General features: G+C 25.8%; 3 protein-coding genes across 3 annotated transcripts; all 3 read left to right on the top strand.

Annotated features, from left to right (window-relative positions):
• Nucleotides 1-3,046: 3,046 nt before the first annotated feature.
• On the top strand, nucleotides 3,047-23,985 carry LOC145846887 (rho GTPase-activating protein 10-like; the record flags this gene model as incomplete). The annotated part of the gene is made up of 14 exons (XM_082953447.1): nucleotides 3,047-3,192; nucleotides 4,089-4,215; nucleotides 5,832-5,934; nucleotides 6,412-6,541; nucleotides 9,676-9,807; nucleotides 10,913-10,984; nucleotides 12,369-12,517; nucleotides 16,519-16,735; nucleotides 17,145-17,288; nucleotides 17,892-18,058; nucleotides 18,257-18,415; nucleotides 18,628-18,787; nucleotides 21,355-21,509; nucleotides 23,850-23,985. Coding segments are annotated over exons 1-14 (1,983 nt in total), but the record flags the coding sequence as incomplete, so codon positions are not given.
• A 4,541-nt stretch (nucleotides 23,986-28,526) lies between these two features.
• On the top strand, nucleotides 28,527-30,342 carry LOC145846886 (uncharacterized). The gene is made up of 4 exons (XM_082953446.1): nucleotides 28,527-28,560; nucleotides 29,215-29,369; nucleotides 29,640-29,921; nucleotides 30,195-30,342. The coding sequence occupies exons 1-4, from the start codon at nucleotides 28,527-28,529 to the stop codon at nucleotides 30,318-30,320; spliced, it is 597 nt and encodes a 198-aa protein (XP_082809572.1). The 3' UTR covers nucleotides 30,321-30,342.
• Nucleotides 30,343-33,286: 2,944 nt separating this feature from the next.
• On the top strand, nucleotides 33,287-42,428 carry LOC145846885 (uncharacterized). Its single transcript, XM_082953445.1, has 4 exons — nucleotides 33,287-33,293; nucleotides 41,301-41,455; nucleotides 41,726-42,007; nucleotides 42,281-42,428. The coding sequence occupies exons 1-4, from the start codon at nucleotides 33,287-33,289 to the stop codon at nucleotides 42,404-42,406; spliced, it is 570 nt and encodes a 189-aa protein (XP_082809571.1). The 3' UTR covers nucleotides 42,407-42,428.
• The last annotated feature ends 8,269 nt before the right edge of the window (nucleotides 42,429-50,697 follow it).

The following is a 50,697-nucleotide window of genomic DNA, read 5'->3' as shown; positions in this document are numbered from 1 at the left end:
GTTAAGAGTATATTAAACAAACACAGTTTATAACTATGTATGAATCATTACTTAATATTTAGGAAGGTAAAGTTTTAAAATTATGTAAATATTTTTTTATAAACTATAAGTGAGTTGGCCATATTACAACCTTTTTTCATATTTATTAACCTGGGTGGACTAAACAAGCTTAAAAATTGCAACATTAAACTGAGTTTTTTATGCTGCCATACTGACTCATTCACAATTGAGCCATAGCTTACTGAATAATAGTTTTTTTAAGTATATTAAGTTGATTAGTCAAAAGTACTTGCTAGAACTATTGTGCTACTGAATATAAAAAAATGTTTCAAGTAAAATGTAGACTATTATATTGTGAGCTTCTTGAGAGTCATTGGATATTTTTTTCTGGATCTTTTTAGCTTATAAATTATTTGACAGAGGCATTTTTATTTACTTGCTTATATGATAAAAAACTATAATTGAACTTTCTTCTACTTTTGAATAAATATTGGGTGGTAACTTACTTTTTTCATTTATTTAAACTGACCACCCATACAGGGTTGCCATAAAACCTAGAACCCTGGAATGTGACAATTTAAGCAAAAAAAGCCTAGAAAAACCTGGAATTTGAGAAATATTGAAAAAAACTTTAATTAAAAAAACCTTGAATTTTGAACAAAAATAACAAAAAAACTATAATCTTAATAGTTTTTATATGTTAAGTAACAAAATTCTGATTAGTTAAAAGTATCTATCATAACAATAAAGTTTTTTTTGCTATCATTTAAATATTTTTATTTAAAAACCTTTATAGAGTTTTTGTGGAAACAAAACCTGAAAGAAATTAACAAAACACCATTAGCAGCACTGTTCATCTGATAATTTAAACCAGGGTTTCCCAAAACTTTTTCAAAAGGCCCCCTTTAAAGAAATTAAAAAAAGCTAGCCCCTCCAACAAAACTACAAATAAGTACTAAAGACATTTTTTTTGCTGTTTATCATCAACTCCAAAATTTCTAGTGTAAGTTTTAAATTATGGCTGTGTGGCTCCCCCTTTTACTGCTTGTGGCCCCTATATTTTCTAAATGTTTTCATAATATCTAGTATAAGTTTCAAAACTACCATAAAAAACCCTAAGACCTTTATTTATTTCTCTTCATCATCAAGACCATAGTATTTAATGTAAGTTTTAAGTTATGACATCATGCTCCCTCCTTTGGCCCCTTTACTGCTCATGACCCTTTAAATTTCTTTCATAGCCCCCAAGAGGGCTACTTGGCACACTTTGGAAAACCCTGACTTAAACTTTGATACTGTAAGCTTTTTGACATAGCCTAATTTTATTTTTACCACTAATTTATTTTGAATTAGTTTTTTGATTTTTATAGATATTTGTCTTGCTTTACTTAGAGTTATAATAAACTTTTGTAAAATCAGTTTTCATTTTATTATCAATCAAAAAAAAGTTGTCTGTAATTGAGTACTGAATACTACATTCAAAATACAAAGTTTTATTTTCATCAATGCATATTATATTTATTTTTGGTTTTGAATGTGCTCTCTTACTAACCTTTATTAAACCAGTTTCACTTATTTATATTAAAAAAGCTTATAAAAAAGCCTATAAGTTTTATATAACTTATAATTTTTTAGCTGCAAAAAAAATTGTAGTTCTTTTACTATAAACTTTTTCAAGTTCAAAAATAACTCATTTCATCATACAAAACATACTATAAGTTCAAATTTCATTTTTGCAAACTTTTGGTTGACTACATTGTTTTGGACTTCAGCAGAAAATACTTGTTTATTTTGTGAGCTTTACACTATTTGGTGAGCTTATTTATTTGGTGAACTTTAAACTGGTTACTGCAAGTATTAGTTTTTATTACACACAATTTTAGTAGCAAATTCATAAGTTTATAGATGTTTTTGTAGACTGTAAATGTTACTACTATTGCTTTAATATTATTAAAATAACTTCACAAGTATTTAACTTTAGTGTAACAGTTTGTAGTTTTTTTTACTTTTTATGTACTGCACTTTATCTTATTGGTAGTGCTTATTTTGAGTGTTTTTATGTTGCTAAAATAGTCTAATTGTTTAAGCCATGGATTTGGAGTTCCAATATTTTTTACAATAAAAACAATCTTTGCTTGTTTTATGATAAATTTAATAATTCATTTAAGGTATATTGTTTTTAATGGTTCTCTTTTAGAACATATAGTTAATAAACAAGTTAAAGTATTTACTTTTACCAAGTTTTGAAAATTATTTTTATACAACAAACAAAGGGAAGTTTTGGATGGGTTAGTTACTCAAACTAAGAAAAAAGTATTTCTCTAACTGCATTGTTATAGAAGCATACTTTAAATTTGTAAGAAATGTTCTAGGCAATAATAAGACAATTATATACTTAGAAAATATTTGAAAAAAGTCTTATGACTATAAAAAATAATTGTAAATTTTGTTGTTTTTGCTAATTTTCAATAAAAAAATTAAGTTAGAAGTTTTAAAGTTTATTACTACTTTATTTTGTTTAAAAAAAAGAAAATTGTCAATGTATGGAAAAGTTTCTTCAAAACTCTACCCCCTTTGCCCATAATTTTTTTCCATAATAAATATTGACTCATAGTTTGCACTACAAGCTTGAAGATTTTCATTTTTGTTTCAATTTTTATCAATCTTTTTTCACAGTAAATAATACAATTTTTTTTTTCTCAACTGTAATTGTAAATAAGTGTTGATTTTACATAAGAACACCAGTGAAACGTAATTAAAATTTATTGAACGACACAAAAAGACGCTCTTTGGTCCTAGGACCTGTTGCACAAAGAACTTTTCAATATGAAGTTATATAAGCGACTGATAAAATAACTGAAGCACTTTTCTTTATTTATTGTAAACTAATTTTTATTAAATAAATCTCATATGTTTAATACTAACTTTTAAATACTTTTACTTGTGCTATATAAAAATAAGTGAACTGGTACTGCTAGTACTTTAGATTAAAACAAAATAAAACTGTAAGTTTCAACTCTTAAAGTTTTTTCATTACAGCTTTATATTAATACATTTGCAATGGTGCTGCAAGTTCTACAGCCGCTGGAGTTTTCAGATTGTTATTCTGACAGCCCCTGGTTCAGACAGAGCGTTCAGGAACATGAGGAGTCCATTGTCAGAACCAACAATGAAATAAAAGGTCTCATCAAGGTGAATGGAGTTTTGTTGATTGTAAAGATTTTATTTTATAAATTGTATTCTAATGGTATTTTACTTTTGTTTTACTTGAGGTGTTTACTTTGCTGTTTAAAAGTATAATGTTTTCTATTGACAACTTGACTTTTAAATGGAATACAAATCTTTATATAAATTCAAACATTTAGAATCTTTAAGGTTAAGATATTAAAAAAAATATAAATATGTTATGAAAATTGCAAAGGTTCGTAGAGATAACAGATATGTTTTAATTAGTCTTGTTTTAAATGCGAAAATAATAAACAAAAAAAAGTTAGCAATAAAAGTTAAATATTTTTAGAGTCTTTAAACATTATAACTAAAACAAATAGGTATAAAAAGTTGTGCCTAATCAACTGTACATTAAAATGATTTTTTTAAACTACAGTAGTACTTATTTTTTTTTGCAAATGATAGCATAAATAAGTTTAATAGTGTTGTGTAAAAAGCTAAGAACTTGTTATTAGACACACTTTTTGATAAAAATCAAAATAAAAATATATTATTTAAATTTTGTGACTTCAATTATGAAAAAATGTTTAGTGAAATTTTTAGTATAGTTTTTTATAATACTTGATAACAATAACTAAAAAATTACTGTTTTATTTTGAGATGTAAACTTTATAAGAAAATAAATACTTTTTCAGCATAAAGTGCTTCAGTAATAGATTAAACATATATTATTTATTGATAAGTGTTTAAAAAAAAAAAGAATTAAAATTTTTATAAATTATCAGTAGAAAACACTCTCCATATTTTTTCACATCAGAAATTTCACATCTGAAACAGACAAATATTAGACTAATATAATAGGATAACAATAAATTTTTTACATGCACAAGAAAGTTTAACTATTAGTTTTTTTTTCACAGGAAAGCAAGAACCTTGTGACGGCTTCTATGGAGTACCACAAGAGACTTGATACCTTCAGTGCGAAGTTGAAGGGGTTTGAGTTCCACCGCATCGGTGAAGATATGACAGACAGAGAAGAAAGATTAAGTTTGTTTTTATTTGCTTTGTATGATATACAATAAAAATATTGATAGATTTTCTGTAACTTTATCTGTTTGTGAAAATTGAAAGTGAAAGCACAAGTTTGTATTTAAAGCCTAAATAAACATGATATATCTTAAATTTAATTAATTCTCAATTTATATAAATTGATTTAAAGTTTATAAAGGCTTTCATAGTTCAAGCTTTTTAGGGTAAATGTTATTTTTTGTAAGTTATGCTATGAGTAATAATAATATGTTATGCTAGCTTATGTTTACTAGTGCAAAGTTTTTATCTGAAATACTTTACACTCCGTGCTTTTTGTTTCAAATTTCTTTTGAGGTAAGTTTTAAAAACTGTTTCTTTAAAAAAAAAAGTTTTATAACTTTTCATTTATCTTTAATTTTTAAATCTGAAATATGACAATCATGAATTATAAAGTAAATTATGGTAGTTCTGATTCCTACAATAAAAGTTATAAATTTTGAAACTGATGTACTTTTATATTTCTTAGGTATTTCAGTGGTAGTATATAAAACTATTGTTAAACTGTTTTCTGACCACTGACTCTCATATAATTAAATAACTAAACAACAAGCGACTTTTTATGTGTATACCAAAAATAAAAAAATTCAGTAAATTTTGAAAACAGTTCACATAAAAGCTTCATTGTAAAAATTAAAGATGTAAAAAATTTTAATACTTTTCCTGTAAAAAATTAATTAAATTGCATTTATTTTTGTTATTCTATTATAATATCACCTAGTAAGAGTTGGTTTTAATCACTTAAATTATTTCTTATGATTTAATACTTTTTCTTTCCTATTTTTAGATTTACTCCTAGTCTTTGGTACTAAAACAAAAGTTAGTGATTTTTAATTTCTAGTTATATAATAATAGATGGTAAAAATAAAGGAAACGACTACTTATTAAAAAAAGGTCTATACATTTTTTGGAACATAACAATTTTTTTCTAGTAGTTAAAATTAAAATGATTTACTTTTTTACAAAATTTATACTTTTTTTAATAAGGTTTGATCCATTGTAAAGTGCTTTTTTTTCTTATTTTTTAAAACAAGAATCGAGGATAATTTGTAGTTATAATATATTATAATTTTTTATAACATAACTTAATGTAATAAAAATGATATTCATTTAGTATTTTTTTGTAAAATAATTTTTAGAATGGTATGCAACAAGATACTTACTATTTGTATAAATTGTTTTGATTTGTGTTATATTCATAGATCAAAGTCTGCATTGTATTTTATTTTTTTTTTAAGTCTGTTTTCTGTGTACGTAACATTTAAAAAATTAAATTTACAGAAGATCTTTAAAAACAATTTTTTAAGTACACAAACTTAAGAAAATCTGTTTTTTAGATTTTTATTTTAATTATAGTTTATACATTATATATAAATCAAATTTTTATTAATCAATAAGCATAAAAAATATGAAACTTATTTTTGATATTTTATCTAGCAATTGTTATGAAATAGTTTTATTCACATTATATTTATTTATTTTTTCAAGCAAAAACTTGAAAAATACATCAATTATTGTTTTGAACTTTACTATTTGAATAAACAGTTATGAATTTTAAACTGAAATATTTTTTCCAGCAATAACACTGAATGAGTATGGCATTTTACTTGAAGCTGTGTCAGAGAACTGGCAAGAAAAAATCGACAGCATCAAGAAAAACTTTCAGGAGCCTCTGGAAAAGTTGGTTGATATGTTTGTGTTGTAGTAACAACATGTTAATGACACATGTGTTTCTTTTAAAAATTGGTTACATCAACAAAAACAGTTTTTTGGGTACTTTAGCTGCTTACTCAGTATTTGAAAACTTTGTTTTGAACTTTTAAAGTTTGTGTTGTTCAAATTGAGTATTTTTTTAAATACAAAATATATTAGGTATTATAATAAAAAATCACTATTTTAGGCTTGAATGTCTTATAAAATTTTGAAACTTAGTTTATATAAAAATAGAAACAACTATTTGCACGATGTGGTGCATATATCTTTAATATTTTCAAACAGAAAGTATTTTTAAAATTCATAATGAAAAATAGAATATCTTAATTTAAGTAAAAGTAAATTTAATTTTTAAATAAATGTTTTTCTTCAAGCGTGATTGTTTTATAAGCTAACTTTTACGTATATAATATACTTTGGTAAAAAATCAAAATATAATCACAGCTTCAGAAAGAATGAGATTACTAACTACAAAGAGCAGAAAAAGAAGTTCGACAAATCGAGTGATCTCTATTACAAGTGTTTGCAGTCCAACTTGGCGTTGTCTCACAAGAAGAAGGAACAAGTTTTGAAGGTTTGTTTTCATCTGTTAATCTTTTTTTTTTATTGTTGTTAATTCAATCGAGTACTGTTGTTTAAGTCAATTAAGGTGGTTCTTGCTTTGTTACAAGCAGTTGGCCAGCAAGCTTGTCTAATTTATAGAAAGAATGGATATGAATATGTAATTACTTGTGTTTTGTAAGCTTTATTACTGTTGTAATATATTATAATAAAAAGCATTAAGCATTGCAATTGATAAAAAAAGACCTGTTGCAAGAAATTACATACCTGTAAAGTTTTAGTGGTTGTGTTTATTTGTTGGCAATAAGGTTCAAAACGCAACTATGCCTTTGATAAAATAAGATTGTTTCTGCTTGATTTTATCTTTATTAGTTTCTTAAAGCTTTGCACAATATTTAAGTACAATTGTGTGCACACCAGACAAGTCTGCTTTTACTATGATGTTAATATTATTTATTCATTATACTTTTCATAAAACATCTTTTTAATTTTAAACTTTTTATACCAACCAAAATAAACATTATTAATTATAAATAATTTTTATTATCAATCTTTCTGTAATCACTTATGCAGACTTGGATAAAAAATGAAGAAAAATATTTAAACAAATAAATGCAAGGAAAAATAAATGATTACAAAACTGTTAAGGGCTGGCTAAAAATAGTTGTTTACTAACTTTTGTAAGTTGAAGTTGTTGTTTTATATAACAAAATTATTAAAAATTTTAAAAGCTTTAACACTTAAAATCATATATTTAAACTTTGTTTAGCTAAACTGACATAAGTATTGCCTGTTATATAACTATTTTACAATATATTTCTATCAGTATGATGCGTTTCATACAATTCTTAAAAATTTTGTTTCTTGTGCATTCAAAGTTGAGATTTGCTAAATGTCTTGTGACTGTCTTGAATGTTAAAGGATAATTGTAATTATCACTTACAAAAGTCAGTGTCTGTGAAGTGATATTTGTGTTCATATCAGTTTGTGTAGGATTAAACAGACACTCATAAAGTTATTTTTTAGATCAAAGCATCTCTACAGTTTCAAGTAGCATCTCTACAGTTTAAGTTTTTTTATTAACTTAAAATTAACAAAACTGTTGGCAATTTTGAAAAAGCTTTTCAAAGTAAATATTTTAAACTTTCAAAAAAAATTTTCATTTGTTTTATTTCTGCACTTTAGTCAAACTTTTTTAGCTCATAAAGAAAAATTTTTAAACCGAATTTTATACTTTCATTTTACAGTGTGATAACATACAAGTCTATTGTTTAGAATACTTTCTGTAAAGTTCAATTGCCTAACACTGGATGTTTCTATTGTTTTATATATTTTCTTCAAACTCAATTTCATGCACATTGCACGCTTGGTATGGCGTCAAATATTTTCTGAACTATATTCGACTTACGGCGTAGATAAAATCAAAATGTTTAAAGTATGATTTTCACACTTCATGAACGTTCAAAGTTGATTGAAACTTAAAGTGTAACTTTAGAAAAAAAGAGTTACTTAACTTCGTGAACAGCTTTTATTTTTATTTTTGTCGTGATTTTATTTGTAGTACTTTCACAAGTCTTCTACACTTTCCCTTAAAGTCGGTCACGTTTTTAAGACAAAAACAAATTACGTAATTATGAAAAAAAAGTTTAATAAAGAAATTTTAGTATAGAAATCTGAAAAGTTTTCAATAAGTTTTTTTTTTCAAATGCGTTTCTAGTTGATAATACATAATATTAAATACAGTTATTTTATTTAAAAATTCCAAAAGTTTTCTATGTTTCGTCCAAAAGTTTCGCGCTAAATTACAACAAGCACAATACAACAGTTCGTACAAACATATATGCCTTGTTGACATAATGCATACTACGCATCATTAACTTTCAACTGTGATGTCACAGTAAATTTTCAATGTGACGTCATACTAATACGGAAAATTCTAGTGGTTTTAAGTGGCCGGTCATCTCAAGAGTTGTGCGTCTTCAAAAAATTTCAAAGTTATAAAAATATTTGTTTGATACACCTACTGTTAAAAAGTTTGGTTCTAAGTGTTTTTTTTGAATATAACTAAAAGAGTGAATATTAATCAAACGAGAATAGATTGACTGAAATAATTTTTACGAAAATAGATAGGAAAGTTCCTTGTGAGTTTTTAAATGCTAATGACGTTATAATCGCTTTTGTTCCAGCAAAAGTCTGGTTTGTACATAGTGATTAGATAAAAAACAGTTTCTAGTTTTTTTCTTACAGTAGTTAAGTAACTTTTAGACTGTGATGCCTTATGAGAGGTTTCATAAAACGTTATAAATATTTTTTTCTTAATTTTTTCAAACTAATAAATGTATTTATGTACAGTAAAAAAAGACGTTTTGTTTATGCCTAAGTTTATTATCAACACATAATTTATATGTAATAAAAGTTACTGTTTATTAAACATGCCTTTGTACAATGTTGATAACTAGATTTTATAATAGATATCTTGTAAAGTTTTGCATAAAACATAACTATTTAATTTTGAACTGCAGAACACAAATATTTTTTAAAGCTTTCTGATAATTTCATTAAAGAAAATTTTTAACTTTAACTAAGTTGTTATATAATTTAGAAATTTAAATCCAACCCATATATTACTTTTGTTTTTAAAGTTCTGGGGAGTACTTGTACAATTCAAGTAAGACTATTTTAGAAAATAATATATACGTGTGTAAACAACGGGGACGGGTAAAATATGCACGAAAAATTTTTGCACGAATGGTCAATTTTGCACGAGAGTAAAAAAAAAAACCGACCAAGAGTAAAAAGTAGGGTCAAAGTGATAGAAATAAAGATAAAGAAAATAATAACAACAATAGAAAAGTACCAACCACGGGTAAGGGTTAGAGGTAACAAAGTTATATAAAAAAAAAACAGAAAAAAATTTTAACCCGTGCAAAAGTGTCCCTTCGTGCATTTTTGACACCTACCTATAACCAACAATGAAATTTAAACATCTCGATATATTAAGTGTATGATAGATAGTAATCAGTATAATAGTAAAATTAAAATATAGCATTTAAAATAGTAAAACTAAAACTCATAAACAACTACTTGATACTCAATGGAAGTTAATTTTAAATCAAATCATTCAAAACCTATACATCATTCGAACAGGACCAAGATTTGGAGTTTTTAGAGACGAAAGCGAGGTTCCACAAAGAATCGCTCAACTACGTGTTTTCTCTTCAGGAAACCCAGATCACACAGAAATTAAACTTCGTCAAGCTGTTCACTACCATGATGAATGTTTGTTTATGTAGTTTATTATTTGAAATATTAAAAAACGTAAAGTTCTTTTATAATTGATTCAAACTTGAACTTTATTTTAACCATTCTTTTCTGTTTTATTTTTTTAACTGCTTTTATGTTTAACCCTTTAGTTCTTTAACTAGTATTTATTACTGAAATTTTATAAAAGTTATAACTAATATAGATAGTTCAAAGTATAAGTTGTTGTTTATGTATTTTGTTATTTGAAATATTAAAAAACATAAAGTTGTTTTATAATTGTTTCAAACTTAAACATTATTTTAACCATTGTTTTCCGTTTTATTTTTTAACTGCTTTTATGTTTAACCCTTTAGTTCTACAACTAGTATATATCACTGAAATATTATAAAAAGTTAGAACTAATATAGATAGTTCAAAGTATAAGTTATTGTTTATGTATTTTGTTATTTGAAATATTAAAAAACATAAAGCTGTTTTATAATTGATTCAAACTTGTACATTATTTTGACCATTTTTTCCGTTTTATTTTTTAACTGCTTTTATGTTTAACCCTTTAGTGTTATAACTAATATATATTACTGAAATATTGTAAAAGTTAGAACTGATATAGATAGTTCAAAGTATAAGTTATAACAAGATTATAGACTAAAATCATGTTTGCTTTACAGTACTTTAAATTTATAAACTAGTTTTAAATTTTGTTATCATACGAAGCATGATAATAATATATAACAGTTATATAAATATCAAAGTAAACACATAAACTGATCACGGTTTAATACCGTGTTTGTTTATATTTGTACCGATTATAAATAGTTGCGATTTTAAATAACTCTTCATTATGAATATTTTTTTTTAATCCTGTTTTACTAGTTTTTTTTATAAATTATGTTTTGTTTATAACTTCATTATTTTCTAAGTTGAAAAAAAACTTTGTTGGCTTAAAAACTGAGTCTGAAAATATGAAATAACAAAATTTATGTACTTTGAAAAAATTCCCGTTTTTTCGATTAAGTTTTTATTTGTAATATATATATTTTATATAAAACTGCTTATATTGGCTGCCATAATACGAAAATGCGGTTATGCGACATGTGATATTTCAAACTTAACTTTTCAGAGCTTCTTCGATTTCTATGACAGTTCAAACAGGAAAATTCAAGAACACAAACCGTACATTCAACAGACTGAAGTTAGTTTATTATATATATGTAATTTATTTATATTTTATATGAAATCATCATATGTTTTGAGGTTAATAATTTTGTGGTGTTATTATATCGTGTTTATGTTTAATAAAACAGTTTTTATTATGGTCTGATAAGTTTGTTATAATTAAATGTTTTGATAGTTTATGTGAAGGTATATATATTATATGAAATCATCGGGTTTTTTTAAGGTTTATTTATTATTATTTTATACTTTTTAATAGATTTCCTTTATGTTCATAAATGAGTTTCAAAATCATAAGCATTGTATGCAAATTTATTCAACGTAAATTTCTTCTTAAGTTTTATAAGGTCTCTTTTATAAATTTTTATTTAATGATTTTTGTAAGTTGTTTCTAAAAGTTGTTATGTGTTTTTTTATTTAAGTGATATACTTTAGGTTGAAGTTTTTGACTTTGTTTGAAATATTGTTTTAATTAAATCTAGTATTATATGAACTTAGATTTTTATTTTAAGACATTTGCTGCATCTAAAACTATAAAGATAAAATGATTTTTTATTTTTCGAAAGAAAGGGTACTTATCAACTATAATTTTTTTATGCTTAAATATTGTTTATGTATTTATCTATATTAAAATAAAATTTTTTTTGTTAAAACTAGTCGATAAAAACAATTGTATTGTTTTCGACAAAAGCTGTTAAAAAACAATACTACAATAAAAGTTTCATACTTTGACCTTTGTTACTTTTAGCGATTACTTATATAAAAACAATCGAATAAACTGTAAACAGTCATTTTGATAATCAAAATCCACATTAAACTTAAAGTTTTCGAGAGAAAAAAAAGAAAAAAAATAACGTTTTTAAACAAATAATTTATAGTATTGTAATTACATAATTTATTTTGTTATATGGATTTTGTATTAATATTTTATGCGCATAGTAATTAAAATATTTTTAAAACACAACTGTAAAGAAAATAATTTACTTTTCGAACTGATTTAAAGCAAAAGTGTAGAGCTTAGTTCAACTGTAGTTAAATAGTTAATTGAAAATTAATATTTTAACAAAAAATTAACTAATTGTCTTACACAACCTTAAATGAAAAAACTATAAATATTTTTAAAAATAAATTATTTTATTTTCTAGTATAATTTCTATGTATGTTATGAAAACTTAATAGTTTAACAAAACAATTAAAAATTTTAGTGCTAAAAGTTTAACTGTAATTAAACCTAACAGGGCCAGTTAGAAGCAACGCAATAATAATAACAAACATTAAAACTATTTAATAAAATATTGCATTAATTTAGAATAATTTTTATGCTTTTCAAAAAACCTAGATAATTCAGTAACATACTTAACAAACATCTAATATACAACTATTTACAATATAAAATCAAACAGGACCAGTTAGAAGCAACGCGGGCGGAATTCAGTTCGACGAGAGAGCAGTCCCACCAGCTGATGTCCAAGATGCAGAACGATCCGAACAAGGACATGTCCAGGTGGGATCGGTGCGGGTACCTCTACATCAATGACAAGAGTTCAAATAGGTTGGTTGTATTAAACATTTATGTTATTATGTAGGTATGTGTATCAATGATAAAAGTAGTTACAGGTTGGTAATATTAGAACTACAAAATTAAATTGTGTGGATACTTGTACATTAATGGTAAGAGTTCGAACAGGTTGGTATTATTGAAAAAAAAAAAGTTGTGTGAACAATTGTATATCAACGATATGAGTACTAATACATATTAAGATTGTTGTGTGGAGACCTGTATATTAATGATAAGAGTCCGAATAGGTTGGTAGTAGTATTAAAAATACAAAAACTCATTGTGTATGGATAATTGTATATCAATAATAAGAGTTCAAACAGGTATGTGTTTGTTAATTATCACACGAATACTTGTGTACAATTGATAAAACTAGAAGTTGTTAAAAATTGTTATGCGTATACTTTTAAAATAATGATACGAGCTGTAATAGGCTGGCATGCGTTAATAAAATTTTGTTGGTAACACGCACCTAGTAATTTTTAATTTACATCCAATTTATAATCTTAAACTTTTAATAAATTTGTTTATTTAATTACCAACAAACATAGTTTATTTGTATAGTTATAAATCACCGATGTTAAGAAAGTTTGTTCAAGATAAATATTTGTTTATTAAAAGCTTTTAAAAGTTTGTGTTTTTTATATGATAAACATTATTTTGAGTTTGATTACATTTTTATTTGTTTAAAAGATATAAAAATTTGTGTAAATTATATAAATATTTAGTGCATTTATATATAAGTATGTGATAAGATTTCAAATAAGGTTATGAAAAAAATGTTTAAACAATTAAAAAAAAAAAACTAAACATCAGACAAGATAAAAATACAATGTATGATTTTTAGTAAATTTTACAATTATTTTAATTGTTTATCTTCTCAAAAAAGTCTTGAAAAAAATGTATTTCGTTCTATGAACTTTGTTGATTGTTGTTTATCCCGAAGAACTTTTATGCAAATCAATAAGTACAAACTTAAAAACAAAGTGACATTTCCTGGGAGAGCTCCTGATTGAAATATGATAAAAGTTATTTTTATTTTTCCCTTTAAATACTAAAAACAAGGTGACATAAACTGTCAGTGTTACCTCAATGGGAAGACAGTTTGTTTATTTTAAAGCATTTATGTAAAAACTTCATAACTAAGTATTATTTCTTTATTTTAGCTCAACCTCAGTTGAGTAAAACTTGTTTGTTCCACAAAAATTAAAATAATCAATTTTTATAATCAACAAAAACAAACTTTGTAAAGTGACATTTTAAATAATTTAGATAAAGCCGTTGAAATTATAAACTCTGTTTGAAAACTGTTTGTTTATCCTACAAATTTTATGCAAATCGATAAAAAATTTCATGACAAAATGACACTTGTTCTAATAATTTGTTATTATTATCTAATTCTATCTATAATAAAGTTTTTATTTTTCCTTTAAATACCCACCAAACATAAAAAAAAAGTCAATACAGCCTTAGTTTAAAAACACTTTGTTCAACAAACTTTATGCAAATCGATAAAAACTTCATGGCAAAGTGACATTTCTTGTTCGTATTGAATTTGCATAAACTCTTTTTCTTTGATGTGCCGCCGACATACAAGCAAACTTGTTTGTATTGATTTGAAACGGCGCGCACAGAAACATTTAATGGGTTTAAACTCGCTTCTTTCAAAATTGAACGTCTTTGTTTGTTGTCAATCAAAATGAATAAAAACAATAATTTTACACAAGTTTGAAGTATTTTACTAAACATGGCTAACTTTTTGCTAGTAAAACAATATAAATTTATTTACATTTAAAGTTTTAGGTTTTAGTTTGTTTTCTGTTACTCAATACAAACATAGCTTTTAGTTTATTTGTTTGGTATTTGAAATGATTTAACAATTTAAGTTTTATAAAATACAAACTAAAGTTATTGACATATGTATTTGTATAATATAAACTGAAATGTGTATTACCTCTTAAAGTAAGTCTATGTTATTATTGTTTTTGTTTGATAGCTACATTTTACTTTAATATGTTGACAACAGTTTAGAGCTTTCAATAAGTTTGCACAACTGTTACATTTTCCTCATCAACTAAAAATAGTCTTATTTTGGAATTTGAGATAGTAATTATTGATGATATATTTACTATGACCATTAAAATCCTCACTTTTTATTACATGTTCAAATATGTCCAATGTTTTACAATGTAAATACTGTTGTATAATAACAACTTATCAATTGGATAAAATATTTTTATTGTCGATTTTGTCTCAAGGTTGTGTTTAGAAATTCATAAAAATTTTTAAAAATTTCTTTAGGAATTTGTTGCACAAATGCAATTGACAAAAAAAATATTTGTTTTGTATGTAAACTTTCATAGGAAATTGAGAAAATGATAACTATATATCTATATTGTCCAATTCAAACCACAAGTTTTACTATGACCACATTTTAATTTATGCCAAGTTTTTTAGTTTAAGTATCTTATATACTATTACAGCTACTGTTAAAAATGTTCTTGTTTTTAATTAAAATATTTTTTGATATACAACTAATAAATTATAGATTTCTTTAATTTCAAAATGAAAGCTACTGTATGTAGTGTATTTCTTTTAGTTTGAAAATAATCGTGCGTATTCGAACAAACGAACAAGTATGTTTATTTTGATAATGATAGTGATTTGTAATAACAACCTTGTTAAAACACATATTTTCAAATCTATAAGTCTGCATAAATTTGTGCTACTTCTTTACATTCAATAAACAATTTGAAAAATTTATAAAGGTCTAAATGTAAACGAATTGAAATTTTATATGACAACAGGTCAAATCTATGTTTGTAAATCTATGTGTTTTTTATAATTATATATGAAATTTTGTTTCATTAACTTTACTTCAGATGCAAAATACCTAGCCAGGTTAACATTAAGTGTATAGTTTGTGGATTCTTTTCACATAATATAAAATTAAGTTTGAAAAGTTCCAAAATTATTGATAGTTACGTCTGTTTTTAATAATTTTAAACTGTGATTTTTTACATAGAAAATAATTAATTTACTTGATGAATTTCAAAAACCCTAATTTTTTACTATATAAAAGACAAATTATTTTGACAAAACTTAAAAACCAAGATTTTTGTTCAAAAATTTTATCTGCTTCTACAACTTAAGTATACTTTATAACAATTAGTTTTTACTTAATTACGTTATATTTGTAGCTGTATAATAAATTAAATCTTCGTTTACAGACTAGATTTTACTTGTTAGAGCAAACTTTATTAAAAAAACTACAAACTAATTAACCAAAGGTTTAATTATGTCAATTCGATCATCAGACCACAAGCCTTAAATGAGTATTAGACTGGTGATCGAATTGGTATGATCAACCTTTGTTAACTTGAGATAGTCTCACGGCATGTGGAAGTCCAGGCTTCGGCTCTGTAGAATTTCGCCGATGTTTTTGTTGATTTTAACTAATTAACCGGTATAGCACTTATTAAATATGTTACAATGTTATTAATAACCAATTAAATGAAAACTACTTCCGTTTAAAGATAGTCTTAGTAAAGTAAATTGTTTTGAAACTGCAGTAAACTATGTATGTAAACTAATAATAAATAATACAAAACGAATTGGGAATTTTATTACGCCAATAAAATGAAATCAAAATTCTTGCATTTTTTTTTCTTCCAACACTTTCCCTCCCACAAACTAATTGGCACGAAATAAAACAAATGTGCTGCAAGTTTAATGTAGTACTAATAGTATATCAAAAATATTTACTATTTTTTATACTACAAAACGAACTGGTCAATATATTTTATCAATAAACAAACATTTTCATATTTTTCTTTAACTCACAAAATGTATCAAACTAGCCTGTACTTGAAAAAATTATTTATTTATCAAATACAGAAAGTAGTTTTATAGTTAGTACAAACATTAATAGGTCAAGCTCACTCAAGCTGTTATTTATTAACTTCAAAATTCTTTAACTTTCCTCTCCTCAACAGACTCACGGGCACTAAGTGGAGCAAGCTGTTCTGCACCTACAACTCCGGCTCGAAGCTCTTCCAAACGGCGCCTCCCTTCCACCCGTCCACGAACAACCTGATTATGACGTCACAGCAGCCTCACAACGTGCAGCTGGAGACGATCGTCGTGCACTCGTGCGTGGGAAGGAGCAGCGATTCCATTGACAGGAGGTTCTGCTTCGATCTCGAAGTTCAGGTTTGTTTGATGAATGTTCATAAAACAATTATTATTAATTAAAAAAATTACTGTTCTACTATGTTATCCAAGTTCAATATAGCTCCGATCTCTAAGTTTTAGTAAAGTATACGAAGTTGATTGTGATGAGTTTTATACTGTTTTTTTTCAATTACTGGTTTGTTTTGTGTCCTTCTACTTAAAGTCAATTTTATTTTGATCTCCTGAATGCAACTTGCTCAGTTATTGTTTCAAAACTTGCATAAAACAAAAAAATAAAACTCTATTGGGGTTATTAATATGTAGTACAATATTACTTTTTGTATAAGCTTTAGTATGAAATTGATTCAGTTTTTACCTACAACTTTTCATTATTCTCCTTAACAACAACTAAACGAACTTGAAACGTTATACGAAAACAATTAAACAGGACATAGCTGGGATGGATATGGACAGCAAAGTAGTTAAGACGCTGACTTGCCAGGCAATATCAGAAGAAGACAGGAAAAAATGGATGGCAGCCATGGGTGGTAAACAACCAGAACCATTGCAGAGTAGAGATAGTAATAAACAGGTAAAAAATATTGTAAATTGTAACATTTTATATTTGTAATTTAATTATGAGAGGAAAACAGCTAGAACCTTTGCAAAGCTAGGATAACAACAAACAGGTTTGAATGATATATACTAATTATATTTATTAACTTTTTGTGGAATAGGGGGTAAACAGCATAAACAGCAGAGCAAAGATTTTAGTAAACAGATAAGTTAATATTACAGCATGTGTATTACTATCTTTTTTTTCTTTGCTTTATACGCAATGGAATTTTCCCACTGAAAAGATTATAACATGAAGATGATTTAATATTAAATTTTATCAGAATTTTTTTAAGGGGTTGAGTATAATTTAAAAGTTCCGTTCATAATTAAATGAGCCATGAACAAGATTAAGTGTTTTCCTAAAAAAAAGGTAAACACTCAAAGCTGTACAAAAGCTAAGAAAAAGTTGTTGATAGAAAACGACTTATTTGTATATATGTTACCAAATTAATATACTGTTTTGGAAGATTTTAAATATATAACAGTAAATTTTTCACCTACCAGAAAACAAACATAGTAGTTAATAATAAATAACAAAAACTTCAACCAGGATTCGAAGCGGGAGTCGAAGGTGAAGCAGCACACGTTTCAATTGAACGAAAATGGTCTTTTGCTCATGAGGAATCTGGTGAGTGAAATAGAGAGGAGGGGCGTGGACACGGAGGGGATGTACCGGGTATCTGGGGTCGTATCCAGGGTGGACCAGCTGATCAACACCTGCACGAACCCCAAGACTGCTGACAAGTTTGTTTTGATTTGTTTTTTTTTTAAATAGAAATGTATCCTCGTTTTTAAATGATTGGAAAAAAAGAAACATATTTGTTGTAGATATCAGTATTTTATTTTTCTGTTTTGTTATATATACAGCGGTTTATTTTGTTATAAATCTATCTCCTTGAATTTATCACTCACAAACCTTTTGTTATTAATTCTTTTATCCAGATACGATTTGTCCTCAGTGGAGCAAGCAGACTTCACCACGCTGACCTCGGCTCTTAAAAATCTCTTCAGGAAGATGCCGGATCCGGTGTGCACATTCGCGCTACACAGGAAGTTTGTTGACGCTGCCAAGCTGCAAGATCCCACTGCCAGATACGAAAAGTTAGTGCTTGATTTTGTTGAAAATATTGGTTGTTTTTGTTGATTTGAGAAGTGTACATGTTTTGTTTGGATAATAGGTTTAATACAACATTCAGAAGTATTAATAAATTAAAGTTATTCAAATAAAATAATTATTTTTGATAGTATTTTTTTTTTGCAATTTCATACGTATTTGAATTTTTATAAAGTTCATAATAACAATTATTCAACAGAGTACGCGATCTAGTCTATCAACTACCGGAACAAAACAGGAAAGCACTGAAGATACTGACGTTCCATCTGAACAAAGTGGTTCAGAAAAGCCACGTCAACAAAATGTCTCTTATGAACGTTGGTGTGTGCTTCGGCCCTACTTTGTTGAGGGAAAAACAAGTTTGTTTGATTTGTATTATTATATTGTTTTTTTTTACTTTGAAGTTTATAAAAATAACAAATTTAGTTAAATTTTTGTTTCAGTTTAAGTTTTTTCTGCAGTTAAAAAAAAATTAAATGTACCTAAACATTTTAAAACACAGGCTTTTTATTTAAACTAAAATTTTTTTGTGTGGTTTAAAAAAAGTTTGTTAATTTTTTTAAATTGATAATTAGTATATATAAGTTGGATATTTAATGTAAAATTAGTTTTTAAAAATTCAAGTTTTACTGCTTAACATATTTGTCAGACAACTAATTTTTATTAACTCTTTAAATTTCTAAAGTTTTTAACGAATTCAAACTAAAATTTTAATTAAAGATTTTATTTTTTTGTAAAATACGCATGGACTGAATAATTTAAATTAAATATTTTAATTGAATTTTAAAAATATTTTGCTTTGAAAACTTTTTCTGCACTCATAACTGCAAAATAGGTAGTTTTTACTGTTTCATGTTAGGTACTTACTTTAACTTTATTTTTGTTAAGTGTTTTACAAACATATGCATGTAATATTGTTTTTATTCAGATGCTTATAAAAGAGATTTATAAGAAATTTATGTCATAAGTTTTTTGTAAAGTACAAAACTCACTTTAAGTAAATAGCATATTTTTGTCTAGGATGAAAAAAGAATTACTTTTTTCAGTTTGTGGTTTAATGTATTTTTACAATATTTATATACTTAATTAATTTCAGATACTTTAAAAAAAAAATATATTTCTTTTACACGGAGATGTGAAAATTAAAAATTTTATTCACGACCGGTTTCGGTGACAAAAAATTGCGACCTCTTCAAAGCAAAATTAAACATTAAACTCTTTACAATTCAGTAAATTGAGCAATCTTTTTTAGTTAAGGCAAATAACTATATTTTTTTTTAACAAAATTGTTTAAAAGACTTTTCGGCTAGTTTGTGTACTGATAAAATTTGTTTACCACACTTTGTAATGTTATTTAAAATGAAAAATTATAAATTAAAGTATGCATAATCATTGTTTGATTAAAACAAAGTTATTTCAATGCCAAAATTTTGTTTATTCCAGGTTGACTTATCGATTTAATTAAGTCAAGTTGAGCATGGTGATTGAAAAGTTTTTCTATCTTAACCTCTAACTAAAGCTGTTTACTATTTATTGTTTGAAATAAAGTTTATAAATCACCGTTTATTTTTCTATATAAACAAATAATTTTAAATTAGTTTTTTTAATTACACAGATAAAATCTTATGATTTCTTACACATATCAGTAATTTACAAGTTGTATTGTCAATATTGACATAATGTATACAATGTCTATTAAAATAATAGTTTTTATCTCAATGATTATCATACTAGAGTCATAAAAAGTCTAACATTACAATTATTTTAAGTGATTGTAACACTAAATAATTTTTGTTTATTAAACTGATATAAAAAAAGGAACAACGCTAATGTTTTAAAGAAAATTAGTTTGTTTTTAAAAAATTGATTTAAAAATTTGTTCAAAACATTCAATAATTTGTTAACTTCGTTTTGATTTTATTTTTCTTTACTTTAGTAAATACTTTTTGATTATATATATATACACTTCATGTTCTGGTTTTGTACGATTATTATAAAACGTTTCATCTATGTAATTTTTTTATATACTATTTAAATTTTTAGATTAACAAAAATAGACTGTAAACGTACTTTTTGTGCATTTAAATACTTAAGTGTATTTTAAAACTTTTGTTTTAAAAGTATCAGTTTTTAATTACTCAAGTCAAAAAAGTTTCGAAATAGTGTTTTTTTTACAATGTTAACTTGCTTGCAAACTTTTTACTAGTTATGACTTATGAAACAAGTACTAACTCACAGGAAACTCTTACGTGATACTAAACTTTTAAGTTGCTAAAATACTTCTTTTTTTGCCACACAAAGTTTAATGATTACTTTGATACCTTCCATTGTAATATACTAAATGCATTAGTTTTGCAAACGATCTATTTTGTTTTCTAGACTTGAAACTTTTATGCGTTTCAAAAAAATGCCTAAAAGTATTACTGTCATATTAGCATAATACTATACAAAGTTTGGTTTTAAAAACTGGCATCGGAAATAGAGTTTAATAAAACTTTGGTTTTTTATATTTTCACTCTCAAGTGATATGCATCTTTTTTGTAAAGTTCTACATACCTACTGTATCATATATAATTAGTGCTGATAAGTTATGTATATATATTTTTTTCATATTTGTATGATAGATTACTATATGCAGTGTTTGTACAATGCAATGCCATTTTTTAATATATCAGTATATCTTGTTTCAAATATAAAAATATGAAACTGAGAAAGTTTTTAAACAACTGTGTGTATATACATTTATATTTACTTAATTTGTATGATTCTATAATGATTCTACAAAGCTAAAATGTTGAGCTAGCTAAATATACACATTTTATTATTTTAAATAATATTAAAATATTGTTATTTGAAATATTATCTATTAAAATTATTTATCTTTATTTTACAAAATAAATTTATGTCTAATATTTTTATCAACCAGGAAAGCCTCACATCAATAATGGAGATAAAGTTCTGCAACATCGTTGTTGAAATGATGATTGAGAACTGCATGGATCTTTTCAATGATGGGGATTTACCCAAAGAAGGAACGCTCAGGAAACTGAAACCCGCGTTTGTCAGATTGCCCAGTCAGAGGTGAATATAGTTACTAGATTTTTCTGGAGTTCAATATTATAATTGTGTGGTGTAGCTAGCTTTGATTGTGATCACATTTTTTACCAGATCAGTTTAGCTTTTACATAAGATTTATAATGTTTTTTAATTTTAAAAACGTATTCTTTAAATTGTTTTATTTTCTACAAAAGTTGTTTTTACAGAACTCTGTAGCTTTTTGCTTAGTTGCTTACTTAGTACAAACTTGGGTAAATTTAAATTATTCTGTACAGCAAATTTCACTTGTGAGTAGAGTCTAGCTGTAAAAAATTATACTTTACTTTGAGTAAGAAAAAATAAAACTGAGAGTTGTTTTATCTGGAATATATAAACTATTTTTAATTCAGAAACGTTTTGTAAAAGTAAATCTTTTAGTGAACAGCTTTTTAAACTTCAAAAAAGATATTTTAGTGAACTTTTTAAAATCAATTACAAACGTTAAATGCATAATGAATTATTAATAGTTAAGTTGCATCCGGAAGTAAAAAGCTTCATTATTTTCTCTAAACTTTTTGTAAAATTTAATCATATTTTAAGTTGAGTAAAAAAATGTTTTAAACAAAAGTGAAATATGCTGTGTTGTAAATGTATACAGATTTAAATTATTAGAAAAGTTGTTGGTTAAATAGTGTAGACATTTTTCACTCATTCACTAACTTAATTCATTGTGACACTGCTTTGCACAAAACTAACAATAATTCAAAATTTTGTGACTTTTTCTGCTTTTAATGTTGTGTAATTCAATTTGATCAGGCTTGCTTATTGTGATTATTACTTTAATATATTGTGTAATTTTTAGAAAGTTAAATTTCATCTGTATTTTTCATGTTGTAATTTCTTCAAAAGAAGTTTAAATAAAAGCAAAGTTTAAATGAAATGTTAAATTTTAAATAATAATTTAATAGTCAAATACTTTCAAAGGAAGGTTAGATATATTTATATGAAGTTTTTAACACTTAAGAATGCTGCTTAAATAAACTTTTATTTTTAGTGTTTTTAAACAATTTTGCTTGAAGAATTTTTCATTGCAGCCTATTTTTAATTGCTGCTAAAATTAATTTTCTAATAATTCAAAATTATGTTTACTTTAGAGAATTTTAAAAAAATTGTTAAACTTTATTACTACTGAAAAAATGTTGTATAAAGATATTGAAAAAGTTAAATCATGCAATAAATATTTCTGCATACAGCTATGTGATGACTAACATGAAATTTTTCTGTAATTCTTTCTCCTTGTTGAGTGTAACACAGGCTTGGCTTTTATCACGCTTTAGAATTAGCTTTTCACAGAAAAAATTTAAAATTTAAATGTTTTTCATTATTTAAATTTTCATAAAAAGATAATGTAAAGATTTTAAAAAAAAAAATTGAAATATGCGAAAAATTAATGTATCATTGAACAAAAAACAACATGACAATTTATTTTTCTTTTAAATTTTTAGTTTTCTTTAGTTTCTTAGTCTTTCCGCTTCTAGTAAACTTACCTTGTTTTTATATTTTTTAACAATAATTTAGTGCCTTTTTAAAAAATTATTACTTTTGATTCTTAATACTTTGTTTAATTTCCATTGTGCCTTTCTTTTTTGCTCAATAAAACTTTACTTTCAAATCAGTGTTCGATAAATTGTATTTAATTTATTAAACTTTAATTTGTATCTAAATTTTTCAAATCATGCATGTTTAGATTAGCTTCATTCATAAATGTGCTTTAATTTAAAAGTTTACTTATTAAATTGCTATTTAATTAGTTAACTTAATTTTTAGTGACTAGATAAATGTTAGGCTCAAAGTATGTAATGAACTGCAAAAGTAAATAAAATACTTAAATAAAAGTTTATTAGCATATTTATGATAAACATATAATAAAAAAAATTAACAGTAAAAACTAGCTACTACTATATTAAAAAAAAAACTAAATTTTAAAATTACATAGTTTTTATTTTAAGTATTAAAAAGTATCAAAATAGTTTTGAAACTATTTTTGAAACTACAAATTTACTTTGTAAATCAATTTGTAAATTTTAAATATAATGTTGTACTAATTTAGTACTGAGCTAATATATAACTTGAAATAAAGTCTAATCTATAATATGCCACTAGCTCAAAATAAATTAATTTTTAAGTTTTTAATTTGAACTAAATACTATTTATTTCTACTTTTTTCTTGGTGTATGTCACTAACCGAAACTCTTTTTTTTTCTTGCCTGCTTCACTAACTTGCATGATGGTGTTATGATGTCACAAACAACGCGCATGATGCATCCACCATCGTAATATGACGTCACAAATCAGCTACAAAAACGGGAACTTTCCCTTCACCAGGATAAAGAAGCGACGACCGCGACTCCACCAGGACTGGCGCCAACTCTCGCACGAGGAAGGTGTCAGCGAGGGGAATTCCCCAAAATCGAAAACACAAAAGAAGAAAATTTCTCCCGACATGAAAAAGGTCACTCCGAACGATTCGATCAAGATGCTGGTGGGTGACAGTTTGGAGGGGGTGCAAGAAGGGGGATTCCCCGAGATGAAGTTTCAGAGGTCAAGGGCGTTCAGGAGCACGGACAGGAAGAATGTGCAGAGGAAGAAGCAGCAGCAAGGTTAGTAGAGCGCTACCGTGCGGATATTTATTTTGAAAAATTTTCATGTCGATTGTTTTTTAAAATATTTAATCGAGGTGTAGAAAAATTTTCGAACTACAATTGTTAGAGTTATAATTTTTTGTGAGGTGTGAATGTTCAGCAAGTTGTGGTTTAATGGCAATGAAAAAATTTTACTAAATTTTATTACTCTGGGTGTTGAAAAATAATTTTAATTAATAAAATTTTGGTTGTAATAAAAATGATTTAACTAATTTCAAGTTTGTGGCGGTAATTTTTTTAAATTTCTTATGAGAATGGCTAATACTTTTTTGGAGCATGCGTATAATTTTTCAAAGGTATTATTACAAAAATTTCACTGGTGATTTTTTATGATGGGAGTTTTTTTATACCTTCAACTTCTTAGATATATATTTTTGTCTAAAATAAACTTAGGGTTCAACATAATATACATTTTAGGTTCAACGAACCTTTTAGAGGATATAAAAGGGAAAGCTCAATTAAGTTGAATAAAGGCGATTTTATAACAAGGTTTTAGTAGGGTTTAATTATTATTTACTTTTATTTAATGTCATACCTCCTTGAGTGAAGATATTTGAGCATTTTTTAAATTTCAACTGTAGCTCTGATATAAAGTTAAATTTTAAAATTATTTACTTGATATAGAAATTGTACCTAATAGCACCTTTTAATGTTCATACATTTGGCTTCCTAACTTTAACTTAAAAAATATTCATTTTTTATGCAATCTTATTTGGGTGGTAGTACTAACCATTTAATGTTTTAAAATAGTAAAATTTTGTTCTAAAACAATAGTTTTCTGAAATTTTTACTAAAATGAGTACTATTGACTTTATAATGAATTTTTGACAATAAGGTTTTTAAGTTTTGTTTTTGGCTGCAAAAACTAATATGCATTATAAACTCATAAAGCTATTTTTTACGGTAAAAGTCTCAACATAATTAGTCTAATTCTTTTTTAAGCTTTTAACTACTTTTTCTTCTTGAACTAAATGTGTTTAAAGTTAAGTTTTTCAAGTTAATATCAGTTACCATGATCCAATTTTTGTTAACATTATATTGGTGCTTGTTTTAGTTTATCATTGCATTTATTTCATATTATGCTTCCAAGACCTGCATTAGTTAGTAAGCTTATGACCGCTTCATACTAGTGTATGTTAGTTTCGTTTAAGTATATTTTTGTTTTATAAATCAGTAATATTTTTCGTTTATATTTTTATTACTTAATTTACTTTTTATGATTTTTTAAAACTTTTTATGTTAACAAATGCTAAAATCTGCTTTTATTTACTAATTATAAATTTTGAATAACTGAAAAAAGAACTTTGCACTAATATAACGACACCTACTTTTTCATACTAAAACTGACAATTTTTTATTACTGATCAAAATAATTACTTTTTTATTTCAAAAATTCAAACTTTTATTTTATTGCAGTTCATTTACCTTAGCATCAGATAATATTTTTGTTCAATCATTTTAATTTTTCTGTTTCTATTGCAAATGGTTTATTTTATCATTTTAATGTTTAATTTTTCATGGCAAAATAAAATTTTAATTTGTTTCAGTTTTTATTAGTTTTAGTATTTTACACTACTAATTATATATTAACATTATGCTTAAATATTCACATAATGCTAACTTATATTTTAGTGTTATTAGTATTTGACAAGCATTAAAAAACTGCAAAAGTATTTTACTAAAATTTATCATTCCATTAAATTTAACATTATATAAAATTAGCTCTGATTAACAAGAAATCATATCTACAGTGTTGTAAATATTTATTTAAGTAAAAATACCAAGTTGAAGAAACTTCTTATAAGTTCGAAGTACTTAACTACTATAACCTCGAGTTAAACAATTAGCCACTAGCTTACTTAGTTTAAATTAGCTAAGAATACAATAGTGTATTCGTTTTACAAAGCAATTATTGTTCTTGTAGTCATCATAGATCTAAGTAGTAACATCTAAAACAATGCTTTAAAATAATTTAACTCAGTTATAAATTAAATTTTTTAATTATACGTACTAGATGTTTAATATTTTTTTTATATTCTACTAACTAAATAAGTTTTGCCAGTTCTAAACTTATTATCAATAAAGGTTTTTTAATCCCAACAGAACAGTTTTATGGTCTGTTTTACAATAAACTAAAATTTGATATACTAGATAATAAAAGCTTATAAAGTAGTTAGAAAAAAATTGCTATCACAGCTTGATAGTTAAACAATATCATTACTTAGCTTAAAATCTTGCATTCAAATAATTATTTGATGTTATATTGTATACCAGGTAGTTCAAAAAATAGCTAATAGTTTTATTTTATAACTCAAGGTTTTATACAAAACAAGGTATGAACTTTTATAAGTTTTCATACTTACGTTTGTTCAAGATGCCTTTTTTTGGTTTATTAAAATAAAACAGTTGTGTTCAATTAAAAAAAGAAATAAAAAAAAACACAGTTGCTCCTATTAGATAATTCAATTCTAAAATAGTTTTATAATGCAGTTTTTTAAACATTAGTAGGTACTATAGAAAATAACTGCGTTTAGGACATTGTTCAATCAGCTTTGCAGTTATTGTTGTAGTACAGGGTTTCCCAAACTTGGCCAAGTGGCTCCCTTGGAATTTAGATGGCCATGAGGTCATAATTTGTAACTTACACTTAATCTAGAGTTGATGATGAAGAGCAAAAAAAAAGGTGTTATTGGTAGTTTTTTGTATAATCTTGTCGGAGGGGGCCATTACTTTTTTAATTTCTATAAATGGGGCCTTTTGAAAAAAGGTTTGGGAAACCCTATAGTAGTATAAAAGTAGTCGTGAACTTTGACCTCATAATGTATCAAGATCAAGTATTTTCAATCCAAATAAAGAAATAATAGCAAATTACTGAAGAAACTTACAGCATTCAACTGTCTTACCATTCCGCATGAAATGTTATTTAGATAGTCCTTTTATTAGTTATTTAAATAGGAACTATATGTTAAAAAGTATAAAAATAAGGTGCAAAATTGAGTTCAGGAACTACATTAATCTATAAGAACAATTATGAAGTTTTTCAAGGTACTAATTTTGGATGGAGTTTTAAAAAACTTTTTCAAATAAACTTAAAGTATAAAATGTTATACTGTTTCAATAGACATTCAACTTTTATTACATAGCTTGTAAAAAAAAAGTTTTACCTTGAAATATACAAAAAGTAAAAAAAAGTCTTAAAAATTACTTATACTTAAACTTTAAAAGCTTTACAGCTCAAGTTTGTCTTGTATCATAAACTCTTTAACTTGATATTAAATTTTATGAAGCATGGTTTTTTTTTTGCGATTTAAATATGCTTATAAATTGAGTTAATTTCTTCAAAAAGCTGGTTTTTATTGTATACCAAATTAAAACTATTAATGTGAGAAAATACAACTTACTTATGTATTCTTACACATTCTAAAGAAGCTTTTCTGAGCAAGACAAACAACTATTTAATTCAAAGTTTGTTTTATTTGTTTTTCTACTTGAACTTTGAAGTACTTCAAAAAAAGTTATGCAAATAAAGTTTTAATACTTTATTTATTGTGCACACAAACCTATATTTTTTCAAATAATTGTAATTATTAAAAAAGGGTATGTAGGTTATAGTTTATAAATTAACTTTATTTAGTTTGAATCAAAGTTTTCTTGTTAATTTGCAGTAATATTTTCAACATGTTTTTTTAGAACAAGTACTACTAATATTTTTTAAATTCCAATAACTGTAGCTAAAGTATTTTTTACTGTAATTAATTTTTTTAAACACAATAATTCTAATTAAATCTAAAAGATAAACTAAGTCATAAGTAAACTAAAAATTTAATATAATATAGAATTAATGCATATTGTAAAATAACAAACAGTTACAGTTACAAAGCACACACTTATTGTAAACATTTTAAACTTGAAAAAAAAATACTTAAAAGTATTATATGTTTAAAAGAGTATAAAAATAACTAAGCTAAAGTTTTGAAAACAGCAACTGTATACAAAAAACACGATCTTTTATTTAGTAAAACTTTCTAGTTTTTATGTCAAACACGCTTTGTACGATTTTGTTCTCACAAACTTATCTTGTTAAGAACAAAATCGTTTTTTAATCTTTTAATTTCACCCGAATTAGTGATGATTATTTTTCATTGTTTAAACACAGCGTTTAAGCAGTTCTTTTAAGTTTAGTATTTGCGAGAAAGCGTATTTGTTTACAGGGATTTTTACATCAATTTTAAAACTTGTAATTTGAAAGCTAATCACAATTTTCATCTGAAACAAACTTTTGCTTGGTAAATTTCCAAAAACCTATTTACATTCCTTACAACATTTAGCTTCGAGCAATTTAAACAATTTAGCGTAAAAAATGTGTTTTTCTCCTTGTAACAAAACATGCAAGCGTAAAAATTGTTGTTTAATACTACACATGATTTCACATCAATGCTTTAATGTGAACCCAAATATTATAAAGTTTATATGTACTAAGAGAAAGTATATTAATAGAACACAACTTAAGTATAAGAATTTGTTTACAAAGTTTTTCAAAATTGTTGTTGTAAAGCAAACTAAACTAGTTTTACATAAAAACAAAAGTTATAAACTGACTCATCAGAAAAAAAAAAAAGACTTTTTAAAATGTCTATTATTTGGGTATGTTTTCTTTATCACATTATAAGTGTTGATTTTTATAACAATTTTTTTTACAATCACAATAGTACTTTTTAAAACCCAACACAGTCTAAATGACTAGCTTTTTCTTAATAGTAGTATAATTTTAACATATTGTTTTTTTTTTAATTTCAAAGTTTTAATAGTTTTTTGTACTAAATTTATAATTACTAACAAAATTCCTTTTTAATTAATACAAAAATTAAAAAAATTGCAATTACGACAAAATTTTTACTCTAATTTCACCAAGCAACTAAAAACACAACTTGAACAAATTCATACAATATCTATTGCATTAATTTAAATAAAAATTTAAATTTATTTAAATTTGTTGTACTTTAAACCCTATTAAAACTTGAAAATTTTATAAATAAAAATTCCCACAGATGAGAAAAATTCTTCATCTTCATCAGAAAATTTTGACGATTTTGATTTTCTCTGCGACTTCGACACGGAAATTGACGTCAGTTTTGACAACTTCAACAAATCGTCCAATCACAACGAAGCTGACAAGCCACCTGATAACAACGAAGCCAGCAAGGTGATTCGAGTTGTTACACTTTTGAATATAGACTAACAATTTTTCAGTTTCATTAGTATGCGGGTCACTTGATATAAGCTTAACTTTATTTTTAGGTACTTGTTACAAAAATATTACAAGTACTTAAAAAAATATAAACACTATCAGTTAAAAATAAGGCATATAAATCCATTACTTTATATAAAAACTTTATTGAACGTCATTATAGATATCTATATTATAACAATTATAATTAATCTGTTGCACAAAACTATTATATTAACTTTTAAGTTCATGCGGAAATCTGTGGTGCGGAACAACAAATCCCTGCAGAATTCCCGCAAAAGTTTGAACAATTTGTTGAACAAGGCGCCGCTTAGTGGTGAAAATTCGAACGAAAACAACAACAAATCGCCTTCAAATCAGCAAAAACTTCTTCATGGAGAGTCTCCTCCACAACATAGATTAGTTCACGGAGGATCTGTGATGATGAGGAAGAAAAAGTTGGGATTGGAGATGGCAAAAAACAGTTCGAAAAGCTTCCACGGAAGAACGAGACCAAAGCCACTGCCTGTTAGTTTAAAACTTATACATTATTATTTAGATTGCAACTTATTTTATTACTGTTCTACTTATTAAACAGCTTTATTTAACAAAACTAGAGATTAGCTCATTTTGTTTGTACTTTCAGCGAAAAAAAAAACATATGATACTTTTGCACATTTTTAAAATTTGATGATTATGCATAAAACCCACTTCAGAATTTTTTTTCATTGACTTAAGCTATTATACTGCCTGTTGAAAAATTTTTTTAACAAAAACCAACAACTTAACTAACTTTTTCAGAGATTGTCAAGAACTTCACCGGTTGTAACCCAGCGACCACGAATTTTCAGCCCAAAAACTGAAAATAAAATATCAGGAATCTTCAAAGATATTCCTGAAACAGAACAGGGAAAAACTGATTTGTGAAACTTTAAAAAACTTAGGTTAAGTGAGTTTTCGTTTATCGATACTTTAGTGTTCAAAAAGATCATAAAGTTTTATTGTTTATTTTAGTTTAGTTTTATTGAAATTTAAGTTTTTTTGGTTGAAGAGACATAAAATATATTCTACTTTTATAAATAAACATCAAATAGTTTATACAGTTTAGGTACAAAAATCATCCTTTTATTAAAATTACTGCTGTACAACTTTTTATAAAACAGTGTATACATAAAGTTTATTTTCATCGTTTGTGCAATTTAATGACTAAAAAAGTTCTAAAAACATTTCAAAGTTACCTTAATTAGTTCTTTTTTGATAAAGTAAAGGGTGTTCATAAAAAGTAAATTCGTTTTACTAGTTAATAAAAAAATTTTCAATCAATAACTACTTGAGGATTTACTCACTATACATTAAATTTTAAACTACCTTTGCGATTTGTACTTAAAATTGGAATGGTAACTTTTTTTATTGTCATTTATACTACTGCCGCTTTATAAGCTGTAGTTAGAAATTGTTAGTATTAATTTGTTAATAAAAACTTTGAACAAAACATCAAAATAAAACTTTGGTACAAAACTATCCTTCTGTTTATTTTAAATTTAACTGTATATCTAAGTTACTTTTGCTTATCTTTCTTTAAGTAGCTTGAGCTATAAATCATAGTCAGCAGTTAGGTAGAACAAAATGTATTATTTTGTGTTTTTATCATAACATACTTATTTTTGTTATTTATATTGCAGTACACACTTTGTGAATAAAACTGTAAAACTTATATTTTTTGATTTAAAAAGAATATTCTATAAATTACAAGCTATTTGAATGACACAAGTATAACAATGTTCAACAAAGCAAATGTAGTTGTTTATAAAGTTTTTTTTTTATCTGTGATAAATAATTTTGTTGATTTTGTTTTTAAAAAACATTGGTTTATAACTTTTACTTCTTTTTATTTTGATTTATAATGAATCTTTACTGCTGTAGTTTTATATTAATTGAGTTTATTAGTTTTTATTAGCGTTTTTGAAATACTTTTTTTGACATAAAGTTTTGAGTTTCACGGAACATATTTTAACAATTATTTTTTATTTCGAATTTCAATTAAATAATAAAATCTAGTTTAATACAAAACTCTTAACTTTTAAACTTAACTGTAGACTTTTAAAATAAGCTGTTAAAAAGATCTGTTGTTGTTGAACATGAAATATTATGAAGTTTTTTAAACTCGAGAAAACTAAAAGTCTGTTTTTAATATCAAGTATTTATAAAACTAAGTTTGAAAACCTTTTAAACCCTTTTTTTATTACATAGCTAACTTTTAAATATTTAAAAACCAAAATTTTTAAGTAAAGAATAAATAAATATAACTTTTACTACTTTTTAGTATTAAAATGATAAAATGTAAAAGTTTATAACATAGAACTTAAATAAATAATATATTTAAACTGTATTTTTATATGGGCATAAAACTGTTAAAATCTTATTCAAAAAATTTTAACTTCAATATATTAACTTGATTGATTAACTGAGCAGCAAATGAAAAAATAAAAGTTATATTAACGGTCACCTTAGTTTTTTGTTACTTCTTAATAAATATACAATATACTTTAACGTTTAACATTACCATAAACAACTATATTTTATTTGTAGAAACAATAAGTTTTTATATGAGTTTAAAGCATTTTGAAGCTATTTTTAAAAATTCTGCTGGAAACTTAATTCAAAAGCTAAAATCACATTAAATTACAATAACTTATTTTAAAATTGTGTTTTTTAACTTGAAAATTTTAGTTATATTACGTTAATGAATACTCAACAAATAATGCTTTTGTTTAAATGACCATTATATATCTAAACATTATAAGTTAAACATTTTGAAAATGGTGCTAAAATAAACATCACCCTAAATCATTTATAAATCATATGATTTTTTTTTGTTAACTTGTATAATATAAAATAATATGACTGTTATCACTCTTGTAAAAAAATACTTTACCATTGAAAAGAAATTTGTCTAAAATCAACATTAAAAAAATATTTTTTAAGCAATATTTTGTACTAATTCTTGTTTACCATACTTAAATTTTTCGAACTAAAAGTTTTAACTTTTTACGAGCATAAATAGGAAAGTTTAAAACACGTAGCTAAAAAACGGACTATAAAAAAAAAAGCTTTTCTTGATGATTACGCTTTTCTTAGTAATATTTGAATAAAATCGATGTGTATAAATTACTATTTAAATTAAGATAACTGATGTTCTTAAAAAAGTGTTGTTTTTAAATGACTAAAAATTCTCTGAACAAGCTGATAATTTATCAAAAAAGACATTTTGTTATAAATCTGAAAGTTGGCGCTCAAATTTTAAGTGAATAAAATCGAGCTAGTTCGATTAATACGTCATACAATAAAAGTTGATTTTTCTTTATAATTTTTCTTGAGTATATTTCATTAGTTTACTGCAAGTTTAGGAGTAACAGTCAGCCAACTACTGTAATTTTATATCAACCCATTGTTTTTGTTCCTTTTTTTTTGCTGTCTTTAAATATCTAAGTTTGAAGATTTTATTCTACACTGTTTAGCAATGTAACAAGCTTAAGTCTGTTAAGTAACCAATAGATTTTCTTTCAATTTTCTATTATCATAAATAAAAGAAAATATAGTTTTCAACTTTTATTTAATCTACTGTGCAAGTATAAAATTATAATTTGTGCATGAAAAGAGGTTAATATTAAATCTAAATAAACTCAAACTGAAGTAAGTTTGTGTATCAGTAACAACATTTTGCACTATAAAAACAAGTCAACAAAATCAAAATGTCTATTCATATTTTTATACAGGTTCTGACAAAATTTGCTATAAATACTTGTTTTACTTGTAGATGCGACTTAAGATATATTTTTCACTGAAATATGATGCAAAATGAAATATGATACCAATAGCTAACTTCATAAAAAATGACAAGTAAATTATCAAGTAGTAAAAAAAATATCAAATTTTGACGTTTTCGCTTGACCAGTTGTGGTTTGTCACTTGTTTTAAGTATGAATCTTTTCTCTTTTAGTCAACTTATTTTGCTTGACTCGCTTGATCTGGGTTTAAAAATAACTTTTATATTCTGCAGCAACTGATGAGTATGCCTGAAAGTCTCTTTCTGCAGAAACTTACTATCATGCTTGAACTATACTATTCAACAACTCTTCGAAAGTAAATTGACGAGTATGCTCTTTCAATATGAGTCTTATCTTTGATTCGCTTTTATTTGGGTAAAGCAACTAAATGTTTGAATTTATTTGCACCATTTAAATAAATTACTTAATAAAAAGTCTCTTTCTACTGTTATGCTTTGAGTGTCTCTATCTGCTAAAGTTTCTAGTACTTTTGTTAAATTTTTGACCGACAAGTTAGTATCGTTCAACAACTCTTCGAAAGTAAATTGACCAGTATGCTCTTTCAATATGAGTCTTATCTTTGATTCGCTTTTATTTGGGTAAAGCAACTAAATGTTTGAATTTATTTGCACCATTTAAATAAATTACTTAATAAAAAGTCTCTTTCTACTGTTATGCTTTGAGTGTCTCTATCTGCTAAAGTTTCTAGTACTTTTGTTAAATTTTTGACCGACAAGTTAGTATCGTTCAACAACTCTTCGAAAGTAAATTGACGAGTATGCTCTTTCAATATGAGTCTTATCTTTGATTCGCTTTTATTTGGGTAAAGCAACTAAATGTTTGAATTTATTTGCACCATTTAAATAAATTACTTAATAAAAAACTTAAAAATATTCATACTTAAATCACTTTCAACTAAAAATGTTTCAAATTTTTATTATAAAACTGTTTCTATTGTCAAACTTTTCCATTTTAAGAAATTTAAAACTATTAAGTCAGTTGATTGAGAAGTTGAATTAACCATTTGTTCTGGTTGGCCTGAAAGTAATCAATGTAAATTTAACAAAGTGAAATTAAAGAGATATTTAATTACTAACAGGGTGGCTATTTATTTTGAAAAACTAAGCAAAACTTGACTATAAAACTACTGAAAAATAGAAAAAAAACTTAAATATATATATATCAATTTCGTCTCTCAGCTCACAGAAGGACTCCGAAATGGAAATTGAGGTCCCTCTGTCATTAAGATCGGAGTGCAATCCCTTTTTGAGTACTTTAGCATTTTTTTATTTTAATATTCAAAATACAGAGTTTATTACCATAAATAGCTTTAATAACCTTATTTTTAATTGTTTACAGTCCACCATCACTTGTAAGACACAACTCAAGCGCCGTGCGGTATTTGTGATGGCTGTAGTTAAACCAACCCTTATTATTTTCTCATCTAAAAAGTATTTTGCTTGCAGTCCATGCTGTTGGCGGCCTTCTTGGTTGTGCATATTGCGAAGTATGTTGTAGGAGCGTCGGCGCAGTTGCGAAGCTCTTCAGTTGCATGGACAAAAACACTTTTTCAATACCATTCCATTTCTCCATACAAACTTGACATTTAACGTAGTAGCATCTCTCGCAAAGTCTTTTGCATCTTGAATGCTCAATGCATATCCAATAACATTACCATAGACAGGGGGTTTAATCACGGCTACCGTCGCTCTTCCTACCTTCTTTTTTTTTGGCCGCACGCCATATAATTTTTTTTGCCATCGGTAGTGTTAAATTTTGACAATTTTCAAACATCATTTAAAATTAAAGAAGTTCTTCGCCTGACATAGTTTTTATGAAAGAAGATGTCAGATGTAGATTATTGGACTGGTAGTCACTGAAATTTGAGGTGGTTTTTAAACTTTTTCATACATTCCGTCATTTTTTAACTAACACAGATTAATTGAGCCTCTTTTTATTGTTAATCAACTCTAACATATCCTTATTTAAAGTTTTTAAGCTTGTGTTCGTGCAAATTTGGTTTGAGCCTAACTTAAACTAATATAAACTGTGTGCTTTTGAGACAGCACCACTCACCATCTGTTTTGGTTTATTGGTGCACCAATATTTGATTGAGTGCTTAAAATGCTTTCCATATACGTGGATAACGCACGTTATCATTACGTTGAAAAGTTCTTTTTGTTCTTTGACTATTTTTATATGGGTAAAGTACCCAATACTATATTATTTAGGACTGATTTAAAAGATACCTTTTGTCTTCATAATTTTTTTTCCATATTAAGATACTCTTAAACGCCTGTTTCATTAAAGGCAGCTGTTTTCATTGTATTAATTAGTACTGCATTTGCTTTCAGACCTTCTTATTTAAAAAATTGATTCATGTTACAAAAAAGTTGAAATTTTTTGAATTTGGACAACAGCTGTGGTCATTGTGACTGCAGTAAATTTATTATATCTTTAGATGTTTCTGACTAAACGTTAGAGGAAGCATACTACTGAAAATTTTTTAACTGCAAGACTTATCAAAAATGTATTACACAAGTCTAAGGTTTTTTGTCTTTTTTTATGTATTGTAGTTCTGTAAATCCATTTATCTTAAGTTTGTACTCTATAAATAATGACCATAAAATGAACTCTCAATCAAATCAGCCGGTGTTCAATTAGTTTTAAATGTGTTAGCAATTGATAATTAAGGAATTGTTATATGTATCAAGTTGATGCTAAATTTTCAAGTTTATTTTATTATTTCCTATAATAAACTAGAAGAATAACTATTGAAAACGGTCAGGTTTCTAAGTCACTTTTTTGATACAAAGTTTAGTAATCTGGGTCAAGAGCTAAATTTTTTGTATGAAGTTTCTATTCGTAGAAAGCACAAGACTTTGTATAAAAAGTGTTTTATTTAATTTATGTGGTTAACCAATTATACGTCTATTATCTATAACTTATTTTATTAAAAACCGCTATTCTGATTATCAAACAATTTTTTTTGATAACTGCCGGCTCTAAATGGGAAGCAACTTTTCTTAAAATTTCTTTTAAATTTTAATTTTCAAAAAACGCTGTGCTCTTGTAGTCATTTCCATTCATGCTATACAAGATTATGGATTTTAAACCTAATAAAACTATCTTGCCCAGAGGACAATACAATTTGGTATCAGTTAAACATTTGTATTCGACAATTCTTTAGAAATTAAATTGTATGAAAAAGTTGGTACTTTACATACTTTAAAGCTTCTAAATAATCGTTATAACGTTCACAAAGCCATCTCAATCGAATCGACTCGCTAAACACACATAACTTGTATATAGAACGTGGGTGATACGACCTTCCGTTGATGTATACACTATTTATTGCAGTTGGTTTTACATATTTTTTACCTAAAATCCATCTTTTTTCAATCATTCATGATATGATTAACGTCCAAAAACTCTTTGTTTTTGTTTGATTTCACTATGTAAAGAGATATCTCTAAATATAAGCTTTAAGTCATAAATACTAAAGACATTTAAAGTAATTCTTTAATCTTATTTATTGTAGCTTGTGAAAAGAAAATTATGTCATCTATATATATTTTAAGAATTACAGCAGTTTTTAGATTTGGGTCGACTAAAGTTTTACCCACCTGCTCTGAGTAGTTATTTACTTGATATAGAAATTGTACCTAATAGCACCTTTTAATGTTCATACATTTGGCTTCCTAACTTTAACTTAAAAAATATTCATTTTTTATGCAATCTTATTTGGGTGGTAGTACTAACCATTTAATGTTTTAAAATAGTAAAATTTTGTTCTAAAACAATAGTTTTCTGAAATTTTTACTAAAATGAGTACTATTGACTTTATAATGAATTTTTGACAATAAGGTTTTTAAGTTTTGTTTTTGGCTGCAAAAACTAATATGCATTATAAACTCATAAAGCTATTTTTTACGGTAAAAGTCTCAACATAATTAGTCTAATTCTTTTTTAAGCTTTTAACTACTTTTTCTTCTTGAACTAAATGTGTTTAAAGTTAAGTTTTTCAAGTTAATATCAGTTACCATGATCCAATTTTTGTTAACATTATATTGGTGCTTGTTTTAGTTTATCATTGCATTTATTTCATATTATGCTTCCAAGACCTGCATTAGTTAGTAAGCTTATGACCGCTTCATACTAGTGTATGTTAGTTTCGTTTAAGTATATTTTTGTTTTATAAATCAGTAATATTTTTCGTTTATATTTTTATTACTTAATTTACTTTTTATGATTTTTTAAAACTTTTTATGTTAACAAATGCTAAAATCTGCTTTTATTTACTAATTATAAATTTTGAATAACTGAAAAAAGAACTTTGCACTAATATAACGACACCTACTTTTTCATACTAAAACTGACAATTTTTTATTACTGATCAAAATAATTACTTTTTTATTTCAAAAATTCAAACTTTTATTTTATTGCAGTTCATTTACCTTAGCATCAGATAATATTTTTGTTCAATCATTTTAATTTTTCTGTTTCTATTGCAAATGGTTTATTTTATCATTTTAATGTTTAATTTTTCATGGCAAAATAAAATTTTAATTTGTTTCAGTTTTTATTAGTTTTAGTATTTTACACTACTAATTATATATTAACATTATGCTTAAATATTCACATAATGCTAACTTATATTTTAGTGTTATTAGTATTTGACAAGCATTAAAAAACTGCAAAAGTATTTTACTAAAATTTATCATTCCATTAAATTTAACATTATATAAAATTAGCTCTGATTAACAAGAAATCATATCTACAGTGTTGTAAATATTTATTTAAGTAAAAATACCAAGTTGAAGAAACTTCTTATAAGTTCGAAGTACTTAACTACTATAACCTCGAGTTAAACAATTAGCCACTAGCTTACTTAGTTTAAATTAGCTAAGAATACAATAGTGTATTCGTTTTACAAAGCAATTATTGTTCTTGTAGTCATCATAGATCTAAGTAGTAACATCTAAAACAATGCTTTAAAATAATTTAACTCAGTTATAAATTAAATTTTTTAATTATACGTACTAGATGTTTAATATTTTTTTTATATTCTACTAACTAAATAAGTTTTGCCAGTTCTAAACTTATTATCAATAAAGGTTTTTTAATCCCAACAGAACAGTTTTATGGTCTGTTTTACAATAAACTAAAATTTGATATACTAGATAATAAAAGCTTATAAAGTAGTTAGAAAAAAATTGCTATCACAGCTTGATAGTTAAACAATATCATTACTTAGCTTAAAATCTTGCATTCAAATAATTATTTGATGTTATATTGTATACCAGGTAGTTCAAAAAATAGCTAATAGTTTTATTTTATAACTCAAGGTTTTATACAAAACAAGGTATGAACTTTTATAAGTTTTCATACTTACGTTTGTTCAAGATGCCTTTTTTTGGTTTATTAAAATAAAACAGTTGTGTTCAATTAAAAAAAGAAATAAAAAAAAACACAGTTGCTCCTATTAGATAATTCAATTCTAAAATAGTTTTATAATGCAGTTTTTTAAACATTAGTAGGTACTATAGAAAATAACTGCGTTTAGGACATTGTTCAATCAGCTTTGCAGTTATTGTTGTAGTACAGGGTTTCCCAAACTTGGCCAAGTGGCTCCCTTGGAATTTAGATGGCCATGAGGTCATAATTTGTAACTTACACTTAATCTAGAGTTGATGATGAAGAGCAAAAAAAAAGGTGTTATTGGTAGTTTTTTGTATAATCTTGTCGGAGGGGGCCATTACTTTTTTAATTTCTATAAATGGGGCCTTTTGAAAAAAGGTTTGGGAAACCCTATAGTAGTATAAAAGTAGTCGTGAACTTTGACCTCATAATGTATCAAGATCAAGTATTTTCAATCCAAATAAAGAAATAATAGCAAATTACTGAAGAAACTTACAGCATTCAACTGTCTTACCATTCCGCATGAAATGTTATTTAGATAGTCCTTTTATTAGTTATTTAAATAGGAACTATATGTTAAAAAGTATAAAAATAAGGTGCAAAATTGAGTTCAGGAACTACATTAATCTATAAGAACAATTATGAAGTTTTTCAAGGTACTAATTTTGGATGGAGTTTTAAAAAACTTTTTCAAATAAACTTAAAGTATAAAATGTTATACTGTTTCAATAGACATTCAACTTTTATTACATAGCTTGTAAAAAAAAAGTTTTACCTTGAAATATACAAAAAGTAAAAAAAAGTCTTAAAAATTACTTATACTTAAACTTTAAAAGCTTTACAGCTCAAGTTTGTCTTGTATCATAAACTCTTTAACTTGATATTAAATTTTATGAAGCATGGTTTTTTTTTTGCGATTTAAATATGCTTATAAATTGAGTTAATTTCTTCAAAAAGCTGGTTTTTATTGTATACCAAATTAAAACTATTAATGTGAGAAAATACAACTTACTTATGTATTCTTACACATTCTAAAGAAGCTTTTCTGAGCAAGACAAACAACTATTTAATTCAAAGTTTGTTTTATTTGTTTTTCTACTTGAACTTTGAAGTACTTCAAAAAAAGTTATGCAAATAAAGTTTTAATACTTTATTTATTGTGCACACAAACCTATATTTTTTCAAATAATTGTAATTATTAAAAAAGGGTATGTAGGTTATAGTTTATAAATTAACTTTATTTAGTTTGAATCAAAGTTTTCTTGTTAATTTGCAGTAATATTTTCAACATGTTTTTTTAGAACAAGTACTACTAATATTTTTTAAATTCCAATAACTGTAGCTAAAGTATTTTTTACTGTAATTAATTTTTTTAAACACAATAATTCTAATTAAATCTAAAAGATAAACTAAGTCATAAGTAAACTAAAAATTTAATATAATATAGAATTAATGCATATTGTAAAATAACAAACAGTTACAGTTACAAAGCACACACTTATTGTAAACATTTTAAACTTGAAAAAAAAATACTTAAAAGTATTATATGTTTAAAAGAGTATAAAAATAACTAAGCTAAAGTTTTGAAAACAGCAACTGTATACAAAAAACACGATCTTTTATTTAGTAAAACTTTCTAGTTTTTATGTCAAACACGCTTTGTACGATTTTGTTCTCACAAACTTATCTTGTTAAGAACAAAATCGTTTTTTAATCTTTTAATTTCACCCGAATTAGTGATGATTATTTTTCATTGTTTAAACACAGCGTTTAAGCAGTTCTTTTAAGTTTAGTATTTGCGAGAAAGCGTATTTGTTTACAGGGATTTTTACATCAATTTTAAAACTTGTAATTTGAAAGCTAATCACAATTTTCATCTGAAACAAACTTTTGCTTGGTAAATTTCCAAAAACCTATTTACATTCCTTACAACATTTAGCTTCGAGCAATTTAAACAATTTAGCGTAAAAAATGTGTTTTTCTCCTTGTAACAAAACATGCAAGCGTAAAAATTGTTGTTTAATACTACACATGATTTCACATCAATGCTTTAATGTGAACCCAAATATTATAAAGTTTATATGTACTAAGAGAAAGTATATTAATAGAACACAACTTAAGTATAAGAATTTGTTTACAAAGTTTTTCAAAATTGTTGTTGTAAAGCAAACTAAACTAGTTTTACATAAAAACAAAAGTTATAAACTGACTCATCAGAAAAAAAAAAAAGACTTTTTAAAATGTCTATTATTTGGGTATGTTTTCTTTATCACATTATAAGTGTTGATTTTTATAACAATTTTTTTTACAATCACAATAGTACTTTTTAAAACCCAACACAGTCTAAATGACTAGCTTTTTCTTAATAGTAGTATAATTTTAACATATTGTTTTTTTTTTAATTTCAAAGTTTTAATAGTTTTTTGTACTAAATTTATAATTACTAACAAAATTCCTTTTTAATTAATACAAAAATTAAAAAAATTGCAATTACGACAAAATTTTTACTCTAATTTCACCAAGCAACTAAAAACACAACTTGAACAAATTCATACAATATCTATTGCATTAATTTAAATAAAAATTTAAATTTATTTAAATTTGTTGTACTTTAAACCCTATTAAAACTTGAAAATTTTATAAATAAAAATTCCCACAGATGAGAAAAATTCTTCATCTTCATCAGAAAATTTTGACGATTTTGATTTTCTCTGCGACTTCGACACGGAAATTGACGTCAGTTTTGACAACTTCAACAAATCGTCCAATCACAACGAAGCTGACAAGCCACCTGATAACAACGAAGCCAGCAAGGTGATTCGAGTTGTTACACTTTTGAATATAGACTAACAATTTTTCAGTTTCATTAGTATGCGGGTCACTTGATATAAGCTTAACTTTATTTTTAGGTACTTGTTACAAAAATATTACAAGTACTTAAAAAAATATAAACACTATCAGTTAAAAATAAGGCATATAAATCCATTACTTTATATAAAAACTTTATTGAACGTCATTATAGATATCTATATTATAACAATTATAATTAATCTGTTGCACAAAACTATTATATTAACTTTTAAGTTCATGCGGAAATCTGTGGTGCGGAACAACAAATCCCTGCAGAATTCCCGCAAAAGTTTGAACAATTTGTTGAACAAGGCGCCGCTTAGTGGTGAAAATTCGAACGAAAACAACAACAAATCGCCTTCAAATCAGCAAAAACTTCTTCATGGAGAGTCTCCTCCACAACATAGATTAGTTCACGGAGGATCTGTGATGATGAGGAAGAAAAAGTTGGGATTGGAGATGGCAAAAAACAGTTCGAAAAGCTTCCACGGAAGAACGAGACCAAAGCCACTGCCTGTTAGTTTAAAACTTATACATTATTATTTAGATTGCAACTTATTTTATTACTGTTCTACTTATTAAACAGCTTTATTTAACAAAACTAGAGATTAGCTCATTTTGTTTGTACTTTCAGCGAAAAAAAAAACATATGATACTTTTGCACATTTTTAAAATTTGATGATTATGCATAAAACCCACTTCAGAATTTTTTTTCATTGACTTAAGCTATTATACTGCCTGTTGAAAAATTTTTTTAACAAAAACCAACAACTTAACTAACTTTTTCAGAGATTGTCAAGAACTTCACCGGTTGTAACCCAGCGACCACGAATTTTCAGCCCAAAAACTGAAAATAAAATATCAGGAATCTTCAAAGATATTCCTGAAACAGAACAGGGAAAAACTGATTTGTGAAACTTTAAAAAACTTAGGTTAAGTGAGTTTTCGTTTATCGATACTTTAGTGTTCAAAAAGATCATAAAGTTTTATTGTTTATTTTAGTTTAGTTTTATTGAAATTTAAGTTTTTTTGGTTGAAGAGACATAAAATATATTCTACTTTTATAAATAAACATCAAATAGTTTATACAGTTTAGGTACAAAAATCATCCTTTTATTAAAATTACTGCTGTACAACTTTTTATAAAACAGTGTATACATAAAGTTTATTTTCATCGTTTGTGCAATTTAATGACTAAAAAAGTTCTAAAAACATTTCAAAGTTACCTTAATTAGTTCTTTTTTGATAAAGTAAAGGGTGTTCATAAAAAGTAAATTCGTTTTACTAGTTAATAAAAAAATTTTCAATCAATAACTACTTGAGGATTTACTCACTATACATTAAATTTTAAACTACCTTTGCGATTTGTACTTAAAATTGGAATGGTAACTTTTTTTATTGTCATTTATACTACTGCCGCTTTATAAGCTGTAGTTAGAAATTGTTAGTATTAATTTGTTAATAAAAACTTTGAACAAAACATCAAAATAAAACTTTGGTACAAAACTATCCTTCTGTTTATTTTAAATTTAACTGTATATCTAAGTTACTTTTGCTTATCTTTCTTTAAGTAGCTTGAGCTATAAATCATAGTCAGCAGTTAGGTAGAACAAAATGTATTATTTTGTGTTTTTATCATAACATACTTATTTTTGTTATTTATATTGCAGTACACACTTTGTGAATAAAACTGTAAAACTTATATTTTTTGATTTAAAAAGAATATTCTATAAATTACAAGCTATTTGAATGACACAAAGTATAACAATGTTCAACAAAGCAAATGTAGTTGTTTATAAAGTTTTTTTTTTATCTGTGATAAATAATTTTGTTGATTTTGTTTTTAAAAAACATTGGTTTATAACTTTTACTTCTTTTTATTTTGATTTATAATGAATCTTTACTGCTGTAGTTTTATATTAATTGAGTTTATTAGTTTTTATTAGCGTTTTTGAAATACTTTTTTTGACATAAAGTTTTGAGTTTCACGGAACATATTTTAACAATTATTTTTTTATTTCGAATTTCAATTAAATAATAAAATCTAGTTTAATACAAAACTCTTAACTTTTAAACTTAACTGTAGACTTTTAAAATAAGCTGTTAAAAAGATCTGTTGTTGTTGAACATGAAATATTATGAAGTTTTTTAAACTCGAGAAAACTAAAAGTCTGTTTTTAATATCAAGTATTTATAAAACTAAGTTTGAAAACCTTTTAAACCTTTTTTTATTACATAGCTAACTTTTAAATATTTAAAAACCAAAATTTTTAAGTAAAGAATAAATAAATATAACTTTTACTACTTTTTAGTATTAAAATGATAAAATGTAAAAGTTTATAACATAGAACTTAAATAAATAATATATTTAAACTGTATTTTTATATGGGCATAAAACTGTTAAAATCTTATTCAAAAAATTTTAACTTCAATATATTAACTTGATTGATTAACTGAGCAGCAAATGAAAAAATAAAAGTTATATTAACGGTCACCTTAGTTTTTTGTTACTTCTTAATAAATATACAATATACTTTAACGTTTAACATTACCATAAACAACTATATTTTATTTGTAGAAACAATAAGTTTTTATATGAGTTTAAAGCATTTTGAAGCTATTTTTAAAAATTCTGCTGGAAACTTAATTCAAAAGCTAAAATCACATTAAATTACAATAACTTATTTTAAAATTGTGTTTTTTAACTTGAAAATTTTAGTTATATTACGTTAATGAATACTCAACAAATAATGCTTTTGTTTAAATGACCATTATATATCTAAACATTATAAGTTAAACATTTTGAAAATGGTGCTAAAATAAACATCACCCTAAATCATTTATAAATCATATGATTTTTTTTGTTAACTTGTATAATATAAAATAATATGACTGTTATCACTCTTGTAAAAAAATACTTTACCATTGAAAAGAAATTTGTCTAAAATCAACATTAAAAAAATATTTTTTAAGCAATATTTTGTACTAATTCTTGTTTACCATACTTAAATTTTTCGAACTAAAAGTTTTAACTTTTTACGAGCATAAATAGGAAAGTTTAAAACACGTAGCTAAAAAACGGACTATAAAAAAAAAAGCTTTTCTTGATGATTACGCTTTTCTTAGTAATATTTGAATAAAATCGATGTGTATAAATTACTATTTAAATTAAGATAACTGATGTTCTTAAAAAAGTGTTGTTTTTAAATGACTAAAAATTCTCTGAACAAGCTGATAATTTATCAAAAAAGACATTTTGTTATAAATCTGAAAGTTGGCGCTCAAATTTTAAGTGAATAAAATCGAGCTAGTTCGATTAATACGTCATACAATAAAAGTTGATTTTTCTTTATAATTTTTCTTGAGTATATTTCATTAGTTTACTGCAAGTTTAGGAGTAACAGTCAGCCAACTACTGTAATTTTATATCAACCCATTGTTTTTGTTCCTTTTTTTTTGCTGTCTTTAAATATCTAAGTTTGAAGATTTTATTCTACACTGTTTAGCAATGTAACAAGCTTAAGTCTGTTAAGTAACCAATAGATTTTCTTTCAATTTTCTATTATCATAAATAAAAGAAAATATAGTTTTCAACTTTTATTTAATCTACTGTGCAAGTATAAAATTATAATTTGTGCATGAAAAGAGGTTAATATTAAATCTAAATAAACTCAAACTGAAGTAAGTTTGTGTATCAGTAACAACATTTTGCACTATAAAAACAAGTCAACAAAATCAAAATGTCTATTCATATTTTTATACAGGTTCTGACAAAATTTGCTATAAATACTTGTTTTACTTGTAGATGCGACTTAAGATATATTTTTCACTGAAATATGATGCAAAATGAAATATGATACCAATAGCTAACTTCATAAAAAATGACAAGTAAATTATCAAGTAGTAAAAAAAATATCAAATTTTGACGTTTTCGCTTGACCAGTTGTGGTTTGTCACTTGTTTTAAGTATGAATCTTTTCTCTTTTAGTCAACTTATTTTGCTTGACTCGCTTGATCTGGGTTTAAAAATAACTTTTATATTCTGCAGCAACTGATGAGTATGCCTGAAAGTCTCTTTCTGCAGAAACTTACTATCATGCTTGAACTATACTATTCAACAACTCTTCGAAAGTAAATTGACGAGTATGCTCTTTCAATATGAGTCTTATCTTTGATTCGCTTTTATTTGGGTAAAGCAACTAAATGTTTGAATTTATTTGCACCATTTAAATAAATTACTTAATAAAAAGTCTCTTTCTACTGTTATGCTTTGAGTGTCTCTATCTGCTAAAGTTTCTAGTACTTTTGTTAAATTTTTGACCGACAAGTTAGTATCGTTCAACAACTCTTCGAAAGTAAATTGACCAGTATGCTCTTTCAATATGAGTCTTATCTTTGATTCGCTTTTATTTGGGTAAAGCAACTAAATGTTTGAATTTATTTGCACCATTTAAATAAATTACTTAATAAAAAGTCTCTTTCTACTGTTATGCTTTGAGTGTCTCTATCTGCTAAAGTTTCTAGTACTTTTGTTAAATTTTTGACCGACAAGTTAGTATCGTTCAACAACTCTTCGAAAGTAAATTGACGAGTATGCTCTTTCAATATGAGTCTTATCTTTGATTCGCTTTTATTTGGGTAAAGCAACTAAATGTTTGAATTTATTTGCACCATTTAAATAAATTACTTAATAAAAAACTTAAAAATATTCATACTTAAATCACTTTCAACTAAAAATGTTTCAAATTTTTATTATAAAACTGTTTCTATTGTCAAACTTTTCCATTTTAAGAAATTTAAAACTATTAAGTCAGTTGATTGAGAAGTTGAATTAACCATTTGTTCTGGTTGGCCTGAAAGTAATCAATGTAAATTTAACAAAGTGAAATTAAAGAGATATTTAATTACTAACAGGGTGGCTATTTATTTTGAAAAACTAAGCAAAACTTGACTATAAAACTACTGAAAAATAGAAAAAAAACTTAAATATATATATATCAATTTCGTCTCTCAGCTCACAGAAGGACTCCGAAATGGAAATTGAGGTCCCTCTGTCATTAAGATCGGAGTGCAATCCCTTTTTGAGTACTTTAGCATTTTTTTATTTTAATATTCAAAATACAGAGTTTATTACCATAAATAGCTTTAATAACCTTATTTTTAATTGTTTACAGTCCACCATCACTTGTAAGACACAACTCAAGCGCCGTGCGGTATTTGTGATGGCTGTAGTTAAACCAACCCTTATTATTTTCTCATCTAAAAAGTATTTTGCTTGCAGTCCATGCTGTTGGCGGCCTTCTTGGTTGTGCATATTGCGAAGTATGTTGTAGGAGCGTCGGCGCAGTTGCGAAGCTCTTCAGTTGCATGGACAAAAACACTTTTTCAATACCATTCCATTTCTCCATACAAACTTGACATTTAACGTAGTAGCATCTCTCGCAAAGTCTTTTGCATCTTGAATGCTCAATGCATATCCAATAACATTACCATAGACAGGGGGTTTAATCACGGCTACCGTCGCTCTTCCTACCTTCTTTTTTTTTGGCCGCACGCCATATAATTTTTTTTGCCATCGGTAGTGTTAAATTTTGACAATTTTCAAACATCATTTAAAATTAAAGAAGTTCTTCGCCTGACATAGTTTTTATGAAAGAAGATGTCAGATGTAGATTATTGGACTGGTAGTCACTGAAATTTGAGGTGGTTTTTAAACTTTTTCATACATTCCGTCATTTTTTAACTAACACAGATTAATTGAGCCTCTTTTTATTGTTAATCAACTCTAACATATCCTTATTTAAAGTTTTTAAGCTTGTGTTCGTGCAAATTTGGTTTGAGCCTAACTTAAACTAATATAAACTGTGTGCTTTTGAGACAGCACCACTCACCATCTGTTTTGGTTTATTGGTGCACCAATATTTGATTGAGTGCTTAAAATGCTTTCCATATACGTGGATAACGCACGTTATCATTACGTTGAAAAGTTCTTTTTGTTCTTTGACTATTTTTATATGGGTAAAGTACCCAATACTATATTATTTAGGACTGATTTAAAAGATACCTTTTGTCTTCATAATTTTTTTTCCATATTAAGATACTCTTAAACGCCTGTTTCATTAAAGGCAGCTGTTTTCATTGTATTAATTAGTACTGCATTTGCTTTCAGACCTTCTTATTTAAAAAATTGATTCATGTTACAAAAAAGTTGAAATTTTTTGAATTTGGACAACAGCTGTGGTCATTGTGACTGCAGTAAATTTATTATATCTTTAGATGTTTCTGACTAAACGTTAGAGGAAGCATACTACTGAAAATTTTTTTAACTGCAAGACTTATCAAAAATGTATTACACAAGTCTAAGGTTTTTTGTCTTTTTTTATGTATTGTAGTTCTGTAAATCCATTTATCTTAAGTTTGTACTCTATAAATAATGACCATAAAATGAACTCTCAATCAAATCAGCCGGTGTTCAATTAGTTTTAAATGTGTTAGCAATTGATAATTAAGGAATTGTTATATGTATCAAGTTGATGCTAAATTTTCAAGTTTATTTTATTATTTCCTATAATAAACTAGAAGAATAACTATTGAAAACGGTCAGGTTTCTAAGTCACTTTTTTGATACAAAGTTTAGTAATCTGGGTCAAGAGCTAAATTTTTTGTATGAAGTTTCTATTCGTAGAAAGCACAAGACTTTGTATAAAAAGTGTTTTATTTAATTTATGTGGTTAACCAATTATACGTCTATTATCTATAACTTATTTTATTAAAAACCGCTATTCTGATTATCAAACAATTTTTTTTGATAACTGCCGGCTCTAAATGGGAAGCAACTTTTCTTAAAATTTCTTTTAAATTTTAATTTTCAAAAAACGCTGTGCTCTTGTAGTCATTTCCATTCATGCTATACAAGATTATGGATTTTAAACCTAATAAAACTATCTTGCCCAGAGGACAATACAATTTGGTATCAGTTAAACATTTGTATTCGACAATTCTTTAGAAATTAAATTGTATGAAAAAGTTGGTACTTTACATACTTTAAAGCTTCTAAATAATCGTTATAACGTTCACAAAGCCATCTCAATCGAATCGACTCGCTAAACACACATAACTTGTATATAGAACGTGGGTGATACGACCTTCCGTTGATGTATACACTATTTATTGCAGTTGGTTTTACATATTTTTTACCTAAAATCCATCTTTTTTCAATCATTCATGATATGATTAACGTCCAAAAACTCTTTGTTTTTGTTTGATTTCACTATGTAAAGAGATATCTCTAAATATAAGCTTTAAGTCATAAATACTAAAGACATTTAAAGTAATTCTTTAATCTTATTTATTGTAGCTTGTGAAAAGAAAATTATGTCATCTATATATATTTTAAGAATTACAGCAGTTTTTAGATTTGGGTCGACTAAAGTTTTACCCACCTGCTCTGAGTAGTTCTTGCATTTTTTATCGCAATTAATAAACATGTTTATACCAAATTTCTGCTAATATTAGGGTTAAGGCCCTGAACATCTGCAGCTATTAAATACTTAATACTTTTGTTATCAAAATCCTTCGGACGGTTCGTATGTTCGATATAGCAGATACGATAAATGACGTGTATATGCGTTTAGAATAGTATTGTCAATGCAGACACGATAAGTCTTATCTTTCTTTGGTACACAAGTAACTTGAGAAGCACATTTATCTCCACTACCCTGGACTACAGCACCTTTATCTTGAATGGTCAATGAAATTGTCTTTAATTACTTAATTTATGTCCCAGAATCTTCTTGCATCGGTTATTTTACGACAATAATTATTATTTCAAAAAAAATGTGTTTTGCTGTTATAGTATAATCAGGCTTCTTAATGATTTCTTGAAACTACCAAGCAAGGCCTGATATCTTTCTTTTAGAGAAGTTTTGTACGGATGTAACAACTAGACACTTTTGATCGCTCGAATTTTAAATCTATTATCCAGGTAGTTCTCGGCACAAACAGGGTTGTTGAGGAGGTGCTGATGAATAAATCACTGTTCACCTTTAGGCTTCACAACATCATTAAAAATAAACCTTTTTCGTGACATGCTGCTCTCGCCTGACGTGGAAACGTTGAGATATTCGACCTACGTAGTCATTTCCGCAATGACATTTAAATATGTATACTACATTACTCAAATCATGGGTAGGTGTGGCATCTTACAATTCCGTTAAGCGGGCAGTTGGTGTTGTACACAACACGTAGCGAAACGCTGTTAAAGGTGGGTTTTATAGCTAAAGAAGCTTGCTTAGCCAGTCTTATTGAGTTTTCACCCATATAAGGAAGGCGGAGGTAGACTGGGCAAGGATGTGGGCCGAAAGAGGGTAAGCGGTTCATTTTGGACTGAGTTGCCTTAATTGTCTTCTTGATGACTGTTTCGGGGTAACCTAGTGAGAGAAAATTTTTGTAGATGTTGTCAAACTATATCCATCCAAACAAACTATAGTTTTCAAATTCATTGTATATAACTAAAATTACTCTATAATATTAATAGTTTTTAGCAATATTATTCTGAAGAAGAGCTAAACGAAACTAATTAATAAACTTTTTTTCGAAAATGAGTGAGTTATGTTAAAATTATTTAGTTAAAGCCTGTACCAAAACCAAACTATTCAAAAACTAATATGTTAAAAATACAATTAAAATGTTAATAAATTAACTTAGAAACATTTTATTTTTATTAGAAAGTTTAAACATAAATCACTTATTTAGAAAGTTTGGAAGGTTTATTAATTTCGTTTAGCACATCTTCCTAATAAAGGTGCTAAAAATTGTGCTACAAAATTTTTGAATTCTCATATAAAAGAACAAACGATAAGTATGTAAAAAATAGTGCAAGTATGTACCTAATAATAATTTTGCGTCAAGTTTAACATAAACTACTTACAAACAACAAAAATGCTTACAAAGTTATGAGTTTTTAAGTCTAACGCATTTCAGTTGTAAAAAAATTGGTTGGTTGAACAACTTAAACAAAATAGTTTAACTTATAACAAGCTTGAAACAATCGCCATAAAACATGCACACGTTCTTAACCGGATGATTCACCGTTTCCTTTCTTTTGTTTTAAATTACAAGTTTAGCTACCCACGGCTCTAAAAAGCAACAGTTCGAGTAAAAATGCTAGCAACGTGTAAAAAAAGTTTGTTATGAAATAGTGCAGT

Source organism: Thalia democratica, unplaced genomic scaffold (assembly GCF_965202585.1).
Source record: "Thalia democratica unplaced genomic scaffold, ktThaDemo2.hap1.1 HAP1_SCAFFOLD_701, whole genome shotgun sequence".
Classification (NCBI taxonomy): domain Eukaryota; kingdom Metazoa; phylum Chordata; class Thaliacea; order Salpida; family Salpidae; genus Thalia; species Thalia democratica.
This window is presented reverse-complemented; position numbering and strand designations above follow the sequence as displayed.

Bases quoted from the DNA above. Each gene is read 5' to 3' on its own strand.
- LOC145846886 (XM_082953446.1), top strand. From the start codon at position 28,527: ATGTGTTTTTCTCCTTGTAACAAAACATGCAAGC. The intron at 28,561-29,214 runs GTAAAAATTGTT...AAATTCCCACAG, and splicing joins TTGTAACAAAACATGCAAGC to ATGAGAAAAATTCTTCATCT. The intron at 29,922-30,194 runs GTTAGTTTAAAA...TAACTTTTTCAG, and splicing joins CGAGACCAAAGCCACTGCCT to AGATTGTCAAGAACTTCACC.
- LOC145846885 (XM_082953445.1), top strand. The intron at 41,456-41,725 runs GTGATTCGAGTT...TTAACTTTTAAG, and splicing joins ATAACAACGAAGCCAGCAAG to TTCATGCGGAAATCTGTGGT. The intron at 42,008-42,280 runs GTTAGTTTAAAA...TAACTTTTTCAG, and splicing joins CGAGACCAAAGCCACTGCCT to AGATTGTCAAGAACTTCACC.